Source organism: Ziziphus jujuba, chromosome 6 (assembly GCF_031755915.1).
Source record: "Ziziphus jujuba cultivar Dongzao chromosome 6, ASM3175591v1".
Classification (NCBI taxonomy): Eukaryota; Viridiplantae; Streptophyta; class Magnoliopsida; order Rosales; family Rhamnaceae; genus Ziziphus; species Ziziphus jujuba.
Window position 1 is genome coordinate 26,945,147 of NC_083384.1, and position 58,020 is coordinate 27,003,166.

At 31.7% G+C, this 58,020-nt stretch overlaps 3 protein-coding genes and 1 pseudogene across 4 annotated transcripts; 1 reads left to right on the plus strand and 3 right to left on the minus strand.

The window, feature by feature from the left end:
• Nucleotides 1-6,561: 6,561 nt before the first annotated feature.
• Nucleotides 6,562-12,582, minus strand: LOC107405279 (thaumatin-like protein). 2 transcript variants are annotated; one of them, XM_016012311.4, is made up of 2 exons: nucleotides 11,657-12,565; nucleotides 6,562-7,328 (listed from the first exon to the last, which is right to left on the minus strand). In XM_016012311.4, exons 1-2 carry the CDS (start codon nucleotides 12,318-12,320, stop codon nucleotides 6,730-6,732), a joined length of 1,263 nt encoding a protein of 420 aa, XP_015867797.1. In that variant the 5' UTR covers nucleotides 12,321-12,565; the 3' UTR covers nucleotides 6,562-6,729. The 2 variants fall into 2 exon arrangements, with proteins under 2 accessions (XP_015867797.1, XP_024924789.1); XM_025069021.3 differs by lacking the exon at nucleotides 6,562-7,328 and adding an exon at nucleotides 9,813-10,035 and having other exon boundaries at nucleotides 11,657-12,582.
• Nucleotides 12,583-26,501: 13,919 nt separating this feature from the next.
• Nucleotides 26,502-27,884, plus strand: LOC107405278 (uncharacterized). Its single transcript, XM_016012310.4, has one exon. The coding sequence runs from the start codon at nucleotides 26,792-26,794 to the stop codon at nucleotides 27,389-27,391; it is 600 nt and encodes a 199-aa protein (XP_015867796.3). The 5' UTR covers nucleotides 26,502-26,791; the 3' UTR covers nucleotides 27,392-27,884.
• Nucleotides 27,885-30,971: 3,087 nt separating this feature from the next.
• LOC125419081 (uncharacterized) lies at nucleotides 30,972-36,721 on the minus strand (annotated as a pseudogene).
• Nucleotides 36,722-39,109: 2,388 nt separating this feature from the next.
• LOC107435670 (thaumatin-like protein) lies at nucleotides 39,110-40,044 on the minus strand. Its single transcript, XM_016047297.4, has one exon. It carries the CDS (start codon nucleotides 39,971-39,973, stop codon nucleotides 39,296-39,298), a length of 678 nt encoding a protein of 225 aa, XP_015902783.3. The 5' UTR covers nucleotides 39,974-40,044; the 3' UTR covers nucleotides 39,110-39,295.
• Nucleotides 40,045-58,020: the final 17,976 nt, after the last annotated feature.

Below are 58,020 nucleotides of genomic sequence, written 5' to 3' on the forward strand. Positions count from 1 at the left end.
TCAATGACATTCGCTTACATGTTAACTTGTAAATGGATCTTGATACCAATCAGATAAGTCAGAGTGGAGTAATAGTTGCATGTAGTACTTTGCGTGGAGTAATTGTTGCATGGAGTACTTTCTCATTAAAATGAGATGGAAAGGAAATGGAAAGAATTAATTATTTTATTTTAATGAGTTTTGTTTTCCTTCCAAAACTAATAGGAAACGAACGAAATTTTTTTTTTTTAATGATTTTTAGTATCCCAAAATTATCCTTGTTATTACTTTACGAAAATATTTTTTTGTCTTTCATGTACTTTCATTTCATTTTCATTCACTAATCATCCAATAAAAAATAATTAATAAATCTTTCTTTTCCTTTTTTTTTTCCCCTATTCCTTTCCGTATTAAACTTATCATTTTTTTTCCTTTCCTCCCTTCAATCCAAACATAATGTCAAGTTTTAATTTGCTCCCCAATTTATTTTTAAACAACTTTCTCCTAATCTTTGGCGTGTAAATTTATCATTTTTTTTAAATTTTTTTGTTATAATTTGAAAGAATTTGATTAATGAGTATTGAAATTGAATGTTTATATAACTAAAATAGTCTAAATAAATTTTTTTAATCAAATTTAAAAAAAAAAATTGAAAGATAATACTTGTTTGATACACAAATCTATTGTACGAATCTTGATGAGAATTGGAGGAACCGTCCTAAGAGATTTCCTATAAAATAATAAAAAATGTGAAGAATCTTGGGATACTGATGTGGTACTTATGAAAGATGCTCTGCATTTAAGTTAGTATATCTTTCGCAAGTTGATGTAGTTTGTAAATTTAGCATATGCGTACCCGTTGGGAAAAAATCCAACATTAGGCATCTTTAATTGTACAAGTGTGTCATTTTCTAGATTGAAAGAAATAGAGAAAATAATAATAACAATTGCAAAAAATAATATAAAATTAGACGATTGTATGTAATTGCAGAAAAAAACAATTAAAAAGGTTCTAATGCCTTAATGATTAAAGGATTTTAATCAACTAAGAAAAAATAAATATGAATGCCAATAATGATAATAGCAATAATACTAATAATAATAATTAAAGCCAATAAAATAAGCGGCATAAAGATTAGCACAAAATTAAATGGCTAAAAATTAAATAATGGCATAAAGATTAGCACAAAATTAAATGGCTAAAAATTACATAATAAGTGGCCTAAAAGTCAAGACTAAATAAAAACTAAATAATAAGTGGCTAGAAGGCCAACTTTATATTAAAAACTAGAATTAAAAATGAGAGATGTAGTAGAAATTGATGTGTCTCCTCAACAAACAAATGAGGCTTCAATATATAATAAGAGAAGCCACCCATAAATCTTTTATAGGCAACCTGTGGAGCCAACATAGGGATGGATTCAGCCTAATTTGTCAAAACCCGTCCAAAATTCCCCACCAGAACCCTAGATAAGCCCCGATCCCAGGAAAACCCTACCAGACCTTCCAATGGAAAATCCGGCAAAATCTCCCCTAAGGGTTGGACTTACCACAAATTTCCTGCACTGAAAACACACTTCTATATATGCCACTTTATTTCTCCCACATTACTACAATTTGTTTCCACAATTTACAGCACTCCAAAAGAATAACAGGAAATCAGTGCATAATTAATAAATAAATGTCCAAGACAGTATACAGAGCATTACACAAATAAATATGACTTTAATACAATGGCAAATAAAGAAGTAATACAAGATGAAGAGGAAAAAGGGAGGAAATGCTTCTTGGATTTTCGGCAATGAACTTAGACGTCAGGGTCACTACGGACGATCAACGTCTCCCAATCATTGTACATAGGAGAACGGAATTTAGAAATATGAGATGCTAATCATCTCCGTGAGTGACCCTATCTACTGTATAATTATAATAGTAATGACAATTATAATACATTTAATTAATTAAAAAGAAATAAGTAATAAATAATAATGAATTGAAAATAGTATTTTCTCTCAAAACCCTCACCATTCACTCCGTTGGAAAGGTTCCCCTTTTAAAACATTTTCGCAAAACCCGTTATTTGTATTCGCCGAAAACCAAGGAATCAATTAGTCAACTAAATATCAAATAAAATATAATAAATCAAGCATCCAAAATTTATAATGAAATAAATTGAAATAAAATAACTTATAACAATCACTAAATAATTAATCCATGTCATAATAATTAATACCGAAATATTAATAAAACTCACATTAAAACAATTCATGAAATAATTAAATAATTAAAATAAATCAATTTATTGAAGAATTAAGCAAAGGAAAAATTAAATCAAATTAAAACCTCCATTTGAAATAAATAATAAAAACAACATTAAATATATATTCTTAATTTAAATACAATTCCAAAATATTTATTTTGAAATCCATGTTCCGAAAACAATATTTGACGCATCACATTATATACCAGTGATGCCCTATGATACCCAGCGTCCCAAGCACTATCTGGCGGGAGGTTAAACAGAGAAACTTGCATACAGTCGCTTCGGCGTCCCGACAGCACCGCTGCTTAAACCGTCATCCCGGCCATGGAGGGGGACGGCTTATGGCCAATATCAAACTTGTCTGCCTTTGGTCCGATGGCAGCTTACAGGAGACATTATAACTTGCATGCTCATCCACATATACAATACAGAACACCAGTACTATATGAGTGTGTCTAAAACCAATTATTAAATTTATTATTAGAATACCAAATTTTCCAAAATTCACCGTGAGAATTATACCATTTTCAACCTCACCTTCCCACATTTTTTTCTTTAATATTTCCAGCACAAATCCACAAATAATAATACACAAATAATTTTTTCCCCAAATCGTAAAATCAATCAAATAATATTCCAAGGGCATAATTATATATTTTTAAACCACCAAACTTAAACTAATATTTCCTTGAAATATTTAAAATCAAATCATGCCCAAAAATAATATTAAAATCCAAAGACAATTAATTAATGAAAACACCTTGCTCATGCGTAATAAATACAATTAAATCACAACAATAATAATCAAGAATTCCTTGATAAACCCAATTTTCATTTAGCATCCATAAGCATATATATATATATATAAAATAAAATTTTTACCAAAATTATATTTAAATTCCACCACATGAGCATATTTCTAAATATCAAATTAATACAAAATAAATATAACTAATCACCTCAAAATAGTTTTAAAGGTGGGTCACTCACCTTAAGTATGCAATTAATTCAAGATCCTCCATGGGATCAATTCCACGATGCACACGTGCTCCTAGAACAACAATATTGCACAACTCAAATAAATTAATATTTTATTCGGATAAATAATATCCGGTGCCCAAGGGGTTTAACACAAACGTTAACCAAAATTTACGAGTAATATACTGAAACGAAGCTTGTGAAACAAGGATTACAAATCTTGTCTTACTTCCCGGAGATCAGACCCGAGGTGGCCGAAATCTCGTCGGAAAGCTCACGGAATTCAAGTCCTCGATTCTCTCAATCCGTGGTGAATTGGAGGAAAACGACCTCGGATTTGGGTTCAAAGGGTCGGAATTAGTGGGAGAGAAGGGGCGGTGCAGCTGGAAACTCGCCGGAAAGTCAATTTCCCGGCGAGCCACCGTGGTCACCGGAATCCACCACCGCCGGTGGCGCGTCCGGTGGCCACTAGCTGTGATTTTTAGTGGGAAGGTAGATCTGGTGATGGGTAACTCAATGGGACCGGCGGTGAGGCAAATAGAGGTCGGAATAGGGAGAAATCTAGGTTTGATGTGATTGGCGCCGCCGCCGGAAAAAGCCTCGATCCCGGTCCGTCGGCAGTCGGTTGGCCGTGATTTTTGGCTAGCCGGCTGGTTTTCAGGTGGGCTTCAAAGTGAGGTGGCATGTGTACTATTCCTGTGGCTGAAAATGGGTGAACGATGGTGGCCGGTTGGTTTCTCTCTCTAGTTCTCTCTTTCTCTCTCTCTCCTCCCTTCTTTCTCTCTCCTCTCCCCAGCTCCCGTGTTTTGCCAAAATAAAAGCCACCCGTGGGTGACACTGTTCACTCATGGTATTGGCTGAAATTGCAACAGGTGGCATACACTGTTCACTCAAGCCAAATATATTAAAATATTACGGTATTCGGAAAACTTCGCATGTCCATAACTTTTTAACCAAATGTCCAATTTAAGCGTGCCACTAGTCTATGAACTTGTATCGACAAGTACTTCATAACCATGCATGAGTCAAAACTCAACTTTGCATGAGCAAAAAGCCAACTCGGGCACCCCTTGGACAATTTGGACCTCAATTTGTTTTGCTCATAACTTTCAAACCGTATCTCCGTTTCTGACGTGCTACTAGTCTATGAACTCGTGACAACATATACTTCGTAACGGTACCTCGGTCAATGTGAAATTCTATCAGGAGCAAAAAGTCAACGTTTGACCCTTTCTCGGTCAGCGACGGTCAAACCTTGTCAACCTTGGTCAAATTTGAGAAATTTCCGATGTACTTTGGGATGGAGTGTTACATAATTGGCTAGCATCGAGGTAGGGGCAGCCTTGGAGACCTGTACTTGATACTCATTCTGATTATAGATTGGCCACATGGCTTTCAGTGCGGCTTGGAGGGCCCGCAACTGTTGGTGCATGAATTCAAATGATGCTGCCATCTTTCCATTGTGCGCTTTTACATCATTACTCATATGACATAAAATATCTTGAATGACTTTATCATCATTTAAAGTCATCTCAGCTTCTTAGTTGATGGATCCCATCGAGCGTGCCAAAAAATAATGTTGGGAAAAAAGTCAACACTAGGCATCTTTGATTGTGCGAGCGTACCACCTTTTAGATTAAAAAAATAGAGAAAATAATAATAAAAATTGCAAAAAATAATATAAAATCATATGATTGTGTTTAATTGCAGAGAACAAACAATTAAGAAGATTCTAATACCTTAATTATTAAAGGACTTTAATCAACTAAGAAGAAATAAATATGAATGCCAATAATGATAATAACAATAATACTAATAATAATATTTTTTTTTTTGGTCCTCTTAAACCATATAAAAATAATTTAAAAATAAAGTTTAGACATAAAAGGTCATTAAAAAATCAAATTTTATGAAGCAAAATAATGTAATAAGATGTGTGTATATATATATATATATATATTTTACATTACAAATCAACGTTTGTTCTTCATTTTGTGTATATCATAAATATTATTTCATGTTCTCTCGCCTAACACAAAGCAAAAACAACACACAACAAAGTCTTAAGTAGGGGCGGGCAAAATGCAATTCAACCCTTTTAAACTGACCAACCCAATCAAAATATCATAAATTTTATGGATTGGAATGATTATTAGATTAGAAATACAAATATAATCCAACCTAATCCAATCCAAATCATATATTATATGATTAAAAAATTATATATTTTTTTATTTTTAATATATATTTTTTAACATATTCCCAAAATCCCCAAATGAAATGAAACCCTAAACAATAGCCTGCCTTATCATTATGTTGCCTTGCTGCTGCCACCACCATCATAATCATTAACCAAGTTTCGACCATCACAGCCATCAAAACTCATAGCACAACAAGCTATCAGTTGCTGCTCATTCTTCATTTCTTTGCTTCAATACTCAAATATTAGCTGCTCATTCTTCATTCTCTACTTCAAGACTCACGAGAGCTTTAAGACTCAGGGCAGCTTCACAAGCAATACTCATTCTTTGCTTCAATACTCGACATTAGCTTGCTGTTCTTTCTCAACTTCAAGACTCACGGCAGCTTCACAAGCAATACTTATTCTTTTCTTCAATATTCGGCATCAGCTTGTTGCTCCAAACAGATTAACCAATCCAAACCAAACCGATCATAAATGATTTGGATTGGTTTAAAGCTTCAATGGTTTGAATTGGATTCTTCTATTAGATAAACCGAAAATATGGATTGGATTGTATTTTGGTTCAAAACCAAACCAACCCAATCCATACTAACCCCTAGCCTTGTGTGCAAAACGTTCCATGTTGCCTCCTAAACTATTGTGTTTTTATCACTGAAATCCTATTAAACATGTTCGATAAATGAATCTTACGAAATTAGCGATATACAAATAATGTCATTCAATTGAAAAACTGTTTTATCATGCTTTAGTTCATTTTTAACTATTTTGTATGTCTAATTTTGTTAAATTCATTAGATAAATGAAATATTAAACTAAAATGATAACAAAATTCAGAGGACATTGTGATACTTTTTGCAATTTGGAGAGTACAATGCAAAACATATGGTAGTTAAAAGGGGATATACATACATATATATATATATATGTATGTATTTAACCTTTTATTTTATTTCCGTATCCAATCATCACTGTGTAGTGAGGTAGCATATACCGTTTCCACAAATTGAATATGCTTTATCTTAATAATTATAAAATTATATGTAAAGTACATAAAAGAGCAACAAAAAAACCTTCCTAATTCCAACTATATATTTCCTATATTTTCGACTACATAGGAAGTGCATAATACATATATATATATATATATATTATCACATTCAAGCATTGTGATTTTTTTTTTTAAATTATCAAATATTGTGTTTAAAACTTGACAACGAACGAACAAATTTTACGCGGATAATAAAACAGCTCAATCAATCGCTGATCTTAATTAGCAAATCAGGGACAAACTGCAGCGCATATGGTTCTAGGGACAGAAAGTAATATCATAGTCATTCCCATTTGGGCAAGAAAATAAGCTTGTAGAATCATCATATTGATAGCTATAAGCGTCGGGGCAGAGATCCTTGAAGAACTTGGAGTAACTTGTTGGCTCACAGATTTCCTGCTTGCAACAAAATTGATCGTTCCTAAATACGGTGCAAGGGCTGTTACAGCCTCCTGGATCTCTCAGCTCCATGGGGCACGGCCCATTGATATCGGCTGTGCATTGGATACTCCGGCAACCATCCGACGTGGGCCTAAATTCCATAGGAATGTTAAACCCATTCACCAGCCAGATAGAATATGAATCCGTGCTGTTTCGTCGAAATGTATATTCGGCGAAGGTGTAGGGAGCTCGACCATCGGCTTGGCATTGGAGGAGGCCATCGCAATCGCCACTTTCGCAAGTTCCGTTCTGCCCGTTGCCATCAAATTTGCAGTCGGTTCGGCCCCAAATGCGACCTTTCTTTTGAGATATGACGTTGAGAGTCCATGTATCACCTTGGTTGAGCTGCCTTCCGCCTTCAGGATTTGCTGCAGCCCACACAGTGTAGGAGCAGTTGTTGTGGATATGTATTCGTGCTGCGCATCAATATCACAAAAGCGAAAGCAAATATTTTTTAAGAAGCTTTTTTTTTTCTTTTTCTTTTTTTCCTTGAATTAAGTAGCTCTTACGTAATTAATTAAATTAATTAAAGAGAGATGAGATTTATGGGAAATAATTTAATGAATAATACTTGATGGAGTTATCAAACTTGTTTCTAAAACGAAGTAATGTGGCATTATCTTATTAATTAGGTTCACTTTCTGTTATTTTTAGTTATGGTAATTTGTCAACTTCTAATAATAAATTGTCATCTAGTTTCGTATCCAAAATTTGATAAAAAATTTGATGGCGCGGGCATTACTCTTAATCATACAACGTTCATTAAGCACTTTTACAAGTTCATTATAATATATATCACTGCTTTTTGGGTGAAGAAAGGGGACCGAAGGTCCAAAACAACTATAAAACTATATCACGAGATGACGTAGTACCGATGCTCTCAGCTTTTGAACAAACTACAAACACCTTTTAGAGCTTTCTCCAAATAATTAATAGAAACCTAAACTACATAAGTGATTGAAATTAGCAAGGAAATCAATCACCTTGTTACATTCTCTATATGTGTGCTTCACCGAAGTATTAGCATTGTAAGTTAAAATATGATTGCAGCTAACAATGAGCCAAAAACAAGGGGTCTGAATCTTCCATCCCCATTTTTCTATCTTCAACCCTATTCACTATTGACATATTTTTCCATTTAATTTAAAATTATTAATAAAGAAAGAAAATAAATTAAGTGAAAATAAAATATAGCTTTTTAAGATGATTTGAGATCTATCACTGGTCAAATAGTAATGATGATAGAAAAATGGGGACAAAAGTGATAAAGCACATGGTAGATAAATATCCTTGTTGAGTCAGTTTTTGAGTATTGGTAGTTTTTATAATTCAATAGATTGAGTTGTAAGTGTGTTAGTCTTAATCTGTATTGGAAAATAAAGAATAAATTTCAGTTAGGAATGATAAGTGATTCAAAGGCTAACCTTGATTATCAAGTGGTTAAGCAAATTCTATTCCACACAATATTTTTTTATTATAAATTCAAGTTGACTTTTACATGTTTTACTTTGATTTATGCTTTGGGTGTTTTGCCTTTGTTTAAAATGATTTTTACAAAGTTTTTGAAAGTTAAAATACTCCATTTTGACCAAAGTTTGACCATCATTCAAACAATGGTATACATTGTTCGAACAATAGACTGCCATGTATCATTTTGTGAGTGGTGAATTTACTATTGTTTGAAAGACACATATAGTTGTTTGAACAATGGCCTACTTATCTGTCAATTTGTAACTTGTGTATCTAGCATTCTTCGAGTAATGCATTGTGTTGTTCGAGCAATACCTGGACATGTGTCATTCCTATGTCTGCTACTTATCATTGTTTGAACAAAAACCTTTGTTATTGAAATAATCCTCCTTGTTTTATAAGAAACCCTAGTTCCTTTTGGGTTTCGTAGGAGAAAGATAGGTCTTAAAATCAGGAGAAAGATAGGTCTTAAAATCTCCATTGATAAGAGCTTAGTTTTACTATTAATGAGGAGTGCTAAAGACCCAATGAATTAAATTTAAACACTTTCTAATGATTTTCTTGATGATAGATTAAACGTTCCTCAGCTTTTTTATGTTCTATTTATGATTTGACTTTGAGATTCTCGTATTTTCATTTTATCACATAGTGAGAGAATTAGATTTTTCCCACCATTCAATCACCATAAACACTTTTCCTTTACCACATCAATGTTGATACTCTTTAAGATTTGTTCTCACAAAGTTTTGAGGAGCAGTACTCATGTGAGGAAGACCGTTAGGATGATGGTGGAGTTGTTACTTTTCGATGGAAGTCTAGAAGATGGCTGTTGGAGAACATTGTGAGGAGTGTTCGTTGCAACGAACTGGGAATACAATTGTACTAGGATTAGAGATTGAGTCACACACTATATTAGTGGCTACTAATTTTTGATATTATCCACTTAGATTGTGTTTGCTGTATAATTTTCATTTTTTAATGGATTTTTATATCAGAAGTGGTGACTAGAACCCGTGATCTTTCCAATCTAGGGTTTTCAAGTAAAAGTCTGTGTTAGATTTTAATTTATCTATCGTTTAGATTTTTAGATTTACTGCCTTTATTCATCCATTGTGGGAGGACTAAGTCCTCGATTTTTGTATTTGCTATTTTATATATTTGCTGTGGGAGGATTGAATATGAAAAAATTAGGCCTAAACTCTTGTAGGTTCCTTTAATATTCAATTGTAAAAAGAAAAATAAAATTTTGAAAAACCTATTCAACTTCCTTTCTAGGCATTTTCTAGGTTTTCAATCCTAAATACGCGCTATCAAGACTGATTCAAGGAAAGTGTGATACTGATAAGAGTTTATGATCAATATAATATTTACAAAGCACAAGTCGGTAGCAGAGACATAACCAATAGCATAACTACCATAGAGCATCTTAATTGTAGCTAATATGGTCACTTCTTATTATTAATCTTGTGTATCTCAAGTATAAAAAGCTGATATAAACATATGATGTACTTGTGATTACTATTATTCAGAATAAAAGTTTAAACACATTAATTATTTATCTGTGTATTTCATTATGGTGTCTGAGCAGGAAAAAGTAACAAAGCTTAACTTAAATGTGGCTTCTACAATTGAACCAAAATTGACAATCCAACCCTAAAAAAGAGGTATTAAAAAAAAAAAATTATATAACTAACAAAGGAAGGAAATTATGCTAGAAAAGAAAAGAAAAAAAATAGCATGTACTATTTTTAATTTGAACAAAATAAGGGCAAGAAATAGTAGAATAAAGAGAGAATGGGAACCAAGGAAATAAAGGCAATGTTCGGCAGAATTCTTGAAAAGTCAAAAACAACTTTTAAGGCTCAAAACAACTTTAAGGCTCAAAAGTTACTACTAAGAATGTTTGAATAATTTTCAAAAAAAAATGTTTATAACCTTTTAAAGCACTTCTACCAAAGCTAATAAAAAGTAATTTTTTTAAAAAATATTTCTGAACAAGTAAAAATAAAAGTAAAAGTAGAAGCTATGCTAAATAGGACCAAAGCATTGTTTGTCAGTGGAATAAGTGCTTTTTACTTATAAATGCTATATTTTCATTATATTTTTTTTAAAAATTAATGGTTAATTCATTTAAGCACCCGTTAAGATACTCATTAATCCAAAAACTCAACAAACCCTGAAAAATGAAATAGTTAACTCCATTTAGCCTTCATTTGGTATAACTTTGTTTATGGCCCAAAAGCTTTATACGAAGGTTAAAAGTTTTTTTTTTTTTTTTTTAAAAACAAATATAGGTGTTTGACTACTTGATTAATAAATATTTATTGACCAAATAAAAGTTTTTTAAAATTGACTTAGAAAAGCCTAAATTTTAAACTTCTTCCGAAAAAGCTGAAAATAGTTTTTTAAGGAAAATAAAGTTTTGCTTTAATGAATATTCTTTTTTCCAATGTATTCTTGAATTCTTTTAAAAAAATTACAAAACAACCTAAAATGTAACATTTTTATTTTCACCTAAATACCTAATAATTTTGGATAAAAAACTTCTTCTTTTTTTTTTTTTTTTAATTATATCTACTCACAAAAGATCTACCAACAAAACCTCCTTCTACAAACGTTATGCCAAAGATATGACAAAAACTAGGGAAAAAATCAATATTGGATAGCTTATTTTCCCCGATTAATTAAAAAAAAATTTCAAGTACAGGGTTACACGCTCAATGAATTAATCAACAAGTTTGACTGAAAGACAATCAACGTCATTTGGAATAAAGAAAAGAATATTAAGAAAATTAGAAAATCAAGAAGAGAGACTAATGGTGGTGGACAATAGTAAGCATCCATCAAACTACTTTTCAATTCTTTGACTTGCCGACGGAGAAAAATTTTTAAAAGTTGGAATAAATTCCTTTTTTAATTATCTTACGATTTTCTTATTAGAAAAACAACCAAAAAAAAAAAAAAAAAACCAGCAAAACATGAAACCGAAGTTTTTATTTTGCCAGGACCTAAATCTATTTTATATGACTTCTAAAATACTGCTTAGCCTTTTAAAATATATATATATATATATATATGTATATATATTCCAAAGAATTAATGTTTTTATTTTTGGTAGAAGAGATTTTCAACATCCATAAAACGCTAAAATCAAAGCTATTAAAATGTAGTTTTTTTTTAAAAAAAAAAATTCTCATAAATAAAATAAGAAATTATAAAAGAAAAATAATAATAATAGAAACTGACCTCAATCATGGTTATAAAGTAATAGTACCTTGTAAAATGTCATTTGGGCAGAAGACAACTTTATAGTCGGTCCCACCGGGACACGTAAACGTGGAGGACCGATCGTCTAAACCGAAACTGTAAGCATCTGGGCAGCGATCCTTGAAAAATCTGGTGTAATTTGCAGGTCTTCCACAGCCGCCCTGGACGCAAGGATTAATACACCCTCCGGGTACCTTCCACTCGGTTGGGCAGTCATCGTTGATATTTGCTGCGCATGTGAGGCTGCGGGTACACTGTGGTGAGGTGGGACTGAATTCCATAGGAACATTGAAGCCGTCGACCAGTGATATATCGTAGAAGGCCGGTCCGGATTTATTTGCTTCGCCTAATCGATATTCAGCAAGTGTGGCAGGCGATTTACCACCATTTTGGCAATGGAGGACACCCCCACAGTCACCGGTTTCGCATTTGCCATGACCCGATTCGTTGAATACGCAGTTGGTTCGAGCCCAGATGCGACCGGGTTTGTCGCCATCGACTCGAAGCGGCCATGATTCGCCTGGGCTAAGCCGCATGCCACCGCCGGGATAGGCTGCTGCCCAGACAACGAAGGGACATCTGTTTATGATATCGATACTGCCTGCTTTGGTTGATGAGATCACAAAGAGGAAACAGAGAATTTTGACAAGGCTCGCCTTTGAGAGACGCATTTTAGGAGGAAGAGATGTTAATTTTAACTCGCTCTCATCGTTATTTTATGAAAAGGAATCATTTTCAAAGCCACGCCTGTTGCTGACAGACAAGTCAAAGAATTCTACTTTCGATCTTTACCTTCTTCTTAGTCAGAGGAAAAAAAAAAAAAAATTAAAATAAAATAAAAATAATTGTTACTCAACAACAGCAGTTACTATTTTCTCAAGACTAAGAGCATCTTGTATTTGCCTTCGTATTGCCAAATTTTAACACAAAAATGGTTTTAGATCTCTCCAATGGCAAATTGTAAAACTTGCAAGTTGCATTTTTGAACCTAAATTTGATAAATAAAATACCATTTGGCAAACTTTGGTTATGGACCCAACTATAATAAAGTTTGTGGGTTCTATACTATTTATTAGTGTATTTTTCCTTTTTATTTGTTAAGAAACAAGATTAAGTAGGACTCATACATCCAAACCTCTCAAACATTTGATTAAATACTTTTTTTTTTCTTTGCCAATGCTATATTTTACCATATGCCTTTGGAGAGAAAATTTTAAAAGTTGATATTAGTGTTGATATTTACCATTGAAGAGGTCATGTCAATAGGAATGTTAATTTGCCCAAACTGCGGTGTACCATCTCTAACGGACGATTTTTCCCAAAAAAATTGGGATTGCGAGGCAGGCTCACCATAAAACCTTAAAGTCTGAATCGGGGATGGATCGGGACTGGGGAATAAAGAACTCGTCCCAAATCCGTCCCGTATATATTTATTTATTTTTTTATTTTATATATTTTGACTGTTATATTTTTTAAGGATGTATTTCATTATAATTATAAAATTTGACCTTAATGTATTTTATTTTATTTTTATTATATTTTAGTTATTTTATTTACATTTTATTCATAAAAAAAATGTTATATAAATTTCTCAAAATAAATTATATCAATTATAAAAAATAAATAAACGGGAAAAATTGCCCTGCCTCGTCCCCACTTCGAAAACCTCGTATCTGCCCCGCTTCTAAAAAAAGGGAAAAAAACCACAGGGACGAGATGAAAAATTCTCCACAGAGACGAGGATGGAATTTTAAAAACTAGCTCCATCTTGTCCCATTGACATTCCTACATGTCAAAGCCAATGTTTAGAAATACCACGGCAAAACAGCATTCGTTGAAGACGCTTAGAGCATATGCTAAAATGTGGATGCAATAGTGTTGGGTCTAGTCCCACTCCCTTGAAATTTTAACTGTAACAGTCCAGACCACCTGCATGCGATATTATCCGCTTAGGGTCCAGCCTGTACAGTTTTGTCAAAACGCGTATCAACAATTAGGGGTCCCACCCCTTCACCTGCCAGTCCCACTGGCCCGGACCTCCCAGGCCCAATCGAAATACTATCCGCTTTGGAAGCTAGGTGGTGAGCCCAAATCTTCCCCTCATAGTTTTAAACGCATCTCAAGAGAAAAGTATCCGCACCCTCTTATAAGGCATGCTTCGTTCTCTTTTTCAACCGATATAGAACTTCACATTAACAGTTAGAAAAATTTAAAATTAAAAATTACATTATTTAATTGTATGGATTCATAGATTTTATTACTTCTAAAAAATGCCAATTAAATTTTTGGTGCTAAGTGTTCCAAAAATGCAATTGGTATTTTTGGCAATGTGTCATCGAGAAGCAAAAAAAACTTATTTATTCTCTATTTTTGCATTGTAATGGCAAATTGCTATGCCACTGAAGATGCGTTAAGTTTGAGACAAAATAAAGGCATATCCTATATCGTTTTGGAAAACGATTTTTCATTTCAGAAAGTCAAAAATGACAAAACAAATGTGTCCGGTTGCCTTATTTCAAATTTAGAATTTGAAAAAAGTTGAAAATATTCTCTAAAATATTAGTAAATTCTGAAAAGAAAACTGAAAACAAATATATAAAAAGATATGGATAATATTTATTATTTTAAATAATTTTTTTTATTTATATAGATATATACGATCTTTAATATATATATATATATATATCAAACACAAATATAGATAATAATAACCATTTTTAAAAATAAATATTTTCTTTACAATATATATATATATATATATATGATACTTACCATTTATCAAATTTAATTTAATCATTTTCATTCTCACAAAATATTTTTGACTATACTACCCAACATGTTTTTAAATTTTAAAAATAATTTTACAAGATTGATTTATAAAAATTGTTTTGAAAAACGAACAAACCCTAAAAGTCCTTATTATATAATTTAAGTGATTATCTTATACTTTATGAAATTCATGAATTTGTTTTTAGGAAATATAGTTTGGAGCCGGATCCTTTGTCCACTCTTGGTTGTCTCCAAACTAGTCCTACCAACCAATCAATGCCACATCATTTTAAATTTTTTCTCATCTTTTAATGTTAGTTTTTTTTTTTTTTGTCTATCTTTTTTTTTTAATTTTCATTTTTTTGGATAAATTACATAATTGGTCTCCTAATTATATTGCTACTTATAAGTCAGTCCCTAAATTTTTAGCATTTTGGTCCCTAAACTCGTTAAAACATTGTACCGTTAGTCCTTGATATCATTCCATCCAAAATCCACTGTTAAATGCATGTGCAAATCTTGTGTTAGGGACCAATTTGTAGTTAACTCATTATTACATTTAATTCTCAAACGATGTTTCATTATTACATTTAATTCTCAAATTATGTTGGGCATTAGAAATTGGTCCCTAAACTATATTTTTTTGTTACAAATTGGTCTCTAAAAGGATATGATTTTCGACAAAATAATGTTTAGGGACTAACGATGTAACTTTTAATCAGTTCAGGGACTAAAATGCCAAAAAAATTCTTTAAGGTCCGATTTATAAATGGCAATAGAGCTTTGGGACCAATAATGTAATTTATTATTATTATTATTATTATTGGGTATGGAAGGTCCTTTTAATCTTCCATCTTCTCCTATCTTGTTTTATGCTTGAATGTTCCTTAATTCCTCCTATCTACAATAGCTAGAAGAGAAAATATTTGAAAGTGGAATTTATTTGCTCGGTAACCCATGTTTTGGATTTTCTTCAGGTTTAGCATTTTTGGTTTTTTGGTGTTTTTAAGACTCGGGCATGGTATGATTCAGAGTGAAAAACTATGTAAAACTACAGGTATTACAGTGCAACTTTCAATTTAAATGGATATTTGTTACTCAAAGACATCTACTAGTGCAAATAAATATAGTGACCGATCATTCAATATATATATATACATAGAGATATATTATATTCGTATATTGTAGGTGAAAGTAGTAGTGTTTCTCTATTCAATAGAATATGCAGGATGAATAAGGAACACCACCAAGTTTTTATTTTTTTGTAGATATGAATGCTCAAGAGATTTGATTAATTCAAGCCATGAATAGAAAATGATAATTAGATTTTACTCAAGAAAGCTAGTATACATCGTCTAATGATTTTAAGAGCAAATTATGAAAAAGAGAAAACAGTATGGAAAATTGATAATTGTTTTTCTTTATAAATTTTTAGTAACATGTCTCAGTTGTATGGGGCAGACAGGAATAGGAGCAGGATAATGGGATAGAAGATCTTGGTCCATATAGTTTAAACTCAAAGTACCAACTTTCAAGATATATTGAAGTAGATCCCACATATGAGAAAAATTATGTTAGCATCCTTCTAGAATTATCTATCGGAAACCTCAGATGGCCTCGACTAGAGGAAGCCATATTAGAAATTCTACAAAAAGTCTAGCGATATCTCCCTTATAAAATTGACTTCTCCAATTTTTTCCCTCCATAAAAAACTCACTCTAAAAATATACATATAGCATTATTTCTCATCTTTTTACTACAAATTTCACAAATTTACAGGACTTTGATAACAACAGTACAGAAATATAAATCTGAATAAAAAATAATAAATCGTAAGTACTTTCTTATATGTTAGGACCCCTTCCAGAGTCTCCTACCTAAAACCTAAGATGACCCCGACTCTCCCTAAGTTTTTACTCAAAACAGAAAATACATACTTATGTAAATTCATAGTCATCCACATCTCCCACTATCTACAATCTTGCAATTTTATAGTACTTCATGAATATACTAAACACATAAATGTAGATAGAAAATAATAATAGGAATAATAATCAAGAGACAGAGACAACCTAGGCCCAGACCTTAAATCATACAGTCTATTTTTAACTTCTAGGGAATATACATTTGCAAATTTATATTATTGGGAACCAATAAATTGCAAGATATCTTCAAATAAAAGAAATTACGTTAACATATACACATAGAAATAATACGTTAAATTGAACAATTAAGGTTGTGGTATTAATTCCAATAACATAATCACTATTCAAAACCAATGTAAACATATATTTTCCTTATACATATATACATAAATATTAATATGTATACAATTTCTTAAAGGATTTGGTGACCTTTTTGTAGGCTAATACATCTGTTCTAAGGCTCATACACTTGCCGAAAGCTGAAACACCTACCTAAAGGCTTATATACTTGCTTGAAGGTTGAAATACCTGCTCGAAGACTGATACACCAGTCCAAAGGCTCATATACCTACTCGAAGTCTGATGCACCTAGCCAAAGACCGATACACCTGCCCAAAGGCTCATATACCTACCTAAAGGCTAATATGGATTCTTGTTACCAGTACTATACAAACCTTCCCCCTACTTCATAATGTTACATACATATTTCCAAATCCATAAAGTCATCAATTCGGATAAATATAATAATTATGTAGTTAACAATAATAATAGTAATAATAATCATAATTAGGTAAAATAGAACTAAAATGATAGATAAATTACTTAAATCGCATACTTGTAGCAGAAATACATCTGATGTACCATATGATACATCAACACACGGTCCCATGATATTAGCTGTTCGTAGATATACTACTGCCAATATGGCTAAGGGTGGTTGCTTATAATGGCCATCCAACCTGCTAATCTTGTAATAAAAAATAAAAAAAGATGATACTAAATTGTTCATAGGCTGAAACCATCATTGCCAAACTTGATGCATGATATGATATATCAATGTTACTAAGTGATATTTGGCATCCCATACACCATTTAATAGAAGAGAACCTAAATGCGGCACATTTAACATTCTAAAGATGTCAGTGCAAAATAACTTGCTATCCTGCGGCTAATATGGTGGCCAATGTCGTCACTATAAAAATGCATGCCTATCCTTGCTCATCTTAGCGCCTACAGGTATGGCTAAACCTGCCATCATTTAGCTATGAAGAGGGTGGCTAATCCCATCACTATAAATTACCTGCCTACTCTCAGTCACCACAGCTCACAAAAGAATGACTAAATATAATCTTTGATCATGGCACGAAGGTGAAGTACACATAAACTTGAGTTCATTAAAATCAGAGTTGTGGCTGAAAAGTTATGGACGAAACAAGTTATGGACCAAACAGATCAAGTGATGCTGAGTTTCACTTTTTCCTTTTATGAGTTTTGTTTTTAACTTATATACTATTATAGAGCACTCATTGATATGAGTTCACAGACTAGTGGCATACTTAATCTAGACTTATGGTTGAAAAGTTACACATCTATAAAGTTTAATTAATTTTTTTAGGATAAATTTTATCGGGTATATTTCGACACATGTTAAAAATGTGTAACAAGCGCCACCGACATGTGCCACATGTTGCCATTTTACTCAAACCCATGGGTGCATAGTGGCACCACAATAGGCCTTTATTAGGCCATGTGGAGGAGAGGGAGGAGTGAGAAAGAGGAGAGAGAGAGAGAGAGTATAACTAGCCACCCATTTTTCACCACCCTATAGCCATTGGCAGGTTGCATGCACTGATCCACAATGAAGACCACGTCGATATGGGCTAGCTATCTAAATCTTAGTGTCAAGACCCATCAAAGATCCCTCACTGGAATCCTAGACAAGCCCTGACACTAGGAAAACCCTACCAGACCCTCTAATGGAAAATCCGGCAGCACCTCCTCTAAGGGATGGACTTACCACAAAATTCCCTGTATAGAAAACACACTTCTAACAATATCTCCTTATTTCTCCCACCTTACCACAAATTATTCCACAAGTTTGCAGCATTTCAAATAAATAAACAGGGAACCAGTGCAATATTATAAATAAATATCCAATGTAGTATATAGAGCATTATAAGATACATCTAAATATAAAATTAATACAATAAAAACTGGAAGGAAATAATACAAGATGGAAGGAAAAGAAAGGAGAACTCCTTAGAATTTGGCAATGAACCAACACATCGAGCTCGTCCCGGATGGTCAACATGTACTAACCTGGGACTAGGGGAACGAATTTCAAAACATGAGATGGTAATCATCTTAATGAGTGATCCAATCTTCTATATAATAATAATAGTAATAATAATCATAATACACTTGATTAATTAATAATAAATAAATAATAATTAGTTGAAAATAATGTCTTCACTCAAAACCCTAACAATTCACTTCGTTGGAAAAGTTCCCCTTTAAAAACATTTTCACAAAATCCCATATTTGTATGCCCCAAAAATCAAGAAATTATTAATTAAATAAATTGCAAATAAAATACAATAAATTAAAGATTTAAAATTTATAATGAGAAATAAAATAATTTTAATAACAATTATTAAATTTTAAATTAAATATCATAAATAAAATAAAACAAAATCACAATAGAATTTAGACTAGAAATAATCAAGGAAATATTAAAATTAATTGTATACCTCATTTTGAAATAGTTAATGAAATAGAATAAAATTCATGTTAAAATCTCAAGTTTAAATAATTAATGCCAACATGGTAAAATGAAATTTCTAAAACACTAATTTAAAATAAATATTAAAATCATAATAAAATGCATTGTACACATCAATTTAAAATAAATGATAAAATATAATTTAAAGCATCGATTAAAATAATGTTGAACACAATTAACCACATTTTTAAAGATAAATAAGATCTTAAAACATTAATTTGAAATGAATGGTAAAAATACGAATAAAATCCATTTTAAATCATCAAATCAATTTAAATAATAAAATCATGGTAAATACATTTTTAAAACATTAATCCGAATAAACAATGAAAACATAATTAAATACATTTTAATTTTAAATACTCTTTAAAATATTATTATTTTGGAAATCGTATCAGGAAACCATTTGATACACCAAATTATCTACAAGTGGCATCCGACGGTACTCAGTGTCCCAAACACCACCTGATAGGGATATTAAAGAGAGAAATCGGCATACAGTCGCATGTCGTCCAACAGTGCCACTGTTAACAGTCATCCTGGCCATGTAGGGGGACGACTGATGCTCATTGTGCATTATACCCTGCCTACTCTTGGTCCGATGACAACCACAATACAACCCTATAAATAAACCTATAAGCTAATCACATCCACCTGCGCGCTAATCACATCCACCTGCGCGCTAATCACATTCATTTGGCGCTAATCATATCCATATATATAGTACAGAACACCAATACTGTATAGTGCATCTAAAAACCAATAGAATTATAAATTTTCCAAATTTCAAAATCTCATAATACCATTGGACTTAAATACCTCTTTTCAAGTTTATATTTCTTTAAACCATTATCGTAAATACATCACGTTAGAATCCATTCTTACAATCTCATTGATGCAAATAAACCAAGTTTCCAACGGCATAAAATCAATCCATAATATTTAAATGCATAAAAATATTTTTGAAGCATAATACTTTAAAATAAATATTTTTCTTCAAATCCTTAAAATTAAGCTGTACCAAAAATGATATATAAAAAAAACTATATAAAATTCATATGCAATTAAATTCATATAAACACCATCATAAAACCAACACTAAATTTAACAGTAATTTAAATAAAACTTTAAACCATGAAATATATGGCAACAAAACATATATGAAAAATCATCATGAAGTGGCAATATAAATTTAGATGGAAATTCTCTTAAATATCAAATATATAAAACATATTGTTCAAATATTTAATTACGCAATATTCCAACAATAAAATTCAATAATTATTAACAAAATCTCAAATCCATAAAATTCTTAAAATCATAATATTTCTTAATGCACAAATATTATTAATTCATTCAATTTTGGCATCAAAATTCCAAATATACATTTACTAAATATTCAATACATGAAATATAATTTCCAACTATATAATCAACTCAAAACATATACAATTTATCAACCCAAAATAATTTTGAAAGTGGATCACTCACCTCGAGCACGCATATTAACCAAGATCCGCCACGAGTCAATTTCACAACTCACATGTCCTCCTAAAACATCAAAGTTACACAAAACCAATTAAATTAATATTTTAATCGGATAATTTATACAATTATACCAAGGGATTTAACATAAACATTATCCAAAATTCATAAACAATATATCGAATCGAAGCTCACAATTCAAGGATTACGGATTGAGTCTTACCTCTCGGAGATCGAACCCGTGGTGGCCACAATCTCTCCGGAAAGGTCTCAGGTTTAATATACTTAAATCTCTTAATCCGTCAAGAATTGGGGGAAAAGGACTTTAGATTTGGATTCAGCGAGGTCAAATTAGTAGAAAAGAGTAGAAGATGTCATTGGAAACTCGTTGGAGATGGATTTTCCGGCTAGCCACTGTGGCCATCGGAATTCGCCATCTCCCGCGGAGCATCCGGTAGCCACTGGATGTGAAATTAGGTGGGGAGGTAGATCGAAGGATGAGTAATCCAATGGGATTGGTGGTGTCGAAAAAGGAGATATGGTTTGGAAGAAATCGACCGGAGAAGGAAACAGCACCTCCAATGGAAAAAGCCCTGATCTGAGCGCGTCATCGGCAATCTGACCACGGTTTTTGGCTGGCCGGCCGATTTTGAGGGGTGGGTCAAGATGGTGCCGGGCGTGTAGGCCATAGGTGGCCGGAAGGTGGTCAACAGCGTAAGGTTGGTCCTCCATCTCTTTCTCTTTTGTCTCTCCTCTTTCTCCTTCTCTCCCCTCTCTCTTCCTCCACCTCAGCCCCTCTTCACCCAATCAAAATGCCTCCCATGGGTGCCACTGTGCACTCATGGGTTGTTTGGATTTTTGACATATTGCATCACTGTTCACACACTCACAGATCGATGAATAGTAATTACTATCTCGGAAAGGATTCACAAGTCAGTAACTTTTCAAACAACATGTCCAAATTAAGCGTGCCGCTAGTCTATGAACTCGTATCACCAGGCACTTCACAACCATATATGAGTCAATCAAATCCAAATTTTGCAAGAATAAAAAGTCAACTTGGTACCCTCGGATAGTTCGGACCTCAACTTGTTTTACTCATAACTTTCAAACTGTAGCTCTGTTTTAAACGTACTACTAGTCTATGGACTCAGGTTGATGCATATTTCGCAACGATGCCTCGGTCAACCTAGAATTCTATCTGAATCAAAAATTCAAAATTTAAGCCCTCCCGGTCAACGACGTGCAACCCGGTCAACTTCGATCAACTTGAGAAAATTTCAATGTATTTCGGGATGAAGTGTTACACTTAAGGCTAGATCATCGATGATGTATAGAGATCGGATCATTTTTGCTGGCAGCCACTATTGCTTTGCCGGTTGATTTCTCTTTCTCAACCACCCCCTTGCCTCACTGCCATAACCATTGAGTTACGCACTTCATAGCCATTCTTTTCCTAAAATTTCACAACCAGTGGTTGATAGATGCATCGACGCCGGAGGACTTTGCTAAGGACTGTAATAGGTCGCCAATTCCATAGTTCAGACCAGTTTCCAACCTAATCACCACCTTTACCCACCAAATTTGACCCCCTTGAGTCCAAATCGAAGGTTCTATTTGTCCAATTCGAGCTAGCTTGTGAGATCCAGGAGCATCAAGTTGCCCATATCTTCATTGCCAGATCTCGACCATCACCAACCAGATCTTAAACAGTTATATCCTGATTTGCGATCCTTACATTCCAAGCTTCATTTTGGTATATAGGTCATCAATTTTAGTTAAATTTTATGCTATCTCCCTGGGTAAATTATGTATAAAATACCTCGATTAAAATATTATTTTAATGGATATTATGTTCTATTGATATTTTAGATACCCGTGTAAATCGAGGGACTGATCCTATGAAGGATCGAGAGTGATCCGCATTTTCAGGTGAGTGGTTCATTTTCCAAATTTATTTTTGGATAATCAATTTTGTGTAAATTGTATTGTTTAAATTCCTACAAAATTATGTGATGCGTTTTAGATTAAAGAAAAATTATTATTGATTTGCTTTATGCAAAATAATGTTGTTTTATATTTAATTTTTTTGTAAATTGAAATTTGGGTTTGAAAAATCAAATTATTCACATACAAATATGTGTGTGTGTGTGTGTGTGTGTTTATTGTGGAAAGGAATATTTTTATAAAATTTGGTGGATTTCAGATTTTGGTTTAAATCAAAATAAGGAATTTTATGTGGTTTGGAAAAAAATTTATTAAAATCCAATATTATTTATAAAAATTTGGTGTTATGTTGTATTGCCAAATTTTATGTTTTAGTTGCTCTATACAATACTGATATTCTATACTATATATTATTACTTAGCACCAGGTATTTATTTAGCCATCATGTGGAAGATAAGGGTGAAAGAGTTGGCAAATATTTTGCACAGTAAGCATTATCCACCCCCATGGCTGCAAGATGGAAGGTTATTAGAATCGGTGCCTTAGAATGCCAAGATGCTCGATTGTAAGTATCTCTTTTAGCTCCCTACCAAAGGGGTACTTGGAATGCCGAATACCTCCTGACACTACTGGTATATAGTATGGTGTGTCAGATTAGCATCTATTTCATATTTTTAACAGAAAGATGTTTTTAAAATATATTTTATTTACTTAAATTATTTTTTTAAAAATTATTTAATTGCTATTTTATAAGTTACTAAAATTGTTGAATTTAACTTTATTATACTATACTATTTTATTTTATTTATCTTATATTATTTTATTTTCTTTTGTTTTAATTCATTTTATGGCTATTTTGGCTCTTTTAAATTTTAAATATATTTTGTTTCAAAATAAATATTTGCTTTTAAAATTATTTCCAATGTTATTTTATTTTATTTTATTTTATTCATATTTTTATATATACTATTTTAATTTTTGGGGAATATAAAATAACAGGTTTTGTGAAAAATGACTTTATAAAGGGAAACTTTTCAAACTGAATGAATTAATGAGGGTTTTGTGAGAAAATTTTATTTGTAAATAATTTATTAAATTGGTTAATTTTAAACTTCTAATTTATTTACTTATTCATCCATCTATTAATTTATTTATTTATTTATTTTTCATTAACTATCCTTATTTTTAATTTGTAGTACTAAGGTGGGTATGATTGGCATCTTATTATTTTTTTTGTTTTTAAATCCATTTCCCCTAAACAGGTGATTATTGAACGTTGATCATTCAGGGTGCGAGCTCGTTTCTTTCCTGCTATTGTCGTGTTTGGAGAAGAACATTCCTCCTTTTCATTTTGTAATATTACTGTTATTATTTCCTCTGTATTTATGATATTTTTTGTTCTTGAACTAAAATCTTAGCATGCTCTAGTACTAAATGTTGAGATATAGTAATTTTTTAAATTATTGTTGTTGTGCATTTATAAATTATTAATATGGTGACTATTCTCTAGTTATTTATTATTGAAGTGTTGTATATTACGGATAAATTTTGTAATAAGATGGAAGAAATAAGATAATATATTATTAGAATATCTTTTTGTGTAGTGATTTTTGGGACATATTCAAAAAGAGATGCTATTGTATTTTCTTAGGAAGATTCAAAGAGATTTCTTCTAGTTGGGGGAAGGATCCTGAGATAATTACATTTGAAATAATTTCAAATCTTAACTAAAACCAACCGAATTAAACAAGACAGAGGAAAATGATGAGGAAATCAGGGAGAAAGAGGAAGGATCCATCATACTATTCAATTCTTTTGACTGGTTTTGATAAAATTAATAATATAGTTGTTGAATATATATTTTCTCAAAAAACGCATCCGAAAAAACATATATCCAGCTACCCCCTTCCACATATCCATTGCGCCACGTACGCATTTCTATGACTGCTTTAACAATTAACAATTAGATCATATCATTTGAATACAACTAGTCAATTTTGGAGTCTACCCGTTCAGATTTTTCTTTTCTCTAAAATGCAACTGTTTTGTCAGCTCGCAAATCTGCCAGGATGGTAAAAGAACCATCAATATAAAATATTAATCTAAAAATAAAAAATTAAAAAATTAAAAAAATATCTATGAAGAAGGCCAAACGGCAAATTAAAACTAACATATTAGCTGAAAGCGTATGGCATATTTTGTAATTTTTCCTATAATATAAATACATATCGTATATATAGAAGTCTAGTAAACCAAGACTTGCTTATCCAGGCCCAACCTTCTAGTCCTAGTCCTGTGGTCAAGTGGATGAGTTGTGTCCATCATGTTACGGGTTCGAGAAGAGGCAGTAGGGGTGGGCAAAATTCAATCTAATTCATTCAATTTGTCCAATCCAATTTATTTTTAACGGTTTAGATTGAATTTTTACATTAATTGGATTAAATTGGGTTCAAAATATTATAAATTGTATAGATTAGATTGGTTATGGATTGGAAATATAAATCCAATATAATCCAATCAAATCCAAATAATATATTATATAATTAAAAAATTATATTTTTTTATATTTTTTTTATTTTTATATATTAATTTTAATATTTTTTATTCATTTTTATATATCAATTTTTAACTTTTTTTTCCATTTTTATATAATAATTTTTAATATATATTTTTTTTACATCCCAAATTCCAAATCGAATTGTAAATTGTAATCTTAAGCTAAACATTTAACTCCGTTGCTGCCCACCACCAATCCATCACCATAACCATTAACCACACCAGGCTTTGATTCGACCATCTGTTCCCTTGCTTCAAGACCCATGGCTTCAAGATTCACGGCAGCTTCAACATCTGTTTTTCTGCTTCAAGAATCACGGCAACTTCAGCATCTGTTCCTAAATTATATTTATATTTTATATTTGAAAATTATTTATTTGTATTATATATTTATAAATTAGTAAGTTTCAAACTGATTAACCAATCCAAACCAATCCTAAATTATATTTATATTTTATATTTGGGTTTAATGCTTTAATGGTTTGGTTAGAATTCTATATTAGTGAAACCGATAAATATGAATTGTGTTATATTTTGGTCCAAAATCGAACCAACACAATCCATGTACACCCCTAGACACAAGCACAAAACAAGCAACCATAAGACTTGCTTGTCCAAATCTCAACGCGTCACCTGTAGTTTCAAACATGTATACGTATATGCCGCGTGTGGAGAAGTTTATATTACAACCGCAGTTCACGTTAATAGCGTGATCCAAGATAGAATTCTGGAATTGTTGCCGTTATTTGTTCGGTTTGCAATAAAGAATTATTGATATACATTGTTAACTTGCTGAAGGACATATAATTATAGTATTTTATGTTATATTTTATAAGAGGCAAGTATATATCGTAACAAATCGATTTACCTTAATTTTTTCAATCCAGCCTGTACATTATAAATCAAATAAATTTACAAACTAATAATAAATGATAGATCCTAATTAAGCGATTGTTTAGACACCAAAAAAAAAAAAGTTTAATAGAGCTCAAGGTGTTAACTATACCATAGAAGATTAGGAATTTGTAGTTTATAAATATATTGTTTTCTATCCAGATATATAAAGTTTACAATTTTTTTTTTTCGATGAGTTTTAGTGAAAAATTAAATACCTTAAGATGCAAAAAAAAAAAAAAAAAAAAAAAAAAAAAAAAAAAAAAAGAGGAAATTAATTACACTGCACACCTTTAAAAAAAATTTTAATTACAACCAAATATCCTTCAATCCCTACCGTTACCACATTAATGTTGAAGTTGACAAAAAAGGACATAATAATCTTAATGTTAAAGTTGACAAAAAAGGACATAATAATCATTTGATACAACTAAAATAAATAAATAAATAATAGTGATAATAGAACTATATATATAACAAACATTAATAAAGGCAAACACATAATAAATATAGCCCTTCTATTACTGTTCGGAATAGAGTAAAGACTAATCATATTTACGCACAGTACTGCTCACTCTCTTTTTTGACTGTAAAATCTTTATAACATCCAAAAAAAAAAAAAAAAAAAAAAACTCAAATAAAGCTCAAGATTGGTTTGTTGTGTACACAACCAAAACCCACCGCCACAACCAAAATCCAGTTTTCAAGATTGGTTTGTTGTGTACACAAACAAAACCCACCGCCACAATCAAAATCCAGTTTTTCTTTTTTCCCACAAAAATCCATGGAAGAAAAAGAGAAGAAGAAGAAGATCAACAACCAAAACAAGAAGCAAAAACACCAGCACCCAAATGACCAAACCACAAAAACTTCAGATTTCTCTTTCAAACCCAGCTCTGATGTAAAAGGTATTCGTTTCGGCGGGCAATTCATTGTTAAATCCTTCACGATCCGTCGTGCTAGGCCATTAGAACTCCTTCAACTCCTTTCTTTCCCACCCACAACAAGTACCACCATACCCACACCCACACCCACACCCACCAACAACACCAACACCAACACCATAACCAACAATTACAGTGGCAATAAATCAAACACCAAGAACGCAAACAACCACAAGCTTCTGTTCCCTTCAACCACAGCTTTCTTGCCCACAAACTTCACAATCTTGGCTCACCATGTTTGGCGCACACTCACTCTCAGGCTGGGAACCAAGAAATCCAAAGTCCTTCTCTTCATGTTCGAAACCGAAAGCATGAAGGTCTCGGTGGATGGGGTTTGCCCATCGGAGATTCCGCTAGGCGAAGTGAACAAGAGGCCGGTCAGGGGCTTGACTGGGTGCGAGATGGCTCGGTTCAAGTTTAGAAAAGGGTGTGTCAAATGACTATTATGCCCCTCCTTCGTCAACTTTTAACATCAATTTGATAACGGTAGGGATTGATTTGTAATTATTACATCATCAGGATTTCGGTTATAATTAAAAAAACATTGAGGGAGTTCAGTATAATTAACCCAAAAGAAAATAATGAGTTCCAAATAATTTTCTGTTAATTTTTTTATTTTTTTTTGTGATAAGATACATCCAAATGCAGATTTATCAAGAATAATTTAGAAAATCCAATAAATTTCAAAATTATTTTTTGTATCACTAAAATGTTAATAATGAACGATGAAAATAATATCTATCATATGTATACTTTGTTCAAACAATCAATCTAGCTTCCATTGTATGATTCATGTTGGAAAAAAAAAAAAATTGATCTAAAACCATGTTAAATGACCATTTTGAGGCTTCATTCTCAATGGGTCCCACTTGGTATTATGGAAGATCGAAATGGCTCGGGTTCTCCTCCATGAGATCTGTGAAACGGGATATAAATATAATATGCTCAAAAATGAAAAATTATATTTTCTGTTTTTTATTTTCAAAATATTATTTTTAAAATAGAGAATAAAAATTTATTTTTATTTGTATTATGAAAACAAAGGGTATTTAACCAATAATATTTGAAAACAGTTTTTAAAATAAAAAAAACATGTTTGGCTAAATGATTTTTAAAATTTTTTTAGACAATTTTTATTTTTATTTTTTGCACATACAAGTTTTTTTTTTTTCATACAAAAAACCTTGTACATAATATATAGCTATAAAATATTTAAATATATATATATATATATAAAATATTAATTCATTCACATATTATTGAATTACATATATAATATATGATATATATTAAAATATAATACAAATTTCTTTTTTAGTTGAACTTTTTTTTTTCAATTATTATTGATTCCAAGATTCAAAAAATCGATATCGTGAAAATATCGAAAGTTTAAAATACGAAAATTTTTATAGAAATATTGAAAAATATCGAATATCGATAAAAAATTATAAACAATGATGGAAATTTGTTTTAAAAAATATAAATTTTTATTGAAACCTTAGAATTAGCTTATTTAATATATCAATTATCAAATTAAATATAAAACTTGCTAAAATATTGAATAAATGTTATATTCTTCTTAGTGAATTGATTTATAATAAGCATTAATGACCATAAATGAATTGTTATTAATAAAAATATATTAAAAAATACATATATGATAAAATTATTTATTAACTAAAATATATAAAACAATTATTACAATTACATTGTAGCTCATAAATGTCATTTTAATACCACATAGAACTTTTGAGTGATTGAAAATTATCGGTTTTTTCCTCATTTTGATTTTGAGATGTGAAATGTGAGTAGTGTTGAAAAGATGTATCTCCCTGATAATTTTGCATAGAATTATTAATATGGCAATCATATGGATCTTGCATTATTGGTTGACTATGTGCATAACTATTACTTTCTAATGGTTGAGTTTGATATGGTACCCATGAGTTGCTACTTGATGACATTCCATAAATATCCATTAAACAAAAGCTATGAAAATGACTTCCAACCCTCGTAGATCCAAAATTCATAGAAATCGAATATTTTTCTTCTTGTGACACCTCCATTATAGATTTCTCTTTACATTTATAATCTTTTCCAACAGTACCGAATTCTTGATTTGCATATCTACTCTCATGATCTCCATCTGGTGTTGCATGTGTGTAATATTGTTCACCAGTAAATGGACTTAATCCAACTTCTCGACTTGATGATTTCCTTTGGCCACTACCTCTTCTAACTTCTTCAAAAATTAAAAAAAAAAAAGACTCGTGAATTGTCAGGAATTTTTTTATTTTTCAGACAAACATTATTATTTCATCATTTATTTATCCACATTTATAAAACAGATATTCTCGATAACAAAATTTGACAGGTTAAAAAATATAATCTACAATCTTTGTATTTTTGCTTTATCGATATTCAATAAGTAGAACTTATTAATGTTATTCAATTCAATTCATTCTATTTTGCTTATATCACTAAATATCTAAATAGCAATTAAAGGATAAAAAAATTATCAATGAAATTAATTTGATAAAAAGTTTTACTAAATATTAATAATATTTATGAATTTTTTAAAAAAAATTAAAAAATTCTCTTGATATTTTCGAAATTTCAATGGAAATTTCATGGAAGTTTCAAAAATTTCTATGAAAATTATAGATTTTTTAACCAAATCATTAAGGATTTGATGTGGATATTTTACGGAAAGTTTCATGGAAATTTTAGCGAAATTTCAAAAATTTCAATGGATATTATAGAAATTGTATCCATTTTCATTTCGAACCTAAATTTTATTTCGACCCTCTCAAACAGTGGAAATATCAACAAAATTTCGAAGAAATATCGGATATTTTAAACCTTGATTAGTATTGGACTAGGAAAACATTATTGTGTATAATTTTTTGGAATTTTGATTTGAATTAATTTTTTTGGTAATAATTTTGAATTAATTTAAATTTTACTAAATTAGTTAATTAATATAGGATCATTGATGAATATATATTTTGCATGTTGTCGCACGAACACACATTAGGGGACTTGTGGGAGTCAAAAAATTTGTCAACTGTAATTACCGAAGGTCCTTTGGTAATTACCGATGAAACCGTCGACATCGATAATTACTGATGCACCATCCGTATTCATTTTTTTAAAACGTTTTCACTTCTTAAGGTCTGTTTCTCTCTTATTTGGTTTCGAATAAACGCTATTTAAATGTTTTCACTTCTTAATGTCTTTTTTTTCTCTTATTTTGTCAACGGTTATCATTAATAAAGTTAGATTTAGTACGTTCTTGGTGGAAACACACACTATTGAAGCTGTCGGATGGAATTGTGATGTCTGGGGAGTATTACGATAAGAATCCGGACATGCTTTCCAATTTAGATCTATTCAGGATGACTATGATCAAAGATGCATTCTGCCAAAATAATGAGTATGAATGTGTTGTCATTTGAAATTAACTTTTATTGATGCTTTGTTATTGTGCTTACATGTGAAAATACACATGGTTGGTTTTCGTTATCAACATATTTGATGCCATTTCATTAAATGCAATTCTGCAGGGGTGATTGTGATGTCTTTGCTTTGAAGTTCATCGAGTACAGAAACAGTAAAGATGATGTTTTATTTGGCCCGGATTACATAAGTTGGTTTAGGAAGAAATACGTTGTTGATGTGTATTTTAATAAATTTTCAATGTAGATCGTATGTTTGTGACTTCGACATCCAACTAACGTTATGTTGCACATCTCTAACCTAAAATATAATTGCGGTATCCTGAGTATTCATTATGTTGGCTGAACTTCCATTTCACAACTCATAACTCTACATACATTCCAAGACTACAAACATTTTGAAGCAATCAGTCAAAAGATAAAAAAACACAATAATAAAAACAGCATAAATCCATTGCAAGGTGCTGCGAAGGCATAACAAGCAATAGGAGAAGAAAAAAAATTAAAGGTTCGAAATTATAAAAACAAAATTATGCCACTTGCAAGTCACCATTCGAGAACGTATGAAAAAATAAATAGATAGCTCCATAAACATCAGTAAATTATAGGAAATTGTCACATACAAAGGCATAGATGAACTCTCATTAATCACCCAATGGCCTAGAAAAGGGCCACTTCTAAATAGAACTGAATACAAATGCTAAAAAGTATTTACTTTACAGGACCATATCTCAGCATCAAACCTTGAGCAGGTTTATCCTTAGATGGCTGATCCTTGCTTGGTGTAGACTTGGATGGATAAGCTTGAGCTAGTTTTATGCCATTTTTCTTCTTTTTGTTCCTATTCAATCACTTTCCTACGTTCTCCTCAATCTTCTGGCTGGTTTCACAATCTTATTTAAAGCACCTACAACCCAAGAAGCTCCAGAAAATAAAACATTCTTCATTAAGGCAAAACCTGCACTAGTAACTTTTATGCTCTGCAGTTGCAAAGGCTGTTCAATTTTTTTTTCTTCTCTGAACACCTGAAATTTCTGATCCACTTCAATCACCATCACTTATTTTGTCGGTGAACTTTTTTTTTTTTTTTTCTATTTTAATCAAAAGAAGGCAACATGTTGAAGACAATAGGTGTCTGTCTTCAAAGTTGTTTGCTTTGTTGATTGCAATTTTGCCTAAGACAAAACCCTTTTCTAGCATGTTGCTAAGAGCTAACCACATCCTCTGCCTTTCAAAATGTAAAGCAATCAACTCTAGGAGACACAGCTTTATTATCAATTTCCTACATATACTAGTGAGGTTAACAGGTTGGCAACATTACCATGTTAAGTGTGAAAGATTGAAAATTTTTATTAGAGAACCTTACATGAAGTTATTGTGAGAGACATATAGTTCAAAGTGAAACTTGTCTGCATAAACCAACTAATAAAAGCATGCAAATAAATACATTGTTAAAGATACCACTTAATAGGATGGGCCGCTCACTATAATATAAAAAATCCTGATGTTGCCAACATATACTCCATAAGATGCCATTAGAATTGGTTATTTGAGCTTAACTGGAATAAATATTTCAGATTACACTTTGAACAACACAAACACCAAAACTGGCAAGATAGAAGGAAGGAATTGTTGAGGATATCAACAACAGGTTTGGGATTCTAGAAGGATGTAGGTAATCCTCCAAAACTAGAATAGTAAGAAATATCTGCAAAGGAAATCTGGAAGTTTCTCCTTAAAAAAATTCATACAAGTAGCAAAATAGACACAAAAATTAGCTTCATAATATAAGAACTTAAATAAATTTAAAGAAAAGAATTTAGGCCTTACCATGTCAGGGTCCAATGTATCAATTGCATGAAGTCCATATCTGTCTTCAGGTACAAGAATAGTTGTTTTTGGATCTAAAGACTTAGTTTTACCTGTTTCATGTATGAAGTATTCAATTGAAAATCATAAATTTCATTAAAAAAAAAAAAAAAGCTTTAAATTAAAATATAAAATATTCAAGTGGTCTGACAATTCAGAGCATTATTAGAATATCAAAATGACACAATAAAAAAGAGACAATGTTACAAAAAATTATGTCAATTTTCATATCCTAGCAAATATTTAAGCAATTTCTTCATGCCATTGAGGTGAGGGTATTCTACACGCATCAATTGAAAATAGAAAGCTGTCCAACCATTTAGATTATCCTCATAAGCAAGTGAGTTTCGAGCGGTACATTTGCAGCTTGTCAAGTGCATTGGACTATTAACCATACAGCATGAATCAAGAAGCTATTTGCATGTCATTTAAAATTTAAGTAATAGCAAGTATATAATTTCAAAGAAAACAGATGCTCTTCGTGGAAACAAAAGCTCACATAAAGGCTGCATATCACAATAAACTTTTTTCCTAAAACTTATCCAACAAATTCAAGTCCAAAAATGCTATGCCAATACATGAATATATTTCAATTGTACACACATTATATATACTTTCAACCTTCACTCTCACACACTCACAAAGTAGCAAAAGTTTGTTACATACAATTTATGCATGTAGGGAACCTTTAAAAATACTTCAAAATTTATTTCTTTCTCTTTCATTTCTATAAGGACCCTTTTGTGTTAATAAGAATTGGAAAGGAAATATGGCACTGGATGGATAGTTACCTCTCTACATGGATCATAATCTGGAATCGTTTCTACAGCACGTAATTTATGAGGACATAAAACTGTAGAATCTATATAATGGAAGGCATTCAAGTGTGCTTCTTTTTTTCGCAAAGGTGGCAAAGGAAAGCAATGATAATTTGGAAATTTCTCCATGAAGTTTCAGCTTATATACATATAAGATTCAAATTTTGATCTTGTCTTCTTAGTCTGACATTGATAATTACATGTGGAAATAAACTGTCTTGAGGAAGTTGTTGTTTGTTAGGAGCATTATTAACCATCACATTAATATTGAATAATGAAACAATTTCCCCAACTTATTGCCATGCTTGGAGTTTGAATTTTATTAAAAAAAAGGATAAAGAAAGAGAAAACAATTCCTAACACGTTTTCATGAAGTTAAAATTTCTATTATGTTTACATTTCAATCTCATTTTAGAATATGAACTTCTTAGTAATATTAGCTTGAGCCTCTTGACCAAATGATGGAAAGAAAAATATCTTATATTCTCCACATATAGAAAAATATTTTATTCTCCACATATACCTTTAGAAATCCATTAAAGCAGGGGTCTTATGGAATAAATTAGCTTTTACAGGATACTCAAATGGACTAATTGACATATGGATATTAAAAATGACAAAAGAAAAAAGAAAATTAAATAATTGTAATATAAATCCCATAAAAGATTCTTATCTTTTGACCACTTTCAAACCAAATAACGTCCAAACAATTTGATGAGTTTATGAACAATAAATTCATATATAATCAATGACCAAACCATCATTTTGCAGATTAATCATGTGTAGGTAACCAGCTGCATCAGTAATTGTGGAATTATACATACATATGCTAAACTTATGATGGTGGAAATTAGAAAAACAAATAAATAAATAATTTATGTCAAAAAAATTACTACGAAATTGGGAAAAAATAAATCATTCAACAAAGTTTTCTTTTAGCAAGCTGTGCATGATAAGATCCATAAAAATTTACTAGAATCCCAACACAGTGAAAAGCCATGCCTTATCTAAAGATGAAAAATGCAGAGTAAATTACTACAGGAGAAATATTAAAGGAGCCTACAGGAACACACCTACACCAAGAGTTCCAACCGGAATACCAACAATGTTCACATCCTTTGCCTTCTCTTGACCAGGTAACATCTGTACAAACATCACCACTCTTTTAGTAAAAAAAATTGTACATTAATACAAGGAGGGGAGTGGATTTTTAGAAAGGAGAAAAGAGAGTACCATTATTTGAGACCATACCTATGCTTAAGAATTCTTCTTTGTTGAGATAAGTCTGTCACCATGCAATTTGACTTTGCATCATATCTGATTAAAACCACTAATACCATGATTAAAGAAAGATTTATTAATTTAGAGAAAGAGAGAGAGAACTAGCACAAGGACTTGCATATACTAGAAGAATTTGGCAAAAGGAAAAGTAAACTTAATAACACAATAAATATCTCAAGCAATATTACATGCAGACACAATAAATTTCATACAAAACCAGGTAACTTATATGTATACCTATTTCACAACCATTTAACGTCAGTACAACACTTGCAAATGCAGCATTTTCACAACCAATCCAAAAAAACAAGTAGTCCTCTATTTTGTGTTCCTCATGTAATTCCCAGACCAAGCCTTCGATGGTATATCTATTACCAACTACTGTCCTGATACATTTATCATCAGAGAAGACACTAGCTGCTTCCAAGCTCCCATTGGAGATCTTACGAGATTCTGATGGATTCATGTCCGAAGACATAGTTTCAGCAAATTGGATTTCTAATCTAGAGCTACTCATACATGCTTCTACCACTTCATCTCTTATATGCTGTATCAAATGTGCATATTCTAGCCCAAAGCGGACCTCCATTTAGATTGAACGAACTATGTTGAGATTGGATAGCTGAGATAATTTGTTTTGGCTACATGTGAAACGACATGATCTCAGTAACAAATCCTCCTAAAGGTGAAAAAAAAAATTTTAAAAAAAAAGCATGCTTATTGCAAATTTAGTATAGCATAGAAGTTCATAATAATAATTCTCTACTAAACCACTTTACCAGGACAGGTTTGCCGTTTCTCACAGCATGATCTGATAAATTTTTTACACAATTGGACACACCAGTTGAAGCTTTTCCAAAAACAAAGAATGCTGGAAGAGTTGTAGTCCTACCAATAATGAAAAATAAGAGGCTTTTGAAACTATGAAACCAAAATTAATTGTCATAATATACAGAAACAAAATAACCACTTTTTAAGTTCAAAAGGTGAAAAGAGAAGAAGAAGCTTCATTGGCTTCAAAACCTAATCTTGATGCCAAAAAAGAACGCAAACAGATTGAGACACAACAATTTACCGCTAAGACAAAATTTCTCAGAATAATGTCTTATGAGTTTGGTACAAAAACTTTTTTTTCTTTTTTCTTTTTTCTTTTTTTTTTTTTTTTTTTTTTTTTTTTGCTTTAAAACAAACAATCCTATAATATAGTTTGTAAAAAAAAAAAAAAAAAAAAAAAAAAAGGCTTCAGTAAAGGTATTATTAACAAGAACTCACGGGCTGAAGCACGCGTGGCCGTAGTGCACGACATAATCAGCATTGATGTGCGATGCTCCGACCTCATCCACGCAACAGCTACTGTACGCTGTGTCGGCTATCTAAACAAAGATAGATCTTTTACATTGCCATTCCAGTCGCTATCGGATTGAAATTCTCGTAGACACCACAGCTTGTCCAGCAAAACACTCCCAACTATCACCGACTCATTTAGGAGCTAATCTGGGAAATGAAATTTACAAACTTGGTTAGTTTAGTTTTATTCACAAACCAAAACACAATCGCCCTAAAAACTTAGTAAAAAGGCGGCGCAAAATAATCTATTTCTGCTACTTCATATGTTTTAGTTTTTCCAAAGAAAAAAAAAAGACACGAGAATCAAAGAGGAGTAATCACCTGTAAAGCGACTCTGGTGAAGCCGCCACTACTAATGAACTCAGCGGTCCGAGTGATTTCATAATTCAATTCCAAGTCTATGGTCGAAGAAAGAAATCAGCAAACTAATCACACAAAAGCTCCCTGCAACTCTCTCTCTCTCCACTGCTTTAGAATCAATGTCGTGTGTCTTATGGTCCACCATTTGGACGCCTGAAATTGAGCATAAAACCTCCTTCCACAGCTTCAAGATCGTCCTTCGAATCCAACATCAGAAAGCACTATGAGAAGAAAGAAAGAAAGAGGAAAATTGGATATGAAATGCGGTAGGTGGGACATTCATAAGAGTGAGAAAGAAATTGTATGTGGCTTATAGACTAAGGGTAAGGTTGGAATAATGAAAAGAGGATGGGTAGATAAAAAAGATTTAAAAGAGGGAGGGTATTTCTCATTAAGGTGTTTAAAATAAGGGTATCGGACTAATTTTCCCAATAATGGGTCGAATCAAGCTTGGGTTTTAGTCCAACATATTTAGTTCAAAACGCCGAATGTATTGATTTAAATGAAGCCCAAACCTCATCTAATGTGGCCCAAACCCAGCAGCCCATATTGCTTAGGTTTTCCTCTTCACCTTATCTGTCTTCTTCATTAGGTTTAGCCGCAGCACAATCAGTTGTGCACGTATCATTGCCGACATGTCGATGACAATATCCGAACATTTCGCCAAATCTCACATATTTTCGGCTCTATTCTTGCCAACATAAAAATGTCGTCATACTTATGAGTTTCATCGACAAAATCGATGACACATGGAATGAATTTCATTACCCTTTACTATCGATGTCGGTTATGCTATTTTTCCAACGATACTTCAACAAAATCAATGACATTTTCTTCCATAGGGTGACCATAATCAGCAATGGGATACACTTGCCAACATGATAATTTGGCTATTTAAGTTGGTCTACTGCCCCATATTAGGATTTTAGTTTTTAAAAATCTAAAAGGCATTAAATATATTCAATTAACAATTATCATATTATTTATTCAAAAATAAAAAATATATATATAGTATATGCCTTCCAACGGTGATAAACAACAAAGCCCTTTATATTAAAATATTTGCTATATTAAATTAATATATGCTTTTCTTTAAACAAACCACGTATGTCATCAAAACAAGACACATCATTCAATTATTTTTTTATTTTTTTTCAAGCAAAAGCTAAAAACCAACAAAAATTAATATGGGACCCAATTATTATTAGTGGTTCATTCAATTTTTATAAAGTTGATTGACTTTTTTTTATGTGAAAACTAACATGATATGTGTCACACTCCATCTGTATGCTTGTCTCTAATTTAATTATTGCATTTGATATTAGATTTTTGGTTTAGAGCTTCTAAGAAGTTCATACATTTTTAATTATGAAGTTATTTCTAACTTAAAACTGTTTTAAAAAAGCTTTAGCTTTATAAAAGTGATTATTATTATATTTGAACTATTTTTATTTTACACCAAAACAATATAGAATTGCACACCAAATTATCTGCTAATGTCTTTTGAACCCTACCCACACTAGTCATCACAAAATGTCTTTTTCTCTATATCATTCAAATATTTTTTTATATTTTTCATTTCTAAAAAAATAAAATCTAAAAATGAAAGCAACAAACCAACAAAAATTTATATGGGACCCCTTAGAAATTATTGTTAGTGGTTCATTCAATATTTTTAAAGTTGATTAATTTTTTTTATGTGACAATTAACATGATATGAGACCCCTTAGAAATTATTATTAATGGTTGATTCAATTTTTTTAAAGTTGATTTTTTTTTTTTAATATGACAACTGACATGATATATCTTCTTCTCTATAATTTTTATCCTATCAAGAGTGACATAAAATATTTACAGTTAAATTAGCTTTTTTTTCTCTGGCAGCCCCTTCACATATAGACCCAACCAGCTATTGGGCTTATCTTTTGTCCTCACCTCTTTTGGATCGTTAGCGTTGAGTTTTTAACCTAAAATCTCGAATAGGAAGGCCCTATTTTATGTTTTTTAACCTCATATGTAGGTTCTATTTTTAAGTTTTTAACCTAAGACCTCTGATAGAAGGCTTGTTTTTTTTTTTTTTTTTTTTTTGGAACTTCTTATATATGTTGTTGAGTACTAAACTCGGAGGTTATGGGCGGTAGGCATTGAGCATTCATTTCTTTTATACTTTTTCCGAAACACTTTCTCTCACATGCGTGTGGCCTTATTTTTTAGTTTTTAATCTAAGACCTTCAATAGAAGGCTTGCTTTTATTGGATTTGTTTTTGGGTTCTTATATATGTTGTTGAGTTTTCAACCCAAAGATTATGGGAGGTGAGCGTTGGGCATTCATTGAGTTTTCAACCCAAAGATTATGGGAGGTGAGCGTTGGGCATTCATTTCTTATATATATATATATATATATATTTTTTTTTTTCTCCCTATTTTTGAGTTTTTAACCTAAGATCTCTAATAGAAAGCTTGGTTATTTTGGACTTCTTTTTGGGTGGTTATATTTATTATTGAGTTGTGAACCCAGAGATTATGGGAGGTCTGCTAGAAGGTTTGCTTTTTTTGGACTTCTTTTTGGGTGTTTATATTTGTTATTGAGTTGTGAACCCAGAGATTATGGGAGGTCTGCTAGAAGGGTTGCTGTTTTTGGGTTTCTTTTTAGGCATTTATATGTGTTCTTGAGTTTTGGACCCAGAGATTATGGGAGGTGGGCATTGGACATTCATTTCTTTTATATTTTTTTACCTTTTAGATTAGAGGCTCTGATAGAAGGCTTTTTTTTTCTTTTCTTTTTTTTTTTTTTTAACTTCTTTTTAGATTTTTATATGTGTTGTTGAGTTTTGAATCCATAATCTCTTGGATCACTGGCTTTTAACTTCTCCCATTACCACTTTCTTTTATATTTTTCCTCTAACATATAACATACACATATATATAGATATATAAATATATATAATTTATCTAGCTTAGTTTGCATAAGAAATTGCAATATTATGATATCAATTAGTTTATAGTAATAATTAAAAGCTAAGAATCAGAAATTAACATGCACTGTTTATTCTTCGTTTTGTACAATATTATTATAGTGTTACATGTTTTCGAGTAACATAACGCAAGAACAACACACAACAAGGCCTCAAGCCATGGTTTTATTACAACAGAGACAGCTACGTACCTCTAAAATTAGCAGCAGATCACGAGCGATGGGCCACATACTACTTCAAGGACAGAAGATAACCTTGTAGTTAGTTCCTCCAGGACAAGTAAAAGTGCTCGTTGCATCATCTTTAGGATAGCTATAAGCGTCAGGGCAACGATCCTTGAAAAACTTCGAGTATCTCGTAGGCCCACAGCTCCCGGAGTTGCAGCAGTACTGATCAGTCTTGAACACCGTACATGGGTTGTTGCAGCCGCCCGGTGCCCTCAACTCATTTGGGCACTGTCCATTGATATCGGCCGTGCATCTAATCACCTTGCTGCATCCACCTGACGTAGGGCTGAACTCCATCGGAACGTTGAACCCGTCGACGAGCGAGATATCAATGAAATCCAAGTTGTTGAACTGGTTGAGTGCGTATTCTGCCAGAGTGTTCGGAGGCTGGCCATAGGCTTGGCATTGTAGGATTCCCCCACAGTCACCGGTCTCGCATTTTCCCCGTCCGGCTCCGTCGAAGTTGCATTTGGTTCGAGCCCAAATGCGAGCCTGTGTTGTGCCGGCTTTCACATTGATGGACCAAGTTTGGCCTCTGTCGAGCTTCCGGCCACCTCCAGGGATGGCGGCAGCCCAAACCGTGAAGGGACAGTTGTTTCGGATGTCGAAAACGGCTGCATCTGCCGAGGGAAAGGCGAGAGTGAAGAGAAGGAAGAAGAAAATGGAGAGGTTTTGAAAGAAGCTCATTTTGATTGGTAAATGGTTTGGATTATTTATTTTATTTTATTTTATTTTTTTTGGGTAGTAAAATGGTTTGGATAAATTGGTAATGGCTACGACTATATATATAGCAAGAGCTAGACAACTTTGCGTATATTAGATTTGAATTTGATTTCGTGTATTTGTTTTCATTTGTGGAAATTTCCTATAGATGATGTAATGGTTTGGACTATCTTGAATCTTGATGAAGACAAGTCAAATATGTAACACCATCTTTGCCTTTATCTTAGAGTCCTCAAATCCAACGATATTGAATTTTGTTTTATAAATCTCGTTCATACTTTGAATATATGCATTTTATATTATTGTTTCAAGACTCTCTCTAACGATATATATCCAGAAGCTTTGCAAGTATGTATATCTATCTGTTCCATTTCTATCCAATGCGCCGTATGCAAGCATTTCTATTGCATATCTTTTAACTAATATATATGTATGACTTTTTAGTGGTTAATTCTTTAGACAATTTTGACAATCAAAACGGATTATCGATCTCATTTGGTTTTCAGTCAATTTTGGAAATACGTGCAAAGTTTTCTCTCTCTTCTCTCTCTCTCTCTCTCTCTCTCTATAAAATGAAAGTGCTATAAGGACAGCTGGCCGGCCCGCAAATCGTGGCCGTATGAAATTTTCTAACACAAACTCGTCGATTTATATTTATCAAAACCAAAAAACTCATCAGTCTATGTTATTGTTATATTATTTTTTTGGACTGAATATTCAATATTGTCTAAGATATAATTGCCTTATCTTCTAATCTACTGAATTTTATTCCAACGAGTTGAACTATAAACTTTTTTTACGTGCTTGTGCGTGTATGGATCAGCTTGGACCATGTGACCATGATGAGTTGGAAAAATAGTAGCTTACTCTAGGCCTACGAAGCTAGCGTCCGCGACTAATTTTCCATCCAATTTGTACACCATTATTTAATACTTAGCCAGAAAAGCCGTGTATAAACTCTTAAAAGTCTAATGGCATAAAGGAGAGGAGCGGGGTGTAAGTGTTAATAATATTTAAACACTATAAACCCATAATAGATCAAAAACACATTAAATTAGCTTAATTGAAATTATTAACTATCAAAAGCATTTATTAAAGTCTTGATATATAATTTTACAAAACAGAAAATATGTTATAGGAGTACCTAAATGGATACACTTTTCTTTAATCTTATCTCGTAGGTAGGATTTGGTACACAGGATAGGTTCAGATCAAACTAGATCAGACAGGACAAGTTCAGATAAGATAGGATAGAATAATGCAGTACTGAATAGTGGACTAATTGTCACATGTTTGGGACAGAATAGGACAGAATTGGACTATTTTTTTATTTTTTTATTTTTTTATTTTTTAAAATAAAAAATTTAAAAATTATATTTATAATTACAATAAAAAAATGTTATATTTAATTAAGGTTGTAAATTTATATATTTATATTTACATACAAAATTTTAATATTTTTTAACACCCACAAATTAAATTAATATATAATTTTAAAAATAAATTAAAATTAAATTATAACATAATATTTCATTAATAATAAGTAACTAAAAATTTAAAAAAAAATGATATTTATAACTCGAATTATAAATATTACATAGCAATACTCTTTTTTTTTTTTTTGGTAAAACAGCAAAACACATTAAACAAATTATATAACACATCAACCATTTGAAACTTCAAAACAATAGTCATACCCTACTTTCCAGTGAGTTCAATTTGGTTTGTAACATGTTAATTTACATTGAAAACATAAAAAAAAAAACTAGTAAATTTATATATTTTATCCCTCTCTATTTCATCCCTCTCTACTTCATTTGACATGTTCACGTAACTTTGGTGAGAAAAGGCAGTTGGATCAGCTTGCTGACAAGCTGAACTTGTTGACAGATTCCCCTCAAGTAGCTTCATATTTAACATGCACTGCTGTTGTTTCGTGTTTCCATTGCTCTTAGAACCAGGAAGATCATCTTAAGTTATATGACAATAGGTATGAAGTGATGTTGTGACATTACCTACATTACTTTCATTTATAGTATATCCATGTTTTTTAGCGTCAATTGTATCAATAATGTTAGTGTTTCCCTTGAGAGGAGGAAAATCAAAGGGCAGGAAAGTTTGCATCTTCCTTTATCACTGCCAACTTTTTATCACTTTCAGTCATATCTGAAAAAGACAAGACACTTACAAGAATATCCCAATGTTGCAAAATTGCCTGACACGCCTCCAAGTATAAATATGCATGTTGTAAAGAGGAAAAAAGCACTTGCAGGACTTTTAGCATGTCATTCTGTTTGTAATATATAAGACATGGATCTGCAATGGTAGAATCCTTAAGCGTACAATAATAATATTAAAAGATTACATACATGCATATGAACTGCTTAGTTGGATCCCAAAAAGTTAGGAGACAACTTTGCTTTGTCCGAATATGGCAAAACCAACGAAAGCATGTTCAACAGGTTCAGTTTCCTTGTCTCATCTTCGTCCAAATCCAAATCCTTGTCATGTTTCATTGAAAATTTAAAAGCCTTCTTGGCCATTTCCTCATCAACCATGAATCCTCTCTCAAGAGAACTGACACCAAGCTTAGGATCCCAATCCACCAATCCAAGCACCTCCTCCCATCACCATCAACCACAATCTGAAACCAAGTTGGGTATTTTGCAACTTGGTCCCTGAAATCATCGGGAATTCCAAACAACAACCGGCAATGATAAATCTTGCTCAACTGAATCTACTTCTTAGAAGACACCATTAGCAATTTGCAAGAAAATGTGAATGATTTATCCTGGGAAAATTTAAAATAGACCAATGTCAGGACCCGTCCAAAATTTTTCCCCGAAACCCTAGACAAGCCCTGATCCCAGGGAAATACCACCGAACCTTCCAACGGAAAATCCGGCAGCAACTCCCCTAAGGGTAAGACTTACCAAAAATTTCCTGCACTGAAAATACACTTCTAAAAACATCCCCTTATTCCTCCCACGTTACTACAAATTGATTTTCACAAATTTTCAGCACTTCAAAGAATAACAGCAACTCAGTGCATAAAAAAAAAAAAAAAAAAACTACATGTCCAATACAGTATACAGAGCATTATACAAATGAATATGGAATTTATACAATGACAGATAAAGAAGTAATACAAGATGGAGAGGAAAAAAGGAAGAAATACTTCTTGGACTTTCGGCAACGAACTGAGACGTTGGGCTCGTCCCAGACAATCAACGTCTCCCAACCTGGACCTAGGGGAACGGAATTTAAAAACGTGAGATGCTAATTATCTCAGTGAGTGACCCTATCTACTGAACACTTTTAATATTTATAATATATCAATGAAAGGAATTTAATTAATATCAACAATTAAATAAATAATAATAACACTTGAAGTAATATTATCTCTCAAAACCCTCACTATTCACTCCGTTGGAAATGTTCCCCTTTTAAAACATTTTCACAAAACCCGATATTCGTACTTCCCGAAAATCAAGGGACCAAACAATTTAATAAACAACAAATAAATAATAAATACCCCAAATATAATTAAAATGTAATAAATTATAATAAATAATTTTTGAACACTTTGGGGTTTGAAATTTCCATCCAAAAACTTATACTTGACGCACCACACCATATACCAGTGATGCCCTCCGATACCCAGCGTCCCGAGCACCGACTGGCGGGGAGATTAAAGAGAGAAACTTGCAAACGGTACTTCGGCGTCCCGACAGTACAGCTGCTGAAACTGTCATCCCGGCCAAGGAGGGGGGCAGCTGATGCGCAATATATAAGACTTGCCTGCCCTCGGTCCAATGGCAACTCACGGGAGACATAATACTTGCGCGCTAACCATATATACAACCAGAACACCAATACTGTATGAGTGCGTCTAAAACAATATTAAATTAATTATAACCGTACCGTTCTTTCCAAAATTACCGTGGAAAATATACCAATTTTCACATTTACCATCCCACATATTTTCATATAACAACCCGGTACGAAAACATCGATAACAGTAAAACAATAATTTTTCTGGTAATACGAGGTTCGACAAATAAAATACCATGGGCATAATTATAAAAATTAAACCACCACTTTAAACAAATATTTTCATAAAATATTTAAACCAATTATGCCCAAAAATAATATGAAACCCAGACACAATTAATTACTGAAAATACTTGCTCATGTGTAATAAATAGCATTTAATCACAATAAAACAATAATTGGGAATTTCTTAATGACCCCAGATTCCCGTTTAGCACCAATGGGTAAATATATATAAAATAATATTTTTTTTCCGATTATATTTAAAATACACCACATGAGCATAAATTCCAGATATCAAATTAACACGACATAAATATAATTAATTACCCCAAAAATATTTTTAAAGGTGGATCACTTACCTCGAGCACGCAATTAAACCACGATCCACCATAGGATCGATTCCACGACTCACCCGTGCTCCTAGAACACAATTCACACACAGTCAAATAAATTAATATTTTATTCGGATAAATAATACCCGGTACCCGGGGGGTCAAACACAAACGTTATCCAAAATTGACAAATTATATGTCTATGGAAAGCTTGTGAGATGAGGATCACATTACCGACCTCCATTGGGCCCAATTCGACCTGCGGTGGCTGGAATTTGGCCGGAAAGTTTCGGCCAAATTTAAACTTGAGGGATCTCTCAAACGGTGGGGATTTTGGGCAATCTAACCTCAGAAATGGACTCAGAGGGATCGAAAATGGTGGAATAGAGGTATGGGTTGAGCTGGGTTGGTCGGAAAATACAAGAAAAGAGGAGAGAGAAAATTTCCGACCGGCGACTTCTCCGGCCCGATCTGGGCGCGTCCGGCAGCCGGTGACCGTGAAATTTTGCGGCCGAGCTTGCCTCCTCCCTCTACTCATCACTGGCTGGCGCGTGTAGCAAGGTGGTGGCCGGAAACAAAGAAACGGCGACAACCCGAGAGGAAGGAGAGGAAAGGAAGAAGAAGGAGGAGAAAGAAATTCCCCCCCCCCCCCCTCTCTTTTTTTCCCCACGTGGGGAGAAGAAAAGGAAAAGAAAAAGAAAAAGAAAAAGGAGAATAAAATAAAATAAAAATAATTAAATAATATTAAAAATAATATTATTATATAAAATAACAATAAAATAATATGATATTAAACATGGTTGACATGTGGCATCTCAACATGGTGACACATGGTCACATTTATCAAGTCACACGTGGTACATCGTTACACGTTTTAAAATAATATTAAAATAATACAATATTTGAAAAACTCTACAGGTCCATAACTTTCAAACCACATGTCCAAATCGGACGTGCCGCTAGTCTACGGACTCGTATCGACTAGTACTTCACAACCATGCATGAGTCAAAGCTCAACTTTGCATGAATAAAAAGTCAACTCTGGCACCCCTTGGACAGTTTGGACCTCAACTTGTTTTGCTCATAACTTTCAAACCCTAGCTCCGTTTTCATTGTGCTACTAGTTTACGAACTCATGCCAATGTGTACTTCGTAACAGTACCTCAGTCAACCTATAATTCCAACCGGAACAAAAAGTTAACTTTTGACCCCTTCGGTCAACGGTCAAAGTCAAAGTCAACGGTCAACGATAAAAGTTGAAAAACTTCCGCTGTACTTTGGGACGGGGTGTTACACCAAACTATTTGCATAAACTTAAAACCCATTGCAATTCCAAGTAACTCAACATAAAAGGCATCGTAAATATTCAAATTCTACATATTAAAAAAAAGAAAAGAAAGGGAAAATGGATTACCTTTACAATTCTACAAATTGAGGACTTTCAAGGACCTAAACCCATCGGCAATAACAGAGAGATCAGAATTCGTGACGCCTGGATAGAAAGACCTAGAAACCGACTAGGAGAGATCCAATTCCTGAATGCGAGAGAACCTAGGGGCCATTCTGCGAAGCATGTGATGCCCCGGGGGCTCTTCCTCTCGGTGCTCTGCAAATAGAAGGAGAAGAAAGGTCATGAAATGGAAGGAAGAAGAATAATAATGTCGATAAAAGGCTAGAACAAATAAAGAGATGCAAAGATGGAGGGTAGAGTAAGAACCATACTCACCTGTCATGTTTATTTCTCGGAGAGATGCAGACGTCCGACGAGAGAGACGATTGTTCACCTTATCCAGAGAGCTCCTTTGATTTTCCACCACAATCCAAGGATTTTCTTCGGCAAGAGAACACCAACAAGAGAGAGTAGGGCTTCATTTGAGTTTGGGACAAAAATGACTGAGGGGAGAGACATGTCAAAGGAGTCACAATCGATTGGGATTAAAACATTGTTTAGGACAACTTGTCTCGATCTCAAATTGTAAAACCAAACATTAGACAGGGACATAGTCCCATCCAATCCTGGCAATTCCCGCCTACCAAACACACCCTTATAGGTCTATGTGAATTCATAAACCCTAAGAAAATACATTGTATGTGTGTTTTTCTAATTTGCTCTATCAATAAAGCCTTGGCCTTTTAAATATTGAAGTCATGTGCAAGTAACATCGCATATCCATTAATTTTAACAGACAAACATAAAATAATAATAATAATAAAATATGGATAAGCCAAATGAGCTTCTAAAGAGAGCGAATTTTCTAATCCAATGGGTTAACTGGAGTATTATGGAGAGTGTATGTTTAAGGACCCTACTGCATAAGTCAATTAATAAATCAATCCTATTAATAGTACAAATAAGCCATGTAATTTAGTTATAGATAATTGCTAATCCATATAATATATATATATATATATATCTAATGTAGGAGACACCCCCTATGAGCTTTTATAGAAGCAAGCAGACCTATGATAGGAGTCCTTATTTATTGACATTGAAGTTTTGGCATAAAATTAAGCATGCTTGTCTGAAACCAAAAGGAAGCTAATCGCTAGAATGCGAGCTATCATCACTGGCAAGTTTCAAACATATGTAGTATTCAATGGTGAAAGTAATTATTAAGTCTTCTGGTAATATCCAGTCGTATAAATATATGGCTAGAAAGATATATAGTAATCCAGCTAAACTTAATTTTACAATTTTTAACACGATGACAAAATGAGCAATGTATATCAGCAAAGCTAAAATTAGATCCTCAATATTAAAACTAACGTCAAACTTCCTTTTCAGCATTTGGTTCATATTAAATGTTAAGATTTAAAATTATATTTATTAATCACTTAATCAAAAGAAAGTTCAATTTTTCAAAATAGATTTTAGTATATCACCAACCTCATTTTTAACCATTTTTTAATTTTAAATCCCAGCATTTAATATGATCTATGGGCTAGAAAAGGAATACTAGGGAAACATTTGTTAATAGAATGTTTATTCCGCATAAAATAGGAATATACTTATTCATAGGAATTAAAAAAGGAAAAAGAGAAAAGTTGTTAAATAAAACGTACACCAAATAGTCCAATTATACTGCAAATCCTTAGGATTTAATATCCAAAATAGAGGTTTTTCATCTTAAGGCTAATTTTATGAAACTGAACCTTTAAAAGATCTTAATAACATCTAGAAGACATCCTCAACACAATTTGGTTATAGATTCTCTGAAAACAACAAAATTTTATCTAATACTTAACTATTTGACCCGTAAATGGAAATATATTCAAACGTTTTCCAAAATTAGCAAATAATATAAGAATGGAAAACTTATGAGAATCACATTGGTCCAAAAATAATGCCGATGATTGGAAAGCTCATCAAAAACTTTGATCAAACTTGAAGTGATCTCTTAAACTATGAGAAATCTTGATCTATAGAGGCCGAAATTGATTTTAAAGGGTCCAAAAAAAGGAAGAAGAAGGTATGGGTTTGGTTTATCAATGACCCAAATAGAAAATCATTACTGGCATGATTCAGGCTCATTTGCCAGTGGATTGGCTTAAGATTCAAAAGTTTTGATCATTGAAGGATAGGCTTGAAGGGGGTCCGAGCATGTGGTGTGATTAGAGACTAGAAACTAATTTGATCAACAATGATAATGGTTTTAGGTTGACCTGATTGAAGCTGTGTTCATAGAAATTCTACGGTTTTCAGGGACATAATGGAATTTTGTGATAACTTTCCTGATAGAATTGCTCCTTAATGTATATATAGGTCCTTGAGTTACTAACAGATAAATATTGAGGGTGGTTAAAATATAGATACTTAAAAGTTCACAGATTCATAACTTTTTTAACCATAACTTAAAATTTAGTATGCTAACAGTCTACAAATTCATGTTGACAAGCTCTATACAATCAACTTTATCATATAAAAAGTAAAACTTAAGACCCATACATGATCCACTTAATCAAACTTGGTCAAACTTGTACAGCATGGTTATTTTGGAACAGTTTGTTACATAGCCCGTCTAAAAGTAAGTTATGTTGGTGGACTACAAGTCATTGCCCATAAAAGCATAATATTCAAGAGGGCGATGTAACATTCCATGCCAAAAAAAGTGTTAAAGTTTAAATTTTTGACCCGATTTGACCAAAGTTTACTAGAATTGACCAAGTAGAGTATAATATTGACTTTTTATATGGTCAAGGTTTGATGTTGATTAGCATACCATTATATAATGCTCGTCAACACAAGTGTATAGACTGATGATATGTCTAATTCTGAGCTACAGTTAGAAAGATATGCTTGAAATAATAAAAAAGGCAGTTTGGTTATTTGCCAATTTGACCCCACATATTTAAGTATTGTACTATTATTCTAATTAAAACCCAGAAATGGGTTCTATATCTCCATTCATTCTCTCTCTTCTTTCTTTCTTTCTTTTTTTTTTCTTTCTTTCTTTCTTTTTCTCCTTCCTTATCCTCAATGAATAAACCCTTTCCAAGTTAAAAAAAAAAAAAAAAATTTGCAACGCACCAGCATATCTTCCACTCACTAATTTTTCCATTTTCTAATCACTTCATGTCATGCCACCACCATTTGAAAGCTCATGCACCATAGAACTAATCCCTGCTATTATGTCACCATGAAACCACTTGAAACCACCAGAATTGAGACAAAACGGTGTCCCATGACGAGCTCTAGTCACCAGATTTTGGTGAGTTTCAGACTATAAGTTAGCTTCTTTCCCACTTATATTAACCTTTTGAGTTCGATTTCAAGCTCTATTTTTCTCAATTCACACTCCTTTGTCAGGCAGGAAAAGACCCACTTTGGGCTATGATTTTCTAATCAAATTCTAGCCACCACTAACGATTTGTGATTTATGGAGTTAAGGTTTGTCATTATGTTAAATTTGGACAAAAATCGGACAAGTCTTCAATTTTTGTTACAATTAGGTTCCTAGTGATTATTAGGAGCTAATGGAATTTTCAATTTCAATTAATAATCAAAATATTGAAAAAACCAAACGAGTTCACTGTTTAATCTATCCAATTTGGTATTCAATTTTGATAATTCTTGAATCATAGCATAAAATTGAGCCCTTGAGATTTTTTTATGGAAACTAAAATAATATTTTTCGTACTATTTTAGGCACTTAATACTGAGTCAGGAGACAGCCTGTTGTAGAGCATGAATGAGTACCTAAAATATGGTAAATAAAATAAATTGTAGTTTGTGTTTTGGTTTTGCTGGCATATTAATTTAATGCTTTAAACTTTATTGTGTGTGATTTTGGAATTTATGTGTATACATATGAACACATATGGGTATATATATATATATAGGGGTCTTCTATGATGCGGATATCTCCATGTTTTTATTGTGAGAACCTCCTCAAAGATGATGGTTTATGAAGATACTATCGTTAATATTATACACAAAGACAATGATTTTTTTCAAAAACTGTTGTCTTTGCAAACATCAACGCCTGCATAATAAAAAAGATACGGACGTCTGCACCATAGAATTCTTCTATATATATATGGATAGTTATATTTACTTGATTAAGTGGTCTTAGCATATTACTTGAGATAGTAGTTTAGGGATTAGAACTATATTTTGATGTTAAGTTCAATTTTCGCTCTAAGAATTGATAACTTGGAGAAATTGTTGTGTTTTTTTTTTTAATTGAGTTTAATAATATATTATTTGATTTCTTCGATTCCAAATTATATTATGAGAATGATGTTGTTGGATTTGGAATGTTGGCATCGGGTGGCAAGAAATTTCTAACGTAAGTAATCAAATTCTTATAAATGTTGTGGTTATCTTTGTTTTGGAAAGGGTTATAGTTGTATTTATTTATTTGGGCTAGTTTTGGAAAATTAAGGAGTGCTATATATATGATTTTTATTTCAAAATGTTTGAGTGACTTTGATTCATTATCTTTCTATATTTATATATATATATATATATATGATATTTAAATGTGAGTGGTTTATTTTTCATATATCATATCTTAGGGTTATATATATATATAAAAATTGTCAGATTATATTTGTGATTTTTTAAGTTTTTTTATGTATGTTTAATTATATTTATTTATATACTAATTTATATTTTAAAGAAAATACTTTCTGGTGATGATTTCTTTTTATAAGATATCCTGTTTGGTAATAATTTTTCATTTACAGTTTAAAAATTGTATTATAAAATATCGATGTTTTCATATTGGTATATTTATCCATGATTATTTAGTTTTTAAATGAATCATATAATACTAATGTTCTCGATATATGAGCTTGATTTCAACGCTTAGATTATATGTAGTCATCCTTCGTGTACTGTGGTGGGCGAGGGTAAGCAAATATTTTGTAATGATGGCATTAACCATCCTCTTCATAGCCAAAGGATGGCAAGGTATATTTAGCCCTCCTATGGGAGCAATGAGAAAAGGTAAATAAGTATTTTTCAGTAATAGCATTAGTCATCCTCCCCTTAGTTTAGGACGATAACTTATTTAGCAACGAAACCTTTAGGATGCTAAAGGGGCCTCGTGCACCTCCTCCCTTCTATCAAGTGGTATGTGGGACACCAAACATTACTTGACAGCACTCGTATATCTTATGGTGTATCAGGTATCTTTTGATATATATATATATATATATATATATATTATGTGTTAGGTGTATCATACAATCCTGTTGCAGTGACCCAGTTATGTCTACTGGTAGTTGGATATGGATTATGCCTACAGGTAGTTTATTAATATATTTATGCTATCAACGAGATCGGCAGATTAGATGGCCACTTTAAGCAGCTACCCTTGACTATATTGCTAGTAGTATGCCTACAAGCAGATACATATGTTGATTATGCCTGCTAAAGATATTATAAGGTTATGTACTAGTATATATTATGGTATGTTAGGTAACTTTTAGTTTTATTTAATAAACATTTTTACATCGGTTTTATATGGTTTCGACGTTTTGTATTTATAGATTTATTTATGATTTTAATTAATGTTTTAAAATGATTTTAGATATCAAAGTTTGAATAATTTTTTCATTTATTACCATTATATTATATTGTTATTAAAGTTATTTTTACTCACTGGGAGGATTTTCATCTCGCTCTTTAATTGTCTTATTTTCGCTTCCCCAAAATTCACATGTTATATATATATATATATATATTCTGGTTATATGTATATTGTGTTAGGATAGTAAATTCACGGTATTGGGTGTGAATGTTTGATATAAACGGGTTAGCTTACATGTAGGTTATTTATGTAACATCCTTATCTCCACTAACAGATCTGTCACTTTCTATCGATATATCTCAATTTAGCCACCGCATTTGGTATATGATTTTTTGTTTAGAGCTTTCCAGGATTACTCTCTCTTGTAAGAGTAACTATTATTACATTTGAATCATTCCTTAATCTACATCCGGGTGATATGAAATTGAACATCAGATAGCCTATCAACACCCCGCATCTGCCATGTTAGTCGTCACAATTTAGCCTATAAGCAGGTTTACATCCTTAAGGTTATTCAGCCTTTAGGGAGATATTTTAGCCTTCAGAGGGGTATTTTAGCCTACAATCAAGTTCTTCATCCTTCGAACAGTTATCTCAGCCTTGGATTATATACATATTCATACATGTATCAATGTATTCACGTGATTTTGAATAGTGATGATATTATTGGAATTATTGTTTGTTATTATTATTATTATGGCTGTATTCATTATTACTAATAATATTATGGACCTTGGATGATACGAATTATATTTATGTTTATATTTATATTTATATTTACAAGCTGATAAATATTTATGGAGTGCTGTAAATTTGTGGAATTATAGTAAGTGGGAGGTCTGGGAAAGCTATGAATATATAGAAGTGTGTTTTCTGTGTAGAGTTAAACTTGGATAAGTTTACTTTATAGAGGAGATATTGTCGAATTTTCTATAGAATTTTTTATGAGTTTTTCCCTAGTTGAGGCCATCCTAAAATTCGAATAGAGAACTGTAAGAGAGGTCTTAACGTTTTGGTATCAGAACTCTAGATTCCGTTATACCTAAGAATTATGTGTACTGTGGTGCCCAAACATATTATCCATCATCATTTATTTACTTTTGAGCAATAATTTATGTGAAAAAGTGATATGTAATCACTTTAGTCTATCAAAGGATGATGCTACCAGATAGCCCGAGTAGTAAGTACAAGTCTTTTATAGTTGTGCTCCTAGTTGAGCATACTAAATTTCGGCGATGAAATTTTTGCGAGGGTAAATTGTAATATCTTGTATCGTGAAAACTGTCAAAATTTAAAATTTTGACCAATCTTAACTGGAGTTAAATGGGATTGACCAAGTGGAGCTCAAGGTTGACTTTTTATATGGTTAAGGTTTAGTGTTGACTAGCATACATTATCTAATACTCATCAACATGAGTTTATAGGCTATGCGCATGTCCAATCCTAAACTACAGTTAAAAAGATATAGTCAAAGTAGTGTTAAACACATTTTGATCATTTACCAATTTGACCCTATATATTTACGTGTTGCATTATTTTACTACTAAACTATTATTATTTGAATTAACTAAAACCCATAAACGAATTCTATACATAAATATATATTTATATATATATGTATAACAATTATTTCCCAAATCAAGTGCAATGGCTAAATTAAAAACAATATCGATAGAGAGTGACAAGTCTGCCAGTAGAAATGGGTGTTAGAAATGGTATCAGAGCCTATAACTAGTTGGAAGTCTTCCAGCAAAGAAGTTAAGCCCTAAAGAAGATAGATTGTGATGACCAATATGGGCAGATATGGAGTAATGTTAGACTACCTGATGTCCACTCCAACATCGCTCGAGTATAGATCAGAGGATGATTTAAATGTAATGATAGTTACTCTGGTAACGCTGAGGCCCTTTAAGAGTACTTAACTTCAACATTCGAAAGAACTTCAAAGTTAAGCGTGCACAGGCAAAAATAATCCTAGAATGCAAGAGTAATTATAGGATGGGTGACCTTATAGAAAGCTCTGAAATAAAAATTCATACCGAATGCGGTGATTAAATTGAAAACAATATTGGTTGAGAGTGATATGTCTACCAATGAAGGCAAAATGTTACAATATATGTGTGTATATATATATATGGATAATTATATTTACTTATTCAGTGTTTTTGACATATTATTTGAGATAGTAGTCTGGTGATACTATGTTTCGATGTTAAGTTCAATTTTGGCTCTAAGATATTATAATTGATAAATTCAAGAAATTGTTGTATTTTCTTTTTTTCAAATTTAGTTTGATAATATATTATTTTATTTCTTGGATTTTTTTTTCCCCAAATTGTTTATGATAATGATTTTGTTGGATTTGGAATGTTGGGATTGGGTGGTAAGAAATTTCTAAGTTAAGTAATCAAAATTTCTAAGGTAAGTAATCAAATTCTTATAAATGTTGTGGCTGATTTTGTTTTAAAAAGGGATATAGTTTTATTTATTTACATAATTTTTATTTTAAAATATTTCGATGACTGATTATCTTTTTTTATATATGTATGTACATGATATTTAAATGTGAGTAGTTTATTTTTCTTATACGGGATTATAAAATACTTTTATTATTAATCTTTGGACTTAATATGATATATATATTATATATAAATTGTCCGATTATATTTGTGCTTTTGTAAGGTTATATATATACATCTATATATATATATATATAGAGAGAGATAAATTGTCAGATCATATTTGTGATTTTGTAAGGTTATTTATTTATGTTTAATTATATTTTTTTTTTGTTTATTTATTTAAATGTTCATTTATATTTTGAGAAAAATGGTTTCTGGCGATAATTTTTTACAGAGATATATTTACCAATATATATATATATATATATATATATTTCAATCAGGTCAAGATTTGAATCATGAATTTGAATCTATAAATACTTACCAATGTGTATTAATTTGCCTGATATTTAAGCAAACTAATCTCCTTTGTAAACCTTGTTTTTATGTTCCTATAGCCAGATTTAGCAGCCCGTGGAGTTCATATGCTAGCACTAGCAGCATGGCCTCCAATTACTCCGATGGTTTTAAGTATTAAAGGCTTGGAATATAATATAATATAATCTCAGGAACATCAATGGCTTGCCCCATGCCACCGCTGCGACTGCATATGTCAAATAATTCCACCTTACATGGTTTCCGGCTGCTATCATATACTCCCTTATGACAACGAGTAGGTTGAAACCTTTCGCCGATCTTTGATATATAAAATAGGGATTAAATTGGACCAGTCTATTTTAAGTCTAAATTAACAAATCAGTAATTTAAATTTCGTCCAATTTGAGTAGGATAGACTTGAAATAGTCCAAAATCCAATTCAATTGATTATTACATATTGAGTTAGCCCCTTGATATATAGTCGAAGTTGTTATCTGCCGCACACGGTGAAAATGAAAAAGCTATTTTTACATAAAAAAAATATACTATTACGTGATGGCTAACCAAATAATATTATTTCACAAAATTTATACCTTTGGCAGCTAAACCCTTGAGTAATTCCCAGATTAACCATGCAGCCGAATTTGCACATGGTTCTAGCTTGACAATCCCTATTAAGGCTATTTATCCTGGCAGCTTGACTATTTAAAGTTTTTGTGCGGGGAAGGCTACTCTTATAACCATATATCGAAAATAACAGGGATTGATAAATTCAAGTGTTCCAAGGTGAATGGTGCACCAGCGACTGACCTAAATTACCCTTCCTTTGCTCTTTCAATCAAACCTTCAGAATTTATCACAAATGTTTTCCATAGGAAGTAGGAAATGCAGGGTCAGCGAATTCCACGTATAAGGCTAAATTAGTTGCCCCAAAAGGGCTTCATGTTATCGTTAGCCCTAGCGTTTTATCTTTGACATATATTGGGCAATAGTTATCGTTTGCCGTCAAGGTTGAAGGGAAATTAGATTGATTAATTGCCTCTAATTCTTTGACGAGGATGATGGTACATTTCTTGTGCGCAGTCCCATCGTTGTCTATATTGCACCATGAAAATGGTGATTCATTTATGAGAGAATGAGGTGAGCTAGCACTGAAGGAAACTCGAGCAAATAAAAAACATTTGTATGCACAATTTCAGCTCTTGTTTTAGAATAAAATTAACTAAGTTATATGCTGGAGTATGATAAAATTAAGTATCTTCTATGGCCTTAGCATATTGGTAACTTTACCGTAGCAGATCCATATTTACATTTTTTCTTTTTTCTTTTTTTCTTTTTTTATTTTTTATTTTTTATTTATTTTTTATTTTTATTTTTTGCTGGAGAAATATAATCCCCACACGACATTAGCAGCCAAGTCTTATCAAATATATTTAGACAGAGAGACGTTGGGAAAGGAAATAATTAGGATTGTAAGCTATAAGACTATGAACATATACATATAAATATATGTGTGTATATATATTTGATAAAAGACTATGAACATATATGGGATGCAATTACCACCACCAGTAGTGGTGTGCTTTGACTAAGAAAAATCAAGTCCTTTATAAGTGATTGTTTTATACTTCTGAAATTCATGTTTGTTCTTCTATCACCCACTAATTATAAGTTGTTTAAATTGATAAGTTAGATCGTTTATTTTAATGGTAAGAGTGCACGAGTTGTAAAAATTATGTCACATTGTACACTATCTATAATATTTTTTCCTTTTCTCATAATGTAAAATATATATATATATATATATATATAATATGTATACAATCATAATCCAATCAAGTTGGTCTGATAGTCTTACTATCAAGTTTTTTTTTTGTTTCAATAATTGGATTGGTCCAAATGGTGAGATAAAAAAATGATCATTTAGGTTCTTAGAGGATTTTAATTTTACAATTAGTTTTATGTGTTCCTAAACTCAAATTTGAACAATAGGGTGGCAGTTGCAGCCGAGTTGGCCAACCCCATGCTTCTGTCCCTTCCCTGCCCCAGTTCGAGCGGCATTGCAGCAAATGCTGCAAAAACTACCAAAAATAAAAAATAAAAACTCAAATTTGAACAATAATTGAATTTTAATATTATTTTTTTATGTAATTTAAGGCTAATAATGAAAAATACAATGTTAAAACACTCAAATCAATCTAATATAAAATTAATTATATATATATATAATTTTCATGCCAAGAGGGTGGAGCAAATGAAAAGAAACCATGGTCCCGTAACTTTGCGGGTCATAGTTGTACCCCATCCAACTATATCGTCTTGTCCATAGAGTTACGAGGAAAATTTTTAATAACAATGTGCAATCCAAATAAATATTAAAATCCAAATAACTCCTAAACCGATAAATCAAACATATGTAATTTTCATTAATATATAATACAATTATAAATATTGGGATGGCGTGCATGATCATCTATAATTATATACATTTTTTTGGGGTGTATCTCGATTATCTTAACAATAAAGTAAATGATGAAATCGATCTTGAAGAAAAACACAGTCATGGCTCGATATACAATAGATCAAGGAAGGTCTCATCAAACTACTTTTAAATTCTTTGACTGGATTAATAGATTTTTTTCACGACCCAGCCCATCAAATAAGCAAATGGACTTTCGACCCAAATGTCAAAAGATTTGCCGGGTTGGAATGGGCGTCAAAGCACCAAGTTTACAAATCCAACTGGAGAACAATCTCCCAAAAAGTCCCGAGACACATTTTGAAATGCATCCAAACTGGAGGATCATAATATTACACATTATTTATGTAAAAAATCTTCGTAAGCTATATGACACTTATCCGTAACCTCTAATACTTAGAGAAAACCCCTTAAAATATTAAAAACACACAATGAAAAAGAATGCATTAAGGCAAAATTACCCTTATAAAAGCCTATAAAAATTAAAAAATTTAAAATTCATTAAATGCCCATTGTAAGTAAACTCATTTAATTAGTATTTTTATTCAATATTCAAAAAATCGATATCGATGAAAATATCGAAAGTTTAAAATATGAAAATTTTTATGGAAATATTAGAAAATATCGAATATCGATAAAAAATTATAAAAAATAATAAAAAATTTTATTAAAACTTTAAAATTAACTTATTTAATCCATCAATTATCAAATTGATTATAAAACTTATTTAAATATTGAATGGATGTTATATTCTTCTTAGTGAATTGATTTATAATAAGCATCAATGACCATAGATGAATTATTATTAATAACAATATGTCAAAAAACACATATATTATAAAATTATTTATTAACTAAAATATATAAAACAATTATTACAATTACATTGTAGCTTATAAATGTCATCTTAATACCACATAGAATTTCTGGGCGGTTGAAAATCATTGGTTTCTTTTTCATTTTGATTATGAGATGTGAAATGTAAGAAGTAGTTATGAAAAGATATATCTCTCTGATAATTTTGCATATAATTATTAATATGCCAATCATATAAATCGTGGATTATTAGTTGATTATGTGTATAACTACTACTCTCTGATGGTTGGGTTTGAGATGATACTCATGAGTTGCTACTTAATGATATTCTATAAATAAACATTGAATAAGG

Excerpts from the sequence above, each read along its gene's own strand:
- LOC107435670 (XM_016047297.4), bottom strand. The coding sequence starts at position 39,973 with ATGAGCTTCTTTCAAAACCTCTCCATTTTCTTCTTCCTTCTCTTCACT.
- LOC107405278 (XM_016012310.4), top strand. The coding sequence starts at position 26,792 with ATGGAAGAAAAAGAGAAGAAGAAGAAGATCAACAACCAAAACAAGAAG.
- LOC107405279 (XM_016012311.4), bottom strand. The coding sequence starts at position 12,320 with ATGCGTCTCTCAAAGGCGAGCCTTGTCAAAATTCTCTGTTTCCTCTTT. Across the intron at positions 7,329-11,656 it reads CCCAAATGACATTTTACAAG|CACGAATACATATCCACAAC; the intron begins GTACTATTACTT and ends ATTGATGCGCAG.